This window comes from Coregonus clupeaformis, chromosome 16 (genome assembly GCF_020615455.1).
Source record: "Coregonus clupeaformis isolate EN_2021a chromosome 16, ASM2061545v1, whole genome shotgun sequence".
Taxonomy (NCBI): Eukaryota; Metazoa; Chordata; class Actinopteri; order Salmoniformes; family Salmonidae; genus Coregonus; species Coregonus clupeaformis.
The window spans coordinates 11,571,816-11,641,785 of NC_059207.1; the positions used below are offsets into that span (position 1 = coordinate 11,571,816).

At 43.6% G+C, this 69,970-nt stretch overlaps 5 protein-coding genes and 1 long non-coding RNA gene across 9 annotated transcripts; 4 read left to right on the forward strand and 2 right to left on the reverse strand.

Annotated features, from left to right (window-relative positions):
• Positions 1–15,499: 15,499 nt before the first annotated feature.
• wdr54 (WD repeat domain 54) lies at positions 15,500–20,408 on the reverse strand. Of its 2 annotated transcripts, none has more exons than XM_041900317.2 (10): positions 20,356–20,408; positions 19,189–19,484; positions 18,975–19,037; positions 18,615–18,681; positions 17,918–17,974; positions 17,575–17,702; positions 17,280–17,380; positions 16,955–17,117; positions 16,645–16,719; positions 15,500–16,552 (listed from the first exon to the last, which is right to left on the reverse strand). In XM_041900317.2, exons 2-10 carry the CDS (start codon positions 19,411–19,413, stop codon positions 16,421–16,423), a joined length of 1,011 nt encoding a protein of 336 aa, XP_041756251.1. In that variant the 5' UTR covers positions 19,414–19,484; positions 20,356–20,408; the 3' UTR covers positions 15,500–16,420. The 2 variants fall into 2 exon arrangements, with proteins under 2 accessions (XP_041756251.1, XP_041756252.1); XM_041900318.2 differs by lacking the exon at positions 20,356–20,408 and adding an exon at positions 20,231–20,329.
• A 51-nt stretch (positions 20,409–20,459) lies between these two features.
• Positions 20,460–23,123, forward strand: LOC121584435 (uncharacterized protein C2orf81 homolog). Its single transcript, XM_041900316.1, has 4 exons — positions 20,460–20,561; positions 21,025–21,294; positions 21,632–21,841; positions 22,131–23,123. Exons 2-4 carry the CDS (start codon positions 21,055–21,057, stop codon positions 22,941–22,943), a joined length of 1,263 nt encoding a protein of 420 aa, XP_041756250.1. The 5' UTR covers positions 20,460–20,561; positions 21,025–21,054; the 3' UTR covers positions 22,944–23,123.
• Positions 23,124–23,192: 69 nt separating this feature from the next.
• arsk (arylsulfatase family, member K) lies at positions 23,193–27,587 on the forward strand. Of its 3 annotated transcripts, none has more exons than XM_041900313.1 (8): positions 23,193–23,693; positions 23,993–24,122; positions 24,464–24,623; positions 24,911–25,220; positions 25,436–25,607; positions 26,160–26,384; positions 26,501–26,716; positions 27,011–27,587. In XM_041900313.1, exons 1-8 carry the CDS (start codon positions 23,568–23,570, stop codon positions 27,316–27,318), a joined length of 1,647 nt encoding a protein of 548 aa, XP_041756247.1. In that variant the 5' UTR covers positions 23,193–23,567; the 3' UTR covers positions 27,319–27,587. The 3 variants fall into 3 exon arrangements, with proteins under 3 accessions (XP_041756247.1, XP_041756249.1, XP_041756248.1); XM_041900315.1 differs by having other exon boundaries at positions 26,573–26,716; XM_041900314.2 differs by having other exon boundaries at positions 24,911–25,193.
• Positions 27,588–28,395: 808 nt separating this feature from the next.
• On the forward strand, positions 28,396–51,882 carry nol6 (nucleolar protein 6 (RNA-associated)). The gene is made up of 26 exons (XM_045225617.1): positions 28,396–28,527; positions 28,938–29,141; positions 29,367–29,483; positions 29,609–29,788; positions 29,886–30,054; positions 30,287–30,421; positions 30,659–30,822; positions 30,919–31,039; positions 31,220–31,278; positions 31,534–31,635; positions 31,727–31,842; positions 31,981–32,158; positions 32,417–32,539; positions 32,655–32,803; positions 33,118–33,193; positions 33,322–33,462; positions 33,653–33,770; positions 35,260–35,414; positions 35,606–35,769; positions 37,104–37,256; positions 44,651–44,748; positions 46,799–46,923; positions 50,562–50,651; positions 50,845–51,045; positions 51,298–51,399; positions 51,496–51,882. Exons 1-26 carry the CDS (start codon positions 28,504–28,506, stop codon positions 51,643–51,645), a joined length of 3,414 nt encoding a protein of 1,137 aa, XP_045081552.1. The 5' UTR covers positions 28,396–28,503; the 3' UTR covers positions 51,646–51,882.
• Positions 46,946–48,464, reverse strand: LOC121584439. The gene is made up of 3 exons (XR_006003714.1): positions 47,659–48,464; positions 47,380–47,463; positions 46,946–47,257 (listed from the first exon to the last, which is right to left on the reverse strand). It is a non-coding gene; the product is annotated as an uncharacterized LOC121584439 (long non-coding RNA).
• An 8,371-nt stretch (positions 51,883–60,253) lies between the features above and the next one.
• Positions 60,254–69,035, forward strand: LOC121584440 (aquaporin-3-like). Its single transcript, XM_041900320.1, has 7 exons — positions 60,254–60,522; positions 66,560–66,686; positions 66,883–67,020; positions 67,166–67,281; positions 67,375–67,592; positions 67,910–68,111; positions 68,703–69,035. The coding sequence occupies exons 1-7, from the start codon at positions 60,415–60,417 to the stop codon at positions 68,739–68,741; spliced, it is 948 nt and encodes a 315-aa protein (XP_041756254.1). The 5' UTR covers positions 60,254–60,414; the 3' UTR covers positions 68,742–69,035.
• The last annotated feature ends 935 nt before the right edge of the window (positions 69,036–69,970 follow it).

Here is a 69,970-nt window from a genome sequence, read left to right on the forward strand (position 1 = left end):
CAGTAGGTGGTGGACATGAAAACAGATGATTCTAGTTCTATTTAGAGGATGTTGATGGTCTGGATGTCTGGTTCCATAGAATGAGAGTTTACACTTGATTAGACCAACTAGTTAAATCTAATAAGTGGAACTGGCTGGGGGTACTTGAAGAGGTTTGGGAAACACTGTTTTAGATAATATTGTTTTTGTTTTTTGGGGGATCCCCATTAGCTTTTGCAGAGGTAGCAGCTACTCTTCCTGGGGTCCATATCACTATCTGGGACTTAAATATGAATCTTTGTGTTCTCTGATCGGTCTCCCTCTCCAAGCATCCACACCCTCTGCTGTTTCAGTTCAAAACATTTGAACTACAGTATAAATTATTCCTAATTCAACTTAACTATAGCTTAATAGAGGTCCTTGAAATCTTTTCTAAGCAGCAAAGTCTTGAGCTGTGTCTTAAAAGAGGACAGAGACAGCAACTCTAACAAAGTCTGGTAGTGTGTTCCACAGCCATGCACATGGATATTCAAAATGTAATGTACTGTGCAGAGCTGTGGTAACATTCCCTGGTAGATGGCATATGTACTTCTCCCTACTGGAAACCAGGGTTCAATCCCTATGTCCACCCTTTCCACTGTTTCTCCCACTTGCATCTCCCCCTCGGTTTCTGTACAGTCTAAAAATATATATTTTTGTATGTACTTACAGAGCTGATCTGGAGGCTTTGACCACTGGAAGGTCAAACAGATCCAGCTCATCTTCTGAAGTCAGCAACACAAAGACCAGAGCTGACCACTGTGCAGGTGAGAGTTCTCTAGTGAGGTTCCCTGAGCTCAGGTAGCTTTGGATCTCCTCCACTAGAGAATGGTCATTCAGCTCATTCAGACAGTGGAATAGATTGCTGCACCTCTCTGGAGAGGGATTCTCCCATAGCTTCTTCTTGATGAACTTGACTGTTTCCACAAGCAGTGAGCTGCTTCCTATCTGTGTCAGTAGGCCTCGTAAGTGAGTCTGATTGGACTCCAGTGAGAGGCCCAGAAGGAAGCGGAGGAACAGGTCCAGGTGTTCATTTTTACTCTGTAAGGCCTTATCCACTGCACTCTGGTAGACGCTTGAATGTTTGCCACTGAACCACCTCAGAAGCTTTCTGAAGGTTGATTGCGGTTCAGCCATAATATTCACATTGCTGTTGATGAATGTGGGAAATACATATAAAGCAGCCAGAAACTCCTGAATGCTCAGATGAACAAAGCAGTACACCTTCTCCTGGAACAGCCCATAGTCCTCTCTGAAGATCTGTGTGCACACCCCTGAGTACACTGATGCTTCTCTGACATCTATACCACAGTCTCTCAGATCTTCCTCATAAAATATCAGATTTCCATTCTCCAGCTGTTCAAAAGCCAGTTTTCCCAATGACGTGATGCTCTCTCTATTCCAGTGTGGATCAGTCTCAGCTTTCCCATCGTACTTCACATTCTTCTATTTGGCCTGAAATACCAGTGTCAGGTATGCTGATGTGGATGCGGTGGTGAAGTCAATCGCAGGACACAGAGGATAAGTCAAGACGACTTTACTGAACAACTCAATAATATACAAAAATAAACGGCCTCGAAACACTGGAGGCGAACAAAATACGCGGGGTGCGTAAAACCAACAATAGATGCCAAGGTTCTGAACCAGTACGCATACGACAAGCGGACAATAACACACAACATGCAAACATAACACAGGGGAACTTATAGGTGACATAATCAATACAGAATACGAAACAGGTGCAACAACTAGACATAACAAAACAACCATCGAAAACATCAAGCGGTAGTAGCTAGTACTCCGGGGACGACGAACGCCGAAGCCTGCCCGAGCAAGGAGGAGGAGCAGCCTCAGCGGCATCCGTGACAACCAGGAATTATGTATACATCTCAGTCAGACTCTTGGGCGTCTCTCCTCTGCTATCTGTATTCAACATGTGCTCAAGAACTGTAGCAGAGATCCAACAGAAGACTGGTATGTGGCACATGATGTAGAGGCTCCTTGATATACAGTACATTCGGAAAGTATTCAGACCCCTTCCCTTTTTCCACATTTTGTTACGTTACAGTCATAGTAAAATTGATTAATTTACATTTTTTCCTTATAATTCTACACACAATACCCCATAATGACAAAGCGAAAATAGGTTTTTAGAAATGTTTGCAAATGTATTAAAAATAAAAAACTGAAATACCTTATTGACATAAGTATTCAGACCCCTTGTATGAGACTTGAAATTGAGCTCAGGTGCATCCTGTTTCCATTGATCATCCTTGAGATGTTTCTACAACTTAGAGTCCACCTGTGTTTAATTAAATTAATTGGACATGATTTGGAAAGGAACACACCTGTCCATATAAGGTGCACAGTTGACAGTGCAGTGCATGTCAGAGCAAAAACCAAGCCATGAGGTTGAAGGAATTGTCCATAGAGCGCCGAGACAGGATTGTGTCGAGGAACAGATCTGAGGAAGGGTACCAAAAACTGTCTACAGCATTGAAGGTCCCCAAGAACACAGTGGCCTCCATCATTCTTAAATGGAAGAAGTTTGGAACCACCAAGACTCTTCCTAGAGCTGGCCACCCGGCCAAACTGAGCAATCGGGGAAGAAGGGCCATGGTCAGGGAGGTGACCAAGAACCTTGTTGGTCACTCTGACAGAGCTCCAGTTCCTCTGTGGAGATGGGAGAATCTTCCAGAAGGACAACCATCTCTGCAGCACTCCACCAATCAGGCCTTTATGGTAGAGTGGCCAGACGGAAGCCACTCCTCAGTAAAAGGCACATGACAGTCCGCTTGGAGTTTGCCAAAAGACACCTCTCAGACCATGAGAAACAAGATTCTCTGGGCCGATGAAACCAAGATTGAACTCTTTGGCCTGAATGCCAAGCGTCACGTCTGGAGGAAACCTGGCTCATCCCTACGGTCAAGCATGGTGGTGGCAGCATCATGCTGTGGGGATGTCTTTCAGCAGCAGGGACTGGGAGACTAGTCAGGATCGAGGGAAAGATGAACGGAGCAAAGTACAGCAAGATCCTTGATGAAAACCTACTCCAGAGTGCTCAGGACTTCAGACTGGGGCGAAGGTTCACCTTCTAACAGGACAACGACCCTAAGCACACAGCCAAGACAACGCAGGAGTGGCTTCGGGACAAGTCTCTGAATGTCCTTGAGTGGCCCAGCCAGAGCCCGAACTTGAACCCGATCGAACAATAGCTGTGCAGCAACGCTCTGGAGGGATTTGATTGGATGCTGCTGGTCGGGAGATTATCCAGAGGCGAGCAGGAGGAAGTAGGTAGCTTAGTGGTTAAGAGTGTTGTGCCAGTAACCGAAATGTCGCTGGTTCTAATCCCCGACCTGACTAGGTGAAAAATCTGTCGATGTGCCCTTGAGCAAGGCACTTAACCCTAATTGCGTCTGCTAAATGACTAAAATGTAAAATGTAAGCAGATTCCCCTTGATGAGGTTTGTCAGCAGCACGTCCACTGAGGTTGGCTCTGTGACATCATCCCAGCTCTTACATCTCTTGTAGTTTAGGGGTTGTTGCCACTTATCCAGGACAAGCAGAACTTTGTACTTGCTCTCATTGTAGTTTGAGTCTACTGAAATTTGTGAAAACATGGCAGAGAAATTCCCTATTTATTCCTTTAGTCTCTCTGATGCATCTAAGAAGAAGATCCACCAAACTGTGCTGTTCCTCCCTCACCACATTCAACTCCCTAAAAGGAAGAAGAAATATGAATTGTACAGCCTGATTGGCTTTTCCTTCAGCCCAGTCCAGAATGAACTTCCGCACAGAAACTGTTTTTCCAATGCCAGCGACGTCCTTTGTCAGCACAGTTCTGATAGCTTGGTCTTGTCCAGGTAATGGTTTAAAAATGTATTTCATGTTTGGTGTCTCTTGTGTTGTTGGTCTCCTGGATGCTGTCTCACCTCATGTTCATTATTGACCTCTCCACTTCCACCCTCTGTGATGTAGAACTCTGTGTACAGTCGTGGTCAAAAGTTTTGAGAATGACACAAGTATTGGTCTTCACAAAGTTCGCTGCTTCAGTGTTATGAGATATTTTTGTCAGATGTTACTATGGTATACTGAAGTATAATTACAAGCATTCCATAAGTGTCAAAGGCTTTTATTGACAATTACATTAAGTTTATGCAAAGAGTCAATATTTGCATTGTTGACCCTTCTTTTTCAAGACCTCTGTAATCCGCCCTGGCATGCTGTCAATTAACTTCTGGGCCACATCCTGAATGATGACAGCCCATTCTTGCATAATCAATGCTTGGAGTTTGTCAGAATTTGTGGGTTTTTGTTTGTCCACCCGCCTCTTGAGGATCGACCACGTTCTCAATGGGATTAAGATCTGGGGAGTTTCCTGGCCACAGACCCAAAATATCGATGTTTTGTTCCCCGAGCCACTAGTTATCACTTTTGCCTTATGGCAAGGTGCTCCATCATGCTGGAAAAGGCATTGGTCATCAGCAAACTGTTCTTGGATGGTTGGGAGAAGTTGCTCTCGGAGGATGTGTTGGTACAATTCTTTATTCATGGATGTGTTCTTAGGCAAAATTGTGAGTGAGTCCACTACCTTGGCTGAGAAGCAACCCCACACATGAATGGTCTCAGGATGCTTTACTGTTGGCATGACACAGGACTGATGGTAGCGCTCACCTTGTCTTCTCCGGACAAGGTGTTTTCCGGATGCCCCAAACAATCGGAAAGGGGATTCATCAGAGAAAATGACTTTACCCCAGTCCTCAGCAGTCCAATCCCTGTACCTTTTGCAGAATATCAGTCTGTCCCTGATGTTTTTCCAGGAGAGAAGTGGCTTCTTTGCTGCCCTTCTTGACACCAGGCCATCCTCCAAAAGTATTTGCCTCACTGTGCGTGCAGATGCACTCACAACTGCCTGCTGCCATTCCTGAGCAAGCTCTGCACTGGTGGTGCCCCGATCCCGCAGCTGAATCAACTTTAGGAGACGGTCCTGGTGCTTGCTGGACTTTCTTGGGCGCCCTGACGCCTTCTTCACAACAACTGAACCTCTCTTCTTGAAGTTCTTGATGATCCGATAAATGGTTGATTTAGGTGCAATCTTACTAGCAGCAATATCCTTGCCTGTGAAGCCCTTTTTGTGCAAAGTAATGATGACGGCATGTGTTTCCTTGCAGGTAACCATGGTTAACAGAGGAAGAACAATGATTTCAAGCACCACCCTCCTTTTAAAGCTTCCAGTCTGTTATTCTAACTCAATCAGCATGACAGAGTGATCTCCAGCCTTGTCCTCGTCAACACTCTCACCTGTGTTAACGAGAGAATCACTGACATGATGTCAGCTGGTCCTTTTGTGGCAGGGCTGAAATGCAGTGTACATTTTTTGGGGGGATTAAGTTAATTTTCATGGCAAAGAGGGACTTTGCAATTAATTGCAATTAATCTGATCACTCTTCATGACATTCTGGAGTATATGCAAATTGCCATCATCAAAACTGAGGCAGCCAATTGTTTTTTTTTATTTTATTTTTATTTTTATTTTTTTATATATATATATATATATATTTTTTTTCTTCTGGGGGGATGGATCAGCTTGATATTGCAGATAGATTGTATCTTCTATCAATGTAATTGTCTGCATCACTTCCAATCCCCCATGTTTTTTTTATTTTTTATATATATATATTCCCCTTTATTACTTTTCAACCCCACCATCCTTTCCCTACTTGGAGTAAATTAGTGAACAACAACGCCCAGGCCTCTACTTCCGGTCTATAATTACTATCTACACCTTATGGACAGAGTTAATTTTACAATAATTCTATATCCATATATATATATATATATATATATATATATATATATATTTATTTATTTTTTTGCTCCTGAACTTCTTCTACTCTCAACCTCTCCGATCATTTTCATGATGTCCATCCGGTTTGCTTCTAAATGCCATATCTTTCTAACTGTGCTCTTTCCCAAAAGCTCCCAACATACAACCTATATACTTATTATGGACACAGTATGCTTACATTATTAGCTATCTTTGTTATTATTTGTTGTTATTTGTTATTAGTCCCATCCTTCAACTCTATTCAATACCTCCCATCTATCTCTTAACACCATCCATATAGGATTTCTATTTGCCATATATATTTCAACCATACTGTGATGTTTTACAAAAGTTCTGAACCTTTCTATTCTCATTGCTTCTACAGATTGTGAATTAAAAATAAACATTTTTGCTAAAAGTATTATTATATTATTGATTGATTGACTATGACTTTTCAGATCACCCAGTAATGCTATCTGCAAGGTTAGTTCCAGGTAAATATTGCAATCCTTTAGCCATTCCTGGACCTGTGTCCAAAAACAAGCTACAAATGGACAGAACCAAAACAAATGATCTAATGATTCTATCTCTTCACAGCAAAATCTGCAGAGCTGTGAAGATTGTATCCCCCCATATAAATAACATTCTATTGGTAGCAAGAATTTTATATAATAATTTAAATTGAAAGATTCTAATTTTTGAATCCGGTGTCGTTTTGCGTGTCAGTTCATAAACACTATGCCATGGGATTGGTACGTCAAAGATCTCTTCCCAACTATTTTGCAATCTATATGGGACGGCTGTCAATCCTTTGGTCCTTAAGTGAAACTGATATACTTTTTTATTTATCACAGTTTTCCTTAACCAATTATGTTCTTTAATGCAAGGCCGACAGACAAGTTCCTTACTTTCTCCCCCTTCAACTTTCCTCTTCCACTTTTGCGGTAAGGCTGCAATTATTTGGTTGTAATTTTGGGTAGAGCAGACATTTCCATATGTTTTTGTTAGCTGCATGTGCGACATAACTCCACCAGTCCTACCGATGATATCATTTACGAAGATTATACCTTTTTTAAACATTCTGTCAAAAAATAAAGGTTTTTTGTCAATTAGTATATTTGAATTTAACCACAATATTTGTTGCATTATTTGTTCTGTCGTTTCTGGAGGATTAAATTGAAATTGCAACCAACTTTCTATGGCTTGTTTTAGAAATAGTGACATTTGGGAGATTATTTCCTTTTCAAATAACTGAAAGTGAGAGATTGTAATCTGAATAAAGGGAAAAAGGCCTTTCTTGAACAGTGGGTGAGACAATCTTACTAATTTGCTTGAGAACCAGTTCGGATTTAAGTATAACTTTTGGATGACTGAAGATTTTAGTGATAGGTCTAATGCTTTAATATTTAATAATTTCTGTCCTCCGAATTCATATTCATTATATAAATATGCTCTTTTAATTTTGTCTGGCTTGCCGTTCCAAATAAAATTGAATATTTTTTTTCATATATTTTAAAAAACTGTTTGCTAGGCGTAGGCAAGACCATAAGCAAATAGGTAAACTGGGATAATACTAAAGAGTTAATCAGGGTGATTTTTCCACAAATTGACAGGTATTTTCCTTTCCATGGTAGTAAGATCTTATCTATTTTTGCTAACTTTCTATTAAAATTTATTGAAGTGAGATCATTTATTTCCTTTGGGATATGTATTCGAGTATATCCACATCACCATCAGACCATTTTATTGGTAAACTACATGGTAATGTAAAAATTGTATTTTTAGTGATCCAATACGTAATATAGTACATTTGTCATAATTTGGTTTTAATCCAGAGAGGTTAGAAAATGTATCTAGATCCTCTATGAGGCTGTGGAGGGATTCTAGTTGTGGATCTAAAAGAAAACATGAATCATCTGCGTACAATGACACCTTTGTTTTTAAGCCCTGTATTTCTAATCCCCTGATATTATTATTGGATCTGATTTTAATAGCTAACATCTCGATGGCCACAATAAATAGATATGCCGATAGTGGACAACCTTGTTTCACTCCTCTTGATAGTTTAAAACTTTCTGAGAAATAGCCATTATTTACTATTTTACACCTAGGGTTACTATACATGATTTTGACCCATTTTATAAGAGATTCTCCAAAATTGAAATGCTCCAGGCATTTATATATAAATTCCAGTCGAACTTTATCAAATGCCTTTTTCGAAGTCTGCTATGAATAGCAGGCCTGGTTTCCCATATTTTCCATAGTGTTCTATTGTTTCCAATACTTGCCTTATATTATCTCCAATGTATCTTCCATGTAAAAAACCTGTCTGATTAGAATGAATAATATCCGACAATACCTTTTTAATTCTATGCGCTATACATTTTGCTAGGATTTTTGCATCACAACACTGAAGTGTAAGGGGCCTCCAATTTTGTAAATGGACTGGATCTTTATATTTTCCACTTGTATCCTGTTTCAGTAATAATGAGATCAGACCTTCTTCTTGAGTGTCAGATAATCTACCATTTACATAGGAGTGGTTAAAACATGCTAATAACGGTCCTCTTAGTATATCAAAAAAGGTTTGGTATACCTCGATTGGTATGCCATCCAACCCTGGAGTTTTCCCCGACTTAAAGTCTTTAATTGCATCCAGAAGTTCCTCCTCTGTAATTTCACCTTCACATGAGTCTTTCTGTGTGGCTGTTAATTTGACATTATCAATAGAAAAAAAATCTCTACAATTAGCTTCAGTTAGAGGAGATGGAGGCGACTGAAAAGAAAACATATGCTTAAAATACTTTGTTTCTTCCTTCAAAATATCATTAGGTGAATTATGGGTGACTCCGTCAATTGTAACTAGTTTCATTAAGTTATTTTTGGTAGCATTCCTATGTTGAAGATTAAAAAAAGAATTTTGTGCATTTTTCCCCATATTCCATCCAGTTTGCTTTATTTTTATAATATATTACACTTGATCTTTCTTGAATAAGTTTTTCCATTTCTTTTTGTTTTTCCTCTAATTTATTCTGAGCCTCTATGTTACAGTTTTTATTGCCATCTATCTGTTCTGTTAGACTTTCTATTTCCTTTCTTAGTATAAACTCTTTTGACCTAAATTGCTTTTGTTTTCGAGATGAGTACTTAATTGCATGGCCTCTAAAGGCACATTTAAAGGTGTCCCATACAATAAGGGGATTCGCTGTACCTATGTTGTTGGAAAAAGTAAGTTATAAATTCCTTTGTTCTAATTATAAATAAATTATCATCTAATAGGCTTTGATTAAATTTCCAATATCCTCGCCCACGTGGAAATTCAGTCAGAGTAATGTATATGCCTATTATATGATGGTCCGACCGCATTCTGTCCCCTATCAACACTTTTTTTTTACTTTTGGTGCCAACGAGAATGAGATAAGAAAGAAGTCAAGACGACTAGCTTGATTCAGTCTCCGCCATGTATATCTCACTAGATCAGCATATTTAAGCCTCCATATATCTACTAGTTCTAATGTATCCATGACATTCACAATTTCCCTTAAGAGCATGTGGGTGATTGTTTGTGGTGTGATTTCCTTTTCGGTCCATTGAGCTATTTAAAACAGTATTATAATCCCCCCACCATAATAATATTGTCTTGAGTTGCTTGCAGGCTTGATAATTTATTATATATATTGTCAAAGAATTGTGGATCATCATTATTTGGTCCGTAAAGGTTAATGAGCCATATCTGTTTATGGTCCAATACCATATTTAAAATAATCCATCTACCTTGCGTATCTATTTGGACAATTTGCACATTTGGATCGAAATTACTATTAATTAATATCATCACCCCTTTTGAATTTCTTTGCCCATGGGAGAAGTATATTTCCCCCATTCTTTTTTCCACGCTACTTCATCTCGAATTGTTGAATGAGTTTCCTGTATACAATAGATATTATATTCCTTCTCTTTGAGCCATGTAAATATTGTTCTTCTTTTGTTATTATCAGCTAAGCCATTACAATTATAACTGGCTATACTTATTTCACCATACACCATAATGAGATACAAGTTTCAAGTCTATTTATCATTATATATGTTTGTAAATTTATCAATAAAAAATAGCGTAATGATTGAGTGTCCATATAGCTGTACCGTGATATTTGCATTGCTACGGAGTAACCCTTCAATTGTTCTCCACTAATTCCCCCGCTAAAGCCCCTCCCCATCCCAAGTTGAGCCGTCATCCCAGTGATCAGCATCCCACCCACGTCCCTCCGTATCCCTAAGGCCCCGAGAGGCCAGGACCCATCCATCGATAACAGCACACAGTGCCACCCACAAAACAGAAGCAGGTTAACCGCCAAAAGCATTTCCAATGCTTTTACCTCTCTCTATATATATCTATATAACTATTATTATTATTTTTATTATGCATATCCTATTTTCCATCATTATCAATTAATATGCGTAATAATGTCGGCAGTTCACGCATAGGATTCTAACATATAACCAGGATTGCCATTGTATTACATTTAATTCATTGACAAGCAATTATTATCCTAGCAAATAATTCCCGCGGTCCATCCCATACCCCCCCAACATCCCCACCCCCCCCACAACAGATGCCAGAGGCAGCAGACTTTGTGAAAATTAGTATTTGTGTCATTCTCAAAACTTGTGACCATGACTGTAGATCTTATTGAAGAGTTTATGGCCCTGCTTCAAATACATGCTGAAACTTATTCTGGATAAGAGTTTGGGTTTGTACAACACAACCTCTTAATCTGAAAGCCCCTATGTAACATGGATAACAAATGGTTATCCAAATTGGTTGTGATTCAAATTAAAGAACTGTGCTTTCCATAAGATTTCCTGTCCAGAGGTGTTGTGGCATAGCCTGGAATTCCAACTGATAATCTCTCTGTTTCACTACTGTTTCACTTAACTGATTCAGTCTGGACCTGTCTTCATAGAAACTACAGTGGGGAAAAAAAGTATTTAGTCAGCCACCAATTGTGCAAGTTCCCCCACTTAAAAAGATGAGAGAGGCCTGTAACTTTCATCATAGGTACACGTCAACTATGACAGACAAATTGAGAAGAAAAAAATCCAGAAAATCACATTGTAGGATTTTTAATGAATTTATTTGCAAATGATGGTGGAAAATAAGTATTTGGTCACCTACAAACAAGCAAGATTTCTGGCTCTCACAAACCTGTAACTTCTTCTTTAAGAGGCTCCTCTGCCTCCACTCGTTACCTGTATTAATGGCACCTATTTGAACTTGTTATCGGTATAAAAGACACCTGTCCACAACCTCAAACAGTCACACTCCAAACTCCACTATGGCCAAGACCAAAGAGCTGTCAAATGACACCAGAAACAAAATTGTAGACCTGCACCAGGCTGGGAAGACTGAATCTGCAATAGGTAAGCAGCTTGGTTTGAAGAAATCAACTGTGGGAGCAATTATTAGGAAATGGAAGACATACAAGACCACTGATAATCTCCCTCGATCTGGGGCTCCACGCAAGATCTCACCCCGTGGGTCAAAATGATCACAAGAACGGTGAGCAAAAATCCCAGAACCACACGGGGGGACCTAGTGAATGATCTGCAGAGAGCTGGGACCAAAGTAACAAAGCCTACCATCAGTAACACACTACGCCGCCAGGGACTCAAATCCTGCAGTGCCAGACATGTCCCCCTGCTTAAGCCAGTACATGTCCAGGCCCGTCTGAAGTTTGCTAGAGTGCATTTGGATGATCCAGAAGAGGATTGGGAGAATGTCATATGGTCAGATGAAACCTAAATAGAACTTTTTGGTAAAAACTCAACTCGTCGTGTTTGGAGGACAAAGAATGCTGAGTTGCATCCAAATAACAACATACCTACTGTGAAGCATGGGGGTGGAAACATCATGCTTTGGGGCTGTTTTTCTGCAAAGGGACCAGGACGACTGATCCGTGTAAAGGAAAGAATGAATGGGGCCATGTATCGTGAGATTTTGAGTGAAAACCTCCTTCCATCAGCAAGGGCATTGAAGATGAAACGTGGCTGGGTCTTTCAGCATGACAATGATCCCAAACACACCGCCCGGGCAACGAAGGAGTGGCTTCGTAAGAAGCATTTCAAGGTCCTGGAGTGGCCTAGCCAGTCTCCAGATCTCAACCCCATAGAAAATCTTTGGAGGGGAGTTGAAAGTCTGTGTTGCCCAGCGACAGCCCCAAAACATCACTGCTCTAGAGATCTGCATGGAGGAATGGGCCAAAATACCAGCAACAGTGTGTGAAAACCTTGTGAAGACTTACAGAAAACGTTTGACCTGTGTCATTGCCAACAAAGGGTATATAACAAAGTATTGAGAAACTTTTGTTATTGACCAAATACTTATTTTCCACCATAATTTGCAAATAAATTCATAAAAAATCCTACAATGTGATTTTCTGGATTTGTTTTCCTAATTTTGTCTGTCATATTTTTAAGTGGGAGAACTTGCACAATTGGTGGCTGACTAAATACTTTTTTCCCCCACTGTATTTGTGACTGCGTCTGTAATGAGGGGTGTTATTCAAAACATATTTGCAGTGATTGGTTCACCATCAACCAGTTCACGTGCTAGTCGGAATGAGGAAACTAAAAAATGTCTGACTTGCTAACTGGTTGGAGTTATACACGTGCTGCGTTCAATTAGTTATAAAGTCAGACATTTCCAAGTTCCGACTAGCATGTGAACGCGGCATTTGGCCACGTGGGTATTCGGGCTAAGCCCGCCCATAGTTTCTGAGAAGACACTGATTGGACCCTCTTCTTCACAGACAGTCTATTGGATCAAGACTGACTAAATCAGTTAAACAGTTGAGGAACAGAGTGATTGTATTACTACAATTTGGATTGCTGTCGAGTTGCTGCAACACAATGTAAATGTGGTCTCTCTTAATTGTTTTGATTATGTGCTCTGCCTCACCCATGTCTGACTGCACTACTCTCCAAACAATACATGAAAACAATCTTCATTTAAAAAACACTGCCTTTTCTTAAGGATGCATATTTATCTAAAGCATTGCAATTATTCAACGTGTATTTGTGCCCGAGTTCTCTCTGTGTATGAAATGTTCTGCTACCTATTCACCATCTTCTGTAGAGTCTCCAGCAGGGAGTGTAGGGGCAATAACATGGTCTCTAGTCTCAGTGCTGTTGGACCGATGGACAGGAGGACCCTTCTGAGCTGGAACACAAGAAGGAGCTCTTTCCTCAACATCCTCTCCCAGGAGAAAGAGGAAAGGGAACACTAAGATCAGGATATTTCTACCATCATAAATTGAACTGTTTAAAGACTTCTCCAGTCACATTAAGTTGTCAAGATTTGACTAATTAACAATAAACAGAGGAATATATTTTTACGATCAACATTCTGGACACTTAAAATAGTAGATGCATGTGCCTCTTAAAACCAATTTCAAAATATATATAATATATATAAATATTATTTGATATCTGAACTAGAATGACCTATTTTGCACTCTTTCATTAACTTATGAGCTAGGTTGTTTTGGTCAATCTGCCGCAGGATCTTCAGTGTTGTCACGGTTTCGGCCGAGGCTGCTCCTCCTCCTGGTTCGGGCAGGCTTCGGCGTTCGCCGTCCCCGGAATACTAGCTGCCACCGTTGTATGTTTCGTGTGTTGATTGCTTTGGTCTGTCTGGTACACCTGTGTCTGTTTGTGTCCTAATTACGTGTCCTATAAGTTCCCTGTTTTGTGTTAGTTATATTGTGTGTTGTTGTCCGCGTGTCGTTTGAGCTGCGTGTTTTGCGCTCTACATGTTTTACGCATGTTGCGTACTGTTCTCGCCTCTGTATTTCGAGGTCGTGTAGTGATTATTGTTCACTTTACTATAGTAAAGTTTGTTGGACTAAACCTCTGTGTCCTGCGCCTGACTCCTCATCACATCCACATCGGTGCCAAACTGACAGAACAACACACCATCTATGGAGTCAGCAGGATCAGCGACGACAACCTGGTCGCTAGAAGAACGGCTCAGGCGCAGGACACAGAGGTTTAGTCCAACAAACTTTACTATAGTAAAGTGAACAATAATCACTACACGACCTCGAAATACAGAGGCGAGAACAGTACGCAACATGCGTAAAACAAAACATGTAGAGCGCAAAACACGCAGCTCAAACGACACGCGGACAACAACACACAATATAACTAACACAAAACAGGGAACTTATAGGACACGTAATTAGGACACAAACAGACACAGGTGTACCAGACAGACCAAAGCAATCAACACACGAAACATACAACGGTGGCAGCTAGTATTCCGGGGACGGCGAACGCCGAAGCCTGCCCGAACCAGGAGGAGGAGCAGCCTCGGCCGAAACCGTGACAAGTGTGACCTTCACAGCACCATCTTCCCTGTAGGTCTCCACTATCTGATCCACTTTGTCCTGTCTGTCAACATTCCCCAGCTGGCTCTTTGGGATAGGAGGGAAGCCATCCGGCAGCTTCAGGAACCACTTAAACTTCTTTAGAGGCTTTGAGTTCAGATGCTCCAGTGCATCTACAGATGAGGCCATCATTGACAACAGGGGTGCATTCATTAGTGTACACCGTAGCAAACAGTAGTACACAGAAAACGTTTTGCAATGGAAACGGATGTTTCTTGTTGGACAAGTTCAGGTCAGTCCACACACACACACAGCCATAGTTAGATCTCAGGTCCGATTGTATTCTGCTGCACCTGGAACACACTCTGCTACATTCCACTCATTACATGAACATCTCATGTATGAGGAAACAGAGCAGTTTTTTTATTCTACATTTCATGAAGTAGCCTAGTGTAGTGTGTTGTACCATAACTAAACATTTTATATCACTGTTACAACTTTACAATTTTGAGAGCTTGGCACTATAAGGTTCTATCTGCATTTTTGTCAAAATGTAGTTATAGATATAACCTTTTTCTGGGATTTTGATTGGATGTTACATTTCAAGAACCCTCCCCCACACATGCCCGTTGGTGCTACATGTTATGTTCATCACTGTTTTCAGACCGGGAATGACACATTTTCCAGAGAGTTGTTCCATATGCTAGTTTGCAACATGGAAGAAACCGTGGAGGATAAACTGAATTGTGTTTTGCCAGAAGTGTGCTCTATACACAACATCGACATACATAATATATTTTGATGGGGTTTTAAATCGACGATTTCCCAGCCATCTTCACGTACTGTTGCACCTACAACACTAACATAGTGGTTCCACCCAAGCAAGGCATTTGATTGGTTTGTCGTGTTCACTTGCCTGCTCCGCCTTTCGCTACACTGGTGTCAGAAGTGGGATGGCTGCCATCGGAATGCACGGCCGGAAGTGTGACGGGCAGCGTTAGATTGAAGCACGGGGACGTGCCTTGCAGTTCAGAGAGGGCAGTATAGCGATCCTCGCTATAGGAGCGACCCACGTTAGAATTCCCACCAAGTGGGTTAACCCTATTGGCGTGATGTGTAGAGTGTTTGCCATTGTGCCAGCGACCCAGGTTCTCTTCCCTGACCCGCCATTCGCTACTATTTGCTGCAAGATCAGTTTGCTGCAAGCATACTACAATTAAGAAACACAAAGCACAAACATATTAAAGAGAAAAGACAGTTATCTACAATAAACATTTATTTTGTAAAGTTGATTCATAGTTACAGTACATTTATACAGTGATGCTGTATAATAATATTTAAGACTAAGTCAAAGGAATGTTACATTTCCAAACTGAATGCTGAACGACCTACATTAACATACACATTGTAAATACTTGCAACAATGCTATACTGAGACACCAGAGTCATTGTGCTGCTTTCAACAACACTAAGTGTTTGCAGCATAGCCTACTCCCTTTAAAAAAAAATCTGTAAAACAGATTTATACACACTAATCTGTAGTTTCATGGTCCGTTACTGGTCCATTACACACTTGCTCGCATGCACACACCACACACACACACACACACACACACACACACACACACACACAGCACTACTCAACACCGAGGGAATGTGTCAGCATAAGCCAGCATGTGATCAGTCAAAATATACAAGGTCACATTGCACTACAAATCATCTTTCTCCTCATATATCGTAAGATGTCTCACTTTTTCTTTAGCGTGTCGTTGTCTACAAAGTGCAGATGTGATATGTAGGAAACTACTTGATTGAGACAATATTCTTCGATCTTACCTCTGGACCAAAGTTCATATCCATGTGAGAGATGCTCTGGACATACATACTGTATCATGTCCTCTAGTTAGGTCATAGTAGATGGAGATGGGTCATAGCCCTAGTTTGTTTCTGAGTTAACCTTCATAGGCTTTCCGTCTCTCTGTAGACCATTGATCTGGTGGAATTAGAGTCTGCATGGTCTATCAGGCAGACGTTTCCTGCTCTAGGCTTTCCTTTTGTCACACACTCACTGGCCCCACAGAGATACTGCTGAGCTGACACACTCCGTTCACATGTCAACCTCACACACACACACACACACACACACACACACACACATGCATATCTCCCATGGTGCGTGCTAGTGCTCTTAGGCCTGTGTGTAGCGGATGATCTCACTCAGGTCATAGCCCGTCACAGCGAAGGCGTAGCCGTCCCCATCGCAGAACTTAGCCCCGCAAATCTGGGTGTCTGTCACACACTCGTTATACATGTGCACGATCTGGAGGGAGAGAGAGGGAGGGAATCAATGTCTGTCCGTCTGTGTGTGCGTGGTGTAGTGGGGTCCCTCCCTGGTGTTGTTTGAGAGGTTACCTCCACACTGTTAGTCTCTGGGGTCATCGTCAGATGCCACACTCTCACCAGAGAGTCCTCAGCAGCAGACAGAAGCTTGGAGCACAAACACACACAGACAGAGAGACAGGGAAACAAATCCATTAGCATCAGAATTCACCCCCTTACATTAAGATGTTTCGCCTTTCTACATGGATCTCTAGTAGCTTGCTTTAAATCATCTTCAATACAACTGGTGATAAACACAGTGCTTTGTCTGGATAGATAGTCATATGGAAATTGCCAATCCCTCTCATTGCCCCATCCTGACTGCATCTGGTGTTGACCTCACCAGGCCAGAGAAGGGGGCGATGTCCAAGGAGTAGATCCAGCGTGCGTGGGCGTTGACCTCTGCGTGGACGATCCCCGTCACGGCCTCGTAGAGACGGATCTGCCCTGTGCCATAGCCTGCCACCACGGTGCCCTTCCACAGCTTCACTGAGGAGCAGCTCATACTGGGACAAGAAGAGGGCAGAGGCATTGAGGTCAGTGGTAGCATTTCCACACATATCAGCCCAATGGCAAGAGGAACCCATAACTACAAGGCCTCTACGGACCTATCTGAAGAAGGGAGTTCAACTGTGGTTAAAGGATCCTACAGTCAGTAACTCACTCACTCAAAACCAGGGATCTTGTTGAGCAGCTGGAAGTCCTCTCCTGACTTCCACACACAGAGGTTGCCAGAGTCGTCAGCACTCACCATGTCTGCTATGCACTCCTGGGGGAGGAAGAGCATCAACAACAGGGTCAATATCTAAAGCTGTGATCGATGCATATTGACAGACAACTACACATTCATCTGTCTGTCGGTTCTACATGGTTACGGATATTATCAAACATAACACTTGACCCCAAATGGATAATGCTTTTCCTAGATTAACAACAGACATAGTGTGTGTGCGTGCATAGTACCAGGCTTCCGGAGCATTCTGAGGCCATATCCGTGATGGACTCCTTGTGCTCCTCCAGCACCTCTGAGAGGGTGATGTTACTGCCTTTACTTGGGACGTCAAACACCAGCATAGAGCCAGACGAGATGCCTGCAGATAGAGAGATAGAGAGAGAGAGAGAGAGAGAGAGAGAGGGAGAGAGAGAGAGAGAGAGAGGAGAGACAGAGGAGAGAGAGAGAGGAGAGACAGAGTGAGAGAAAGATATGAAATTGGCTGGGGGGGTTTTCAACATCCTGTCAGGTGTGAAGTGATTGCAGGTTGTCCTGAGAGAGAGGCCTAGCTTGCCGTGCTCATTCTGTACTTACCCACACAGATGTATTTTTCCCGCACTGCTGCAATCCCTCGAGCAAACACTGCCTGAGCTGTGGGTAGAGATCAGGATATATCATCATCACAGTCCTCTGAGCTCACACACTCAACATACAGTATACCAACAAACTCCTCTCCATGGTAGACACCTCTCCATGGTAATGACACCTCTCCATGGTAAAGACACCTCTCCATGGTAAAGACACCTCTCCATGGTAAATACACCTTTCCATGGTAAAGACACCTCTCCCTGGTAAAGACACCTTTCCATGGTAAAGACACCTCTCCATGGTAAAGACACCTCTCCCTGGTAAAGACACCTTTCCATGGTAAAGACACCTCTCCATGGTAAAGACACCTCTCCATGGTAAATACACCTTTCCATGGTAAAGACACCTCTCCATGGTAAAGACACCTTTCCATGGTAAAGACACCTCTCCATGGTAAAGACACCTTTCCATGGTAAAGACACCTCTCCATGGTAAAGACACCTCTCCATGGTAAAGATGGCCACCAGACAATCAGACAGCAGAGACAGAGAAATAGGACTCTTGAAGCAGAGCTTCTGTAGCTGTTACTGGGTAGAGAGAAAGGGGCAACTCATTCATATCCAAAGGAAGAATCTCTCTTGGGTTTGTGTGCACTGGTAAGGGTTAGAGGAGACTGAGTATTTGTATATGGTGCAGAATTTACCTGTTGGGGTCTCAGGCGTTTCCAGTGCGTGCCAGTACACCATTATGGATCCATCCGACTCATACATCTGGAACACAGACACAGCTGTCAATACCTGAGCAACAGGCAGACACAGCGGACACCATTGTATAAGGCCACTGCCACACAAACGCCACAGGATGCTGCTGAGGGGAAGACAGCTCATAATAATGTCTGGAAAGGAGTGAATGGAATGGCATCAAACACACGGAAACCATGTCTTTGATGTATTTGATACCATTCCACCTATTCCACTCCAGCCATTACCACAAGCCTGTCCTCCCCAATTAAGGTGCCAACAACCTCCTGTGACACACGCACACACACACACAATCCACTCACCTGGATGCCTTTCTGAGAAGTGAGCACTAGGATGTCACGTGATGGGAGGACACACCAGGCTGCCTGAAAGGAGAGACAGCAAATTTCCCCTTCAACAAAAGATTACATACTGTACCAACTCATGTCTATCTAACATGGACATGAAAGAAGAAAGTAGACCCATATCATTCATGATCCACTGACACCCTCTTGGCCAGCACTAATAACACTCTACCTGCATGATGAGGGAGGAGCTGGTAGTGACGTTGGCCTCTTTGGACTGCAGCTGGCGATGGGAGTAGTTGAGTCCATCCCAAGAAGCACTGACCATGTTGACCATGTTGGCGTGTACCACTGTGAAATAGGTCAAGCTCCGTGGGGCTATGCGCAGCACACTCAGGTTGTTGTACAGCGCAGATGCACTGCTTTTGATCTGGATGCTCTTCTCTTTGTGGTACATCTTTCAATCTTATCAGTTGAATTGGGTAAATAGGGAGGGTGGTGCAAATAGTGTCCTTAATGATGACAATTCTGGGGAAACAATGAGAAATAAAGTTGGTTAATATTGCAGTTAGTTCGCAGTGTGTGCGTGTCGCTGTGTCTGTGAGTTGGGTGAGTGAATGAGATGTGGGAAAAGAGGTAGGGTAAAATATATTACATTTAGCAGACGCTCTTATCCAGAGCGACTTACAGGAGCAATTAGGGTTAAGTGCCTTGCTTAAGGGCACATCGACAGATTTTTCACCTAGTCGGCTCGGGGATTAGAACCAGCGACCTTTCTGTTACTGGCACAAAGCTCTTAACCACTAAGCTACCTGCCGCCCTATTGTCATTCACAAGAACACAATAGCAGCAACATAATGTTGCCCAACGTGAAGACTCTCATTCTCACTATGAACAAGTTCAGCGAACATGCTGACCTACTAGCCAGCTAACGTTAGTAATCCAAATGGGATTTTTGACCACTACCACACTGGGCACTTGAATCAAGCTAGCTGTATAGCTAATCAGTTCTACACTCATATGAATTTGGAAGACGTTAGAAGCTATCTAACTAACGGCCAGTCCATTGTCGGCTATGTTAACTAACAGATACGTTACATTAATGAGGAACTAGTTAGCTCAATGCAATTCAGCAAACATGCAAATAGTCAGCTAAAGTTGCCTTTAAGTCTATTCAGCTTTCTAACGCTAGCTAGCTACTGTAACGTTAGCTAGTTGCTGCTAGCAAGCCTAAGGTAAGTATTGTCGATCAGAATACCGTATTGTGAACTAACATTAGCTTCTATCGTAGATTATGCTATTCACTAGATAAATACGGTTAGCAGTATTCTTTGTTATGTTATTCATTCATCAACAAGTCCTAGCTAGATTGCATTTCATTTAGCAAGGTGGAGATTACCATTGCGCGTCCTTTGCAGCCATAGTGACAGCTCCACCTTTGCGTGAAACGTCATACGTTCTGTGTACACAAGAAAAGTAGTGGCGTTTTCAGTTGCTAAGCAATCCTGTCCTTTTGGGTGCAAAGAAAGTAGGGGAGCGACGTGTCTTCTTGTTTTTCTTCCATCACATTGAAGACAAAGATTTTCAGCCTGCTCTTTGTTTAAGGTACCTAAGTATTGTTATCTAGATTAGCAAGCAACCTTTTATGTTTGTTGATGCATTGCTTCACTTGGCTAGGTTGTTCAATCACTGCAGGCAGCTTCAAAGATGTTTCACTTCTTGTCCAATACAAGGTGTTGTGGCTGTGTTGTTGTTGCCCTCTGCAGACAGTCTGGTGTGTCTCAAGAAAGTGACAACTCTCCCCAAGTAAAAAACCCACCAAGAAGGCATATTGTAACTCCATCCATGAAACAGAAATTTACAAATTAATCTAGTACTTTTAGAGGGAGTGAGAGTTGAAAAGGACAAGATACTGAACCCGAACTATAACTAAAAGTGATGGCTAAACTGTCACTTGCTTTGAATGGCTGCAAAATCAATAATAGCCTATCTCTTTGTTCAGTTGCTGCACTCACGCAATTCTAATCTAGTACAGCCCTAATTCATATTTTTATCATTCTCTATTTAGCCTATGTGTTAACTCAGGCTCCCGACAAAGATGTCCCGCGCTGCATCAAAGTCCCGTGCTGAGAAGGGGCGCACCAACTCTGCCCCTGCACCCCCCCCTCCTCCTTCCCAGAGTCCAGATGTGGTGGACATTGTCCCGGGCCGCCTGACAGAGTCCAACTGGGTGTCCATGCTAGGGCAGGAGGAAGGAGAGGAGGTGGTGGTGGAGGTCCTGTATGAATTCATGAACCATGTCATGGAGAAGTGTTACACTGTGTACCTCCAGAGACAGGTGAGGCCTTACGTTCACAGGTGGAGACTACCTGTGTCAGACAGTAGTCTGATACAATCACTGTGCAGAGATGACATTCTAATTAGGTTTCAAACAAGTATTAATAAATGTACTGTAGCCAATTAAGAATCCTTCAGTTTATGTGCTTATCAGTCTAAGGTGGGTAGTATATATACTATTGATTTAATCAATTCACTTTACAATAAGTGCCTTCCTTTGCTCAGAGGATCAAATGCCCTGATTCAATCTGGCTGGCAACCAATTTCACTTTTCTATCCTCTCACCAATAATGCTGATAATTCTTTGCGGGACTGTCAATGAAATGTATTTTCTCTAGCCAGAGCCATTCACAGCGTCCTGGGCCCGAGATTCTTTGGTGCAGATTCTGGAGTGGCAGTTCCTGGTCCAGGATGAGGGGGAGGGACCAGACAGTGCCCCCTCCTGGGCAGAAGATTCAGAGCCCCTGCCGTCAACTACAGACTCCTGGGCACAAGGCTGTGTGCTTGTTCTGCAAGCCAAGCCAACAAAATACCCTTCTCCCCTACAGGTAGCTCTGAACAATACTCCATCAAGATGCATTGTGTTTCCGCTCTGACAATTCTACCTGGAAATAACCCAAAATGTCAAGGATATATCTAGCAGTAAATATGTAGTAGTAAAGGAAGTAGAAATAGTAAAATAAGAAAATTCCATGAAATATATTATTTGAAGCTAGTTGCTTGCTTACTGGTGAGTGGCTTGCTTACTGGTGAGTGGCCGGTGTAAAGCTAATACTGTAAAGCTAATAATTTGATCATAATAATGTAATCTAACACATCTCTGGTGTTTTCCTCCAGAGGTACACTCCAGTTGGTGAGGCGGCTGGACGGACAGGTCATAGGGCCAATCACAGGACTCACACAGTGAGCCAGCTTAGTTCCTCTCTCAAGCATTCCAGAGAAGACAGAAAAGCCAGAGAGCCACCAGGTTTTAGGGGTTTCAAACTATCCCCTGCCCCCCCACCCATAACTGAGGGAGGAACGAGGAGGCAGCATCACTCATCACCCACCACTCCTACAGAGGACTACCTGCAGTCTCCAAGTCATTCTCTGAACAGCTCAGTGACTGAGGAAGAAGAGTATGTAGAGACATTACCAAACAGCTCTGTCCAAAGTGCTAAGCTCCGTCCTCAGCTTGGAGGCTTCCCAGCTATCCCGAGACTGGATCTTGCCTCTCTTCCACGCCATTGTGTCTGGCCCCAATATGAGGTGCTGGATGCCAGTCCCTCAAAGCGCCATCCATGGAGAACCGGAGGTCCACTGGCAGCAGGGCAGAATCGTGAGAAACAACACACCACACAGACAAAGGCAATGAAACCCTTGACCAACTACAAAGGCCCATCCAGGGCCCAGAGGAGAAGTGCCCTGACTGGGACAGTCTGTCTGGCAATTAGAAGGAGTATTCCACATGGGGGCAACAGTGAGGGGATTGTACCCTTCTCTGGCACTCTGATGCTGGACAGCATGGAGCTGGCCTCAGGGGTCACTCTCAAAGGCCCCCAGGGGACCCGTTTCAGCCCCCTCAAAGGATGCCCAGCCCAGCCAGAGCACAGTGCAGAGCTGAAGCCCATACGGAACAATCTGCTTGTGCCACTGTTTCCCCTGGAGTAGCTGACGGCCGGACCAGACCCTCAGGTCAACCCACTGCTTTGAACCAACTGGGCCATAACTCAAGAACTTTGGGAAGGTCAATTACTGGAAGGTCAATTACTGAAGACAAAAGAATGGAAATTACTTTAAGAATGAAAGAAATATACAAATTGTTGAGATTAAATTACGTTTTAATTTTTCGATTTCTTTTAAAATGTGTCATTTCCCTGTGATTTCTACATACAATGAAAGTAGACATTTGTTATAAACTTGTATAAATTAACTATTTATTAGAGCTAACTTCACTTTTCCCAACTAATCAGATATTTGATGCTCCATGGTGGTGCAGTAGGCCCTATGTGGGCTTTCAGACTGAGGCAGAAAGGCCATTTTTTCAATGGTATGACTGAATGAAACCAGATGTCACCATCTGCTGCTAGAAACCTAGTACTGCAATGGAAACACCACGTGACTATTGCGGAACAATAACAAACGTGAAAATTGATTTGCTGCAGTTAAGAAGCCCTGGTCGAAATTATGGCTGATGAGTAGATGTCTTGTGACTGGACGACACAGTCACTTCCCTGAAGAAATGCCCCTCGTCAAGCAGCAGTTAAGGTCGTAATAATTATAATTTTTAAACTGATGTATGCGATGTATGGAACATGGTTAGTTCTCCTTATACTTTCCCAAACTCATGGACAATGTATGTGCCAAAATCGTAGCACAAACTTCAGACCCAACATTGTGATGGTGATGTCTGATGCATTTGTAAGTACTGCCACTTTTACATTTTGTAAACGTTTTTGATTCGTTTTACAGAACATTTTCATGACATTGTGTGGATTAGATTTAAATTAAACTTTGCTGATGAGTGATGATAAATTGTTGCCACCAGTGAGTTTGAATATACCTAGTTAACTTATCACTGCTCTGATAAGGTTGGAGGGTGGGATGTTTTCAGTTATCTATCTAATCAGTCATGGATCAGTGATTATTACTAGAGAGATAGTAGATGCTCTGTTACTACCTCAAGGAAGGGATAAAGGATTATTTCCCTTTTGCTGAAGGATGGGCGGCTGACCTTTGACCCTGGGAGTAGGGTGGTCCAGTTACCATACTTAAACTACCTCCGGGAGCTAGGCACTGTCTTCCTCAATGCCTACACCAATTCTCCAATCTGTTGTCCCTCAAGAGCAGGTAAGATGTTAGATTTTATGATTCTAACCATTCACAGTGTGCATTTGTATGGAAGACCTCAAGGTAACAGCAGATCATTGGTCAATAATGTGGGCCATGTTACGAACCATTGACAACATACATAACAAGAAGTTGAATTGCATAATGCTGGTGGATGACTCCGATTCCAATAGTTTGTAACAGACCTGTTCAGTACAAAGGAATGCAATTAATAGAATGTAGCCAGCTCAAATTGTATTCAAACTCAAACAATACTGCAACTGTATTTCAATCCAATGACCACCATAGGTCCATGGATTGAAACATTTCACAGTCTGTTGTATGTTGATTATTTTTCTCAGCTATGTGGAGTGGTCGCTTTGTCCATTTAACTGAGTCCTGGAATAATTATAAGTGCCTGGACCCCAATGCCACAACGTGGATGGACCTGCTCCAACAGAATGGCTATAACACATTGAGTGTTGGGAAGCTGGACTACACTTCAGGAAGTCACTCTGTCAGGTGGGTGGGCACTGCAGTGAGTCATGAATTTATAACAGAACTGACGGCACCATTTTACAGGGAACGGGGAGCTCACTTGTAGCCAGTCTTGTAATGCTAAGAGATGCAGAGACTTTACAGTAGATAGATAGGCTAGTGCATGGAAGTGTTCTATTCAGTCTCATTTTCCCCTAATGTGAACTGTCACTTGATTTCTGACTCATGTCTTTTATTTTGGCCTATGTTTTTTCCTCATGTGTCTCGTTTGGCGACGTCACGTTTCTATGATGTGTGTATTTCCACTCCAGTAATCGTGTGGAGGCATGGACGCGAGATGTGCCTTTCCTTCTGCGGCAAGAGGGCCGGCCAGTAACAGACCTGGTTGGGGATGCGTCCACAACGAGAGTCATGACCAAGGACTGGAGAACCACAGACATTGCCACCCAGTGGATCCGCCACAAAGCTGCGCCTCTCTCCCAGCCTTTCGCCCTCTACCTGGGCCTGAACCTGCCACACCCCTACGTCACAGACTCCTTGGGGCCCAACGCTGGGGGGTCCACCTTCCGCACCTCTCCTTACTGGCTCGAAAAGGCACGTTCTCTTCAGGCCATTCCAGAAGTATTACTGCTAGTTCCTATTTACAATTTTAAAGGAGTCTTGTGTCATGTTAGCAGTCTAGCTTTGTTTTAACTGTGCTAACCAAATTTCGATACATCTTCAGAAGCATTCAACTTTACTCTAGATTGTCAAACCCTGTTGATTGATTCCCATTTGCAGTGTGCGCTTGTGTTCCATTTCACAGCATGTGTAATAAGGAGCTGCTGTCCACACAGGTGATGCCTGAATTAATCTCTGTTCCAAAATGGCTGCCGTTGTCCGACATGCACCCTGTGGACTACTACTCCACCTTCACCAAGAACTGCAGTGGGAACTTCACAGAGCAGGAGGTCAGAAAGATACGGGCCTTCTACTATGCTATGTGTGCTGAAACAGATGCCATGCTGGGTTAGTGGTGACTTAATTGTTTGTGTGTCTGAAATTTCGTGGTTGGCCAAATGTGAACATCCTTACAATGTTTTACAGTGTTGCAGAATGTGGTGTTCAGCAATGGACAGTTTAGCAGCTACTGGTGTTATACTGGTTTATTGCAGATTTATTGCTGGTGGTAGTAAAACATCTAGCCACGTGCCAGCCAAGCAGCCACCAACCATAGGATGTTCTGCAACCTTGTGCAACTCAAATCAGTTTTCATACATTGATTAGGTCTACAACATTCTTGCAAAAAACCTTGTGTACAAATGTAGTTTGGAAGTTGAATAAGTAGTCTCTTACGTTACACACTTCTACTACCCCTTGAAAATAATCCCAACAGACACTCATTCTGTGGCGGTCCGTGCTATCTGGAATCCTTGGGATGTCCCTACTCCATTGAAGTTTAAATTTAAAATTGTTAAAGTTAAGTAAGGGTTATGGTTAGGGTTCAGGGTAGGGACGTCCCAAGGATCCCAGATAGCACTAACCATTCTGTGGCTGTGCTGCTCTCTGTGGTCCTTCTAGGCCAGGTGATCTCAGCTCTGCGGGACACAGGCTTGCTGGACACCACAGTGCTGCTCTTCACATCTGACCACGGTGACCTGGCCATGGAGCACCGACAGTTCTACAAGATGTCCATGTTTGAGGGCAGCTCCCATATCCCCCTGCTCACCATGGGGCCTGGGGTGAAGTCTGGCCTGCAGCTGAGTCAGCCAGTGTCTTTGGTGGACATCTATCCCACTGTGCTGGGTAAGTGCAGGAGTATCTCAGGGTCAGAAGCACGGGGCTGGATGATGGAGGGATTCAACGGGTTGTTACACGTCCTGGTCAGTAAACTGATTCCATTCCACATATATTTTTTGCAGAGATGGCAGGCTTAGCGGTGCCAGGTGGCACTAGTGGTCATTCTCTCCTGCCTTTGCTGTCCCAATCTGCAGCCCGGCCCGCCCGGACTCGCCCAGACTGGGTATTGAGTGAATACCACGGCTGCAATGCCAACGCCTCCACCTATATGTTGAGGGAGGGCCGGTGGAAGTACATTACCTATGCAGATGGTCTGAGTGTCCCCCCGCAGCTATTCGGTGAGTCCCTTCCACCCCCCACTGAAAGATTACTACTGGAGGAAAGAGGGTTTAGGGTTTGTTTTTTATCCCTCAACATCACAGTATGTAAATGACACACACGGTCCAATATCTAATCATTTTATTTAGTGGATAAAGATGATTTGGGACAGTACCACTACTGTGGGTACTTGGTAACCTTTGTCCAAATTTTCCCTCAGGTGCAGCCCTACCTCAGCTGCAGGGTCTATGTAGATCAAATCTCTGCAACCAGCCTTTCCTCTTTTAACACTTTTAATATCTCTCCCCTGACAGACCTAACAGTGGACAAAGAGGAGCTTCACAATGTGGCGTCCAAATTCCCTGATGTGTGTCGTCACCTGGACAAGCTGCTGCGCAGCACAGTAGACTACCCTCAAGTCTCTAAGGCAGTCCGTCTCTACAATAAGCAACAGTTTGCTGCATGGCGCAAGAGCCTTGGTGATAATTATACCCAAGTCATCGCAAACCTGCGGTGGCATCTGGACTGGCAAGAGGATGTGGACAACAATGAGAAAGCCATCGATGAGTGGCTCATGATATCTGGGTTCTCTTCTGAAAAGCTCAAATTATCAGTGTTTTAACTGGCCTGCTATACTAGAAAAGCACCTAAATAAAGATGTCATGCCAAACATGACTACCAGTAGCTGCACGATCCACAACAGTGCTGCAAACTGGACAGATAATTCTGGTCGAAATGTGAGAGAACGCACCCCATAGTCAATGCATAATTATAATTCACTTGTTTCTTTATTGTTTATTTACTCTGGTAAGATTGTGGGTGGCAGGTAGCCTAACGGTTAGAGTGTTGGGTTAGGAACCGAAAGGTCGCTGGTTTGAATACCCGAGGTGTCAAATCTGTCGATGTGCCCTTAAGCAAGACACTTAACCCTAATTTGCTCCAGTGGCGCTGTACTACTATGGATGTCCCTGTAAAACAACACATTTCACTTCACCTATCTGGTGTATGTAACAATAAAACACACAATAAGTAATAGATTGTATCTCTGGTAGAGTTTATTGTCCTGTATTATATACACTTCTGGTCCTGGAGAGTTGTTGGCTTTTGTTCCAGCCCAGCACTAAAGCTCCTGTAAATAGTAGTATCGACCAAAGATTATGGAAATACTGACAAGATACGTTTCTCTGCCCTAATAATAGCTCCCGCCTATCCTTTCTTTGGATTGGATAAATTTTATTATTGTAATCCCTTTTAGAATATTCGATGAGGGTTGTTGACGTCAACCGCCTGTGTTCAATGGAGAGAAATGCTATGTTACTAGCCTCATGACATGAATATACATCGCCATCTCGAGACAACTCTGATTATAGTGTTTTTTCTCAAAGTTGCAGGGATGTCAAGTGTCCTACTTATATCAGTACACTCATAACTTAAGCATTACGAAACTTCTATTCGATCAAATAAACCTCACGTAGCAAATAAACCATAAATTTTTTGTTGACCAAATTTGACCCTCATCGACCTCCATACTTGCTTGGCGAAAAAAGGCCACCTGCTGGAGGGAGATAGGTTTTCCGCTCAGTTGGGCCTCTCTCTGCATCAACCCGTATATGCTCATGCAACGCATCTTGAGTTAAATGGGCGGAGTTACACGGAAATTAGCCAATCATAAGACACTTTTGTGTGTCGTATGCGCTAGGGTTTAACTGATCCTGTCCCCACGTGAGAATTGTGCCGACAACTAGAAGTTGTCATATGCATGGCATTGAAACTATTGCTTATTGAACAACCAGTTAAGAAATAAAAGATGAAAGCAACAGCTGAGGAGCAGGTAACTTACAATATATAGTGATTACTTTTTATTTTTATCATGAGGCAATGACAGCTAGTACTAGTAACTAGCTGCCAGCTAACTAACGTTAGCATCGCATTACATGTGTACTGTAAACACTTAATGTGTGGCTAATGGTAACATTAGCTAGCTAGCGTAGGCTATTTGCTTAGTATTACATATAGTATTTAGCGAGCTATAGTATTTGAAAGGTTGTTTGAATTTGAGTTATGACGAGTATCTGTAGCTAGTCCAACTTATTTAGCTAACTATAACTAGCCCTTGCCTTTTATATCCACCATCTAGCTAATTTGATGCTAATCGCTAGTTACCTTGCTAGCTAGATCTCGCACCACAACATAATCAATCATATGTGTGTTAACGTTACACATGTTTCTCACGTTTCAAAGATAGAGCAATCAGAGTCTTTTCACGATGAGGAAGATGAGGGCCCGACCAGGGCCAAAAGGGGTAAGCCCGAGGTGGTCCAGGACGGGTTCCTCCGTCCGGTGAAGCTGTCGCGCGGTGAGCTCTACAAACCTCCCACCGCAGATGAACTGAACCAGCTCAAGGAGGCCGAGAGCCTGTTCCACTGCAGCCTGCTCAAGATGCAGGTGAGACGGGGGTTATGTATGGGTGGGGTTCGGTGGTTAATTCACAAATCAATGGCTTTCAAGAACATTGACATTGTGTGTGTGTGTACATACACGCCTACATTCCAGTATTTCTGATGAAGGGGGGACCACACGGTCACTTTGCAACATGACAGCTGTCTCAATGGACCTATGCATGCATATACATTTGTTAATCTCCCTCGGTCTCCTTGCCATTGCCAACAGATGGAGGAGCTGCTGAAGGAGGTTGCCTTGAGTGAGCACAGGAAGCAGCTGATTGACTCTTTCATCCAGAATGTCACTGAGCAGCTCCAGACTGTACCACAGACTCCTGAAGTGGAGGTATGTCAGTGATACTGTGGGTCCAGGGGATTAGAAATAATGTCAACTTGTTGTATTTGGTCTGGCCTCAATGATCTCCAAAATGTTTTTCAATGTTATTGATCTCTCTTTCGCCCTTTCCCCAGCTAAGTGACTTGTCATGGTTGTCAGGAGGCGTGAAGGTCCCCTTTGTCTTGGTGCCAAAGGCAGCCAAGGGCAAGTTTCACATGGCACCGCCCATATCTGTTACCATCATGGGCAGCTACCCACTGGGCACCTGCACCAAACCAGGCATCTCAGTTGATCTGGCAGTCGCTATTCCTGCTGTACGTAACGCCAAACTATTCACTCTGAACAATAAGAGTAATAATTTGGTCGTACAACAGTAATAACAACATGCGTCTATTCATGTTTTTTTTCCAGGATGTCCTGCACCCTAAAGATGCCCTAAACCAGAGGTACCCACGGAAGAGGGCGCTTTACCTGGCAGGACTGGCACAACATCTTGCCGCCTCTCCCGCCATCGGGGCCATGCGGTACTCATGTCTCCATGGCAACCGCCTCCGCCCCCTCCTGTTGCTCTCCCCTCCAGGTACCTAGCATCTGTTACAGAAGGTTGGGACAGCAACGGTTGGTTCATTCTAGGGCCAATTGTTGTAGGGCTTAAACCTTTCATTTCACAGTTTTCCTTAACTCAAAGCCTAGCATGGTTGGATTTAGCATGCAACCCATATGGTTGTCGGCAAGCACCTATCCAGCACCTATTCACAACATATTGTTTTGTGTGTGTCAATGATGATTCAATGAAATGGCCCCTTTTCCAGGCAAAGACTCCTCCAGCTTCACCTTGCGACTCCACGCCTGCCCTCCACCGGGTTTCTTCAAGCCCAGCCGCTTCCACCCCCAGAGGAACAACATCCGCACCGACTGGTACACTGGCCTGGGGAGCTCTCAGCCAGGTGAGGGCCTCAACTCCAAGCCAAGCAGCTTCGATATATTGTTTCCTAAAATACAGGTCCCTTCTGATTTTAGAATATTAATGAAAAACCGATTGTTAAAAGGGATGAAGGTTCCTTGTTGGGGGAGATAGTACACTAACCTGAATTACAGCTGTGCACTGGAGAGATACTTCACATTTAAATCAGACTGAAGTCTATGTTCTCATCCATTCCTTTTCTGTCTGTATGTTTGTGTAGAGACGAGTGAGCCGCCCACTCCCCACTACAACAGCTCTGTTCTTGGGGACATGCTCCCCAGGGCCCACCTGCAGTTCCTGACCGCTGTGAGCTCCCAGTGCACCGCCTTTGCAGAGGGAGTGGCCCTGCTCAAAGTGTGGCTCAGACAGAGGGAGCTGGACCAGGTATGGGCCCCTGTACCACCACCCGCTCCCTCTCTATCATGAGTTTTACCAGGCTGAATGAACCCAGTGCTTAAACTACTCTCTCTCCTCCCACAGGGCGCAGGGTGTTTCAGTGGTTTCCTGGGCTCCATGCTTCTGGCCTACCTCCTCTCCTCCCACAGAGTCAGCAACACCATGACAGCCTACCAGCTGCTCCGCAACAGCCTGCACTTCCTGGGTAAGACGCATGAGGTCTCATCTCCTACCTGTCTGTCTACTCCTACTGTTGGAGTAACATCGCATGTACCATAAATACCGTACCTGGTGTTATTGAAAAGTGTGAGGCATTATATAGGTAATGTCATCACTACTCTGTTTTGAGCCGGTCTCATTGTCATCCCTTTCTTCTCAAACTCAGCTTTAACCGACCTGACGGAGAATGGAATTACCCTAGCCAAAGGCCCAGATTCAACAGCGGTGAGGCAGGACTAGTCCAAATGACATCATATGATGCAAAATGCGTCATACCGGCTATATTTCTGTATTTTGCATTTTATATCTTAAACTCGATTGCTGACATGCAAAACATTTTGGGATTTTATCAACAATGGACTAATGCAACAAATACCAGAAGCTAGTTTTTGGGGGAATCTTTTAATGGGGAAAGAGTGCTTTTCTATTTTTCACGTGTTCTTCCTTCTCCCCCTTGTTTTCTTTCGTTCCCTCCCTCAGCCCTCTCTCGCCGAGTTCCACACTGCTTTCCAGGTTGTTTTTGTTGACCCCTCTGGACACCTCAACATGTGTGCTGACATGACAGCCTGCACCTACAAACAGGTGAGCGCCCTGTGCCAAGGTGGCTTGAGATTTGTCTGGATGGCAGTAACATGCCCTCTGATTGGTTGACTGTACCTTGTTTGGCTCTCAGGTGCAGCACGAGGCTTCTCTGTCGCTGCAGTTTTGGGACGACCCCACCGTGGATGGATTCCATGCCCTACTCATGACCCCCAAACCCATGATCAGGACCAGTGACCACGTCTTCCAGTAAGGCCTTGTTCGGACACGCACTCTAGCGCACACACATTTATTATCCTCTCCTCTTGTATTAACTTTGACCCCCCCCCATTATTTTTCCTCCCTCTTTCCTTCTCTCTCTTCTTCTGTGTGTCTGTCTGTCATCAGGCTGTGTGAGCTGGTGAAGCTGCAGTCCTGCTGTAAGAAGCTCAACCTCCTCAGTGAACTCATGGACCACAGTGGAAACTACGTCCTCACCGCGCTCCCGTTTATCCTCTCCCTCCTGCAACGAGGCCTGGGCCAAAGGGTCCGCCTCCTCACCCACTCACTGACCCCTGACCCTGAGGTGAGCATTTTCCTGCCTTCTTTGGTCTCCATATATTAAATAATACTGAATGGTTTGTGTTCCTTTGTTTAACTGTGTAAAATGTGTGTGTGTGTGGTTGAGACGGGTTGTGTGTGTGTGTGTGTGTGTGTGTGTGTAATGCAGGTCTATTGACTGGGACGGACTGATCCAGTACATTTAAAGAGAACTGTTTACTTTGTAAGATTCATAGTGGGTAGTCTGGTTGGTGTGTGTAACGGTGTATGTTTGCTATGGCAGTGGCCGGTGGAGAGTGAAGCTCCGAAGCACAAGGCCCAGCCACCCCTGTCCTTTGGCCTGCTGCTCAACCCAGAACAGGCGGCCTCTGTACTGGAGAGAGGACCCCCAGCCGATAGCCCCAAGGTCTGTGTGTCTGTCTCTTTCTCTCTCCCTCTCTGTGTTTGTGGTAACTCTCAATACCATGTTTTCAAATGTGTGTGTGTGTGTCATTCTCACTGCTGTGTGTGTGTTTGTGCAGGCTGAGGAGTTCAGGCAGCTGTGGGGGTCTCGCTCTGAGCTGCGTCGGTTCCAGGACGGGGCCATCACGGAGGCTGTGGTGTGGGAGGGAGAGACTACCTGTCAGAAGAGACTGGTCCCACGCCAGCTCATCACACACCTGCTGCAGCTGTACGTACCTCACCACTCCTAAGCACAGATTTAGGATCAGATCAGCCTACCTCCAATCTTAACCATAACCATTTGTGGGATGAAGAAAGATCTGACCCTGAATCAGTGGTTAGGGACCACTACCCTCTCCTACACTGGAGGGAAGGAGTAGGCTGTATGTTGTGGAAATACAATTGAGCTGTTCATCAAAATGCCTGCTTCCACACAAAGCCTCTGAGAACTTTCCACCATCTTTGCCTTGTATGATGTACTGTTAGTTGTATGGGAAGTTCTGTTAGAAGCAGGTCTGAGAGGCTCCTTTCTCTTCTCCTCAGTCATGCAGATATACCAGAATCCTGTGTGAGATACATTGGAGGGATGCTGGATGATGTCATCAAAGTGGGACGCGAGGTAGTTCTGAGATTTTTTTGTAGTAGTGCATTTTACCAGCAGAGTGCTGCTGTGTGGGTTGACGACACCCTCCATCCAAACTTTGACATCTGAAATCTGTTAAAACTCTGTGTGTGTGTGTTCCCCAGGTGTGCAGTACGGGTGAGGAGGAGAGTCTGAAGGTGGTTCAGTCATATGATGACCTAAGCAGGAAGCTGTGGAGGCTGAAGGGGCTGCCCCTATCCATCACCTCAGTGCAGGGTGCCCACCCAGCCCTGCGCTACACCCAGGTAACCCCCCTAGCTACTGGACCCTACCTAGACCCCCCCCCCCAAAAAAAACGTAGCAACATTCTTACCAATTGTTGTTTGTTTCAGGTAGGTCACTTCCTCCAGCTCCATGCATCAGACGTTAAGTAGCGAGTTGGAGATGGTCCATAATTTCAATGTTTGATTTGTGCTTTCTTCTTCCACCACACAGGTGTTCCCCCCAGTGCCCCTGAAGCTGGACTACTCGTTCTTTGACAGAGAGCAGTTGTCCCGGTCACTGGTGCCCCAGGAGGTCAAACCTTGCCCTGTGTACATCACCCCTGTCAAAGGTACCGCTCACCATTTCTTGTCTGCCCCACCAGTGGGAGTGCGTGCGTGCACCAGTGGGTGTGCACGCATCAGTGCCTTGCGTTCATGTGTTGCACTTACGATGCTACCTGCCTTATGTACGTGCCACAATGTGGCGAGATTGGCCTTTTCTAGGCCTAGTTGTTACTGAAATTAGGGTTCATACATTCTCGTCAACACAATGTGCCACAGTGAGGCGGCATTGTATTTGCGATATGGATAGAATATAAATGATTCCGTTATGGTTGACTTTCCCATCAACCACAACCATGCCTGTTGCTTGCAGCCTACCATTTAGGATTATAATCCAACTCAATATGCAGGTTAATGCTCAACATGCTTCAATGAACGCACACAGTAAGCAGGCAATAAAACAATCTCAACCTTCTTATAAAACGTTTATTTTGGAAGCACTAAAACTCTATGATGGCATGGGACTCAAGGCGTTAACTCCGCATGTCGACAAATGAACAAAGAGCATAGCATTGCATTTCTTTAAATACAAACAAATTACTTCCTGAGTGCAATAAGATGATAAATATTGAATAACAAAAACATTGAGAGAGAGAACCTTCAGGCCTTGTGGATTTACAGTACTTGCAGTTGCTGCATGCTATACCAAAATAGGACAGTTAAAAAGGGCAAAGAGTGTAGCCAATAACACACAAGCAAAAAATATAACTAAACAATTCAATACAGCAATAAGGAGGTGTGGTATATGGCCAATATCTTTGAAGGCCTTCTTTTCCACCGTGTGGAAGGAAACCATTTATTTCGCTATGTATTTGGTAAAAGCGTCTGTTCACTTCTTCCACCGGGTGCTGTGCTTTTTGTATTTAGCTAGTAAAAAAAAAAAAAAAAACCTATAATTGTCAGCTGTGATATAGATGGGGTTGGCCCCAGTGCTTTTGGCCTCGAGGCGTGCATAGTTCAGAGGCTGGTGTACCCTGAGGTAGGAGCGCAGATTTTATGTATTGCCGCCTTTTGCTGTTATTGCCTCCGGTCAAATCTAGCAAATTACCTCTGTTAAATCCTTGGGTTCCTTTTCTCGTTGGTTCTAAAGCTGAAATGTATCCAAAAAGGGACAGTGGCATTTTTTGTCTGACACCAGATCATCTGCCATTTTCACTCCTCTTCTTCTCCCTCTCTCTTATCTAACTAAAGGTAGAAGAGGTCACGTGACCCCAAAAGTTAGTATGCTGTATGACCCCTCCCACTCCATGTCAAGAGATGTGTAATTTGATCCCCTCACACATTGTTGTGATGTGATTTAGCAAACAGCGGCAATTCTTTTTTTTGAAAAACCAGACCAATGGTACCGTCAAATATCCCGGTATACTGCCCAAACCTAGTGGGTACCGTACAGACCTAATAGAAATGTTTTGTTGTGGATCCAGAGAAGGTATGCTATTTTTTGGTAGTGTGTGTTTTCTACTATGAGCCCTTCTCTCTTGCCTCCTCCTGTTGTAGTGATCTGCCACATGGAGGGCAGTGGGAAGTGGCCTCATGACAGAGTGGCCATCCGCCACATTAAAGCAGCCTTCCACATCAGCCTGGGAGAACTGTTAACCCAACACCACCGCTACCCATGCCAGCCCAGTCCCACACACCTGGACGTGTGGAAGGTAGAGGCCCTGCTCTCTCTGTGGGTGGGTGGGTGGGATGGTAGATTATGTTAATTCATGACACACACTTTGTGACTACTGCAGATGTCAAATGGGCTATATAAAATAGATTTACCGTAATTGAATTTGACTGGTATAGGGAAGCACTGTTATCAGACATCTTGACTAACAGTGTGTGTGTGTGTGTGCAGGATGGCTTGGCGTTTAGGATCCAGGTAGCGTACCACCGGGAGCCTCAGGTCCTGAGGGAGAGTGTTAGTCCAGAGGGGCTGCTCATCGTCAGGGACAACGAGGAGGCTCAGGCCCTGGAGATGGCCACCATGCATCGGCCCCTACTCACCAGCACCCTGCACGGGTCAGACACTAGCTTTACACTGGAGCTCTCCTTCTATCAGATAACATTACCTTTACACTGGAGCTCTCTCTCTTTCAGCTAACATTACCTTTACACTGGGGCTCTCCTATCAGATAACATGACCTTTACACTGAAGCGGAGCTCTCCTTCTATCAGATAACATGACCTTTACACTGGAGCGCTCTCTCTTTCAGCTAACATTACCTTTACACTGGAGCTCTCTCTCTTTCAGCTAACATTACCTTTACACTGGAGCTCTCTCTCTTTCAGCTAACATTACCTTTACACTGGAGCTCTCTCTTTCAGCTAACATTACCTTTACACTGGAGTCTCTCTCTTTCAGCTAACATGACCTTTACACTGGAGCTCTCTCTCTTTCAGCTAACATTACCTTTACACTGGAGCTCTCTCTCTTTCAGCTAACATTACCTTTACACTGGAGCTCTCTCTCTTTCAGCTAACATTACCTTTACACTGGAGCTCTCTCTCTTTCAGCTAACATTACCTTTACACTGGAGCTCTCTCTCTTTCAGCTAACATTACCTTTACACTGGAGCTCTCTCTCTTTCAGCTAACATTACCTTTACACTGGAGCTCTCTCTCTTTCAGCTAACATTAACTTTACACTGGAGCTCTCTCTTTCAGCTAACATGACCTTTTACACTGGAGCTCTCTCTCTTTCAGCTAACATGACCTTTTACACTGGAGCTCCCTCTCTTTCAGCTAACATGACCTTTTACACTGGAGCTCTCTCTCTTTCAGCTAACATGACCTTTTACACTGGAGCTCCCTCTCTTTCAGCTAACATGACCTTTACACTGGAGCTCTCTCTCTTTCAGCTAACATGACCTTTTACACTGGAGCTCCCTCTCTTTCAGCTAACATGACCTTTACACTGGAGCTCTCTCTCTTTCAGCTAACTACCTTTACACTGGAGCTCTCTCTCTTTCAGCTAACATTACCTTTACACTGGAGCTCTCTCTCTTTCAGCTAACATGACCTTTTACACTGGAGCTCCCTCTCTTTCAGCTAACATGACCTTTTACACTGGAGCTCCCTCTCTTTCAGCTAACATTACCTTTTACACTGGAGCTCTCTCTCTTTCAGCTAACACGACCTTTACACTGGAGCTCTCTCTCTTTCACCTAACATGAACTTTACACTGGAGCTCTCTCTCTTTCAGCTAACATGACCTTTACACTGGAGCTCTCTCTTTTTCAGCTAACATTACCTTTACACTGGAGCTCTCTCTCTTTCAGCTAACACTATAGCTTTACACATTCTCTCTCAAACAGACACACATATCCTAATGTCTCTGTGGTTGTGTGTTCTAGGCTCCAGCAGCTCCACCCATGTTTCGGGGCGGTGTGTCGCCTGGCCAAGCGCTGGCTGGGAGCGCAGCTCTTTAGCGATGACATCACAGAGGACACTGCTGACCTGCTGGTGGCGTCCCTCTTCCTGCAGCCGGCCCCCTTCACTCCTCCAGGGTAACTAGCTACCTACTGCTCATATCCCTCTCTCACTCATTCTATTCTCACCTTCCTGTACCACATGACTGACACAACCCCTCCCTCTCAAATTCTTTGTGGGTTTGTGTAATCTGAGGGAAATATGTGTCTCTAATATGCTCATACATTTGGAAGGAGGTTAGGAAGTGCAGCACAATTTTGTGGGCAGTGGGAACGTAGCCTGTCTTCTCTTGAGAGCCAGGTCTGTCTACGGCGGCCTCTCTCAATAGCAAGGCTATGCTCACTGAGTCTTTACCATAGCTTTCCTTAATTTTGGGTCAGTCACAGTGCTCAGGTATTCTGCCACAGTGTGCTCTCGGTTTAGGGCCAAATAGGTTAATTCTTTCCAATGTGTCAAGTAAATATCTTTTTGTTTTCTCATGATTTGGTTGGGTCTAATTGTGTTGCTGTTCTGTGGCTCTGTGGGGTCTGTTTGTGTTTGAACAGAGCCCCAGGACCAGCTTGCTTAGGGGACTCTTCTCCAGGTTAATCTCTCTGTAGGTGATGGCTTTGTGATGGAAGGTTTGAGAATCGCTTCCTTTTAGGTGGTTGTAGAATTGAACTGCTCTTTTCTGGATTTGGTTAATTAGCGTGTATCGGCCTAATTCTGCCCTGCATGCATTATTTGGTGTTCTTGTACACGGAGGACATTTTTGCAGAATTCTGCATGCAGATTCTCAATTTGGTGTTTGTCCTATTTTGTGAATTCTTGGTTGGTGAGCGGACCCCAGACCTCACAACCATAAAGGGCAATGGGTTTTATAACTGATTCAAGTATTTTTTGCCAGATCATACAGTGTTTTCCATTTGTGTTTTCCGGCCGTCGGCTAATCATCCGGATACAGACTCATTTTCAGCTACTTTTTCCACTTCATATTAACTAGGCTACTGTTCATTTAGAAGTTTCAATATAATAATAATAATAATAATAATAATAATAATATGCCATTTAGCAGACGCTTTTATCCAAAGCGACTTAGTCATGCGTGCATACATTTTTGTGTATGGGTGGTCCCGGGGATCGAACCCACTACCTTGGCGTTACAAGCGCCGTGCTCTACCAGTTGAGCTACATAGGACCACGATATGATATGCATCTTCTAGCGATCTATTGATAGGACAGGCGCCTGTCGGTCACAAAGCGAGCGATGACAGGGAAACGCAGGCGGTCTGTCCCGCCTCCTGGTACAATGTGTGCGCGCGCTGTGGTTGGTTGAAGTTTAATATCTTTACACGGAGGAGGGAGAGAGCATGATGCTTGTGAATTTGCACGTCCCATGTAATGTAAGTGGTAACATTGAGTTAGCCAAATTAATTGTTTTCTGGCACAGTCATTTATTTTCTTTCACATCTTTCCTATAGCCAGCCACGCTATTTACTGTGCTTTGATTGACAACTGAACAGCAAGTGTTGACTAGTTAATAAAAGGTGTGGAACTGACTGAATAAATTGGATCTCCTATATGCAAAGATCCTAGAATCTATAGTCAACAAACAGTTACAATCTTTTCTTTCTGTTAACAGTATTTTTAGCCCCAATCAATCTGGTTTTAGATCTAAACACAGTACCACATCGGCCACTATGCTTGTTGTAAATGATATTGCAAATGCCTTAGATGATAGAAAGCACTGTGCTGCGTTGTTTGTAGATTTGTCAAAAGCTTTTGACACTAGACCATGCTATCCTTTTGAGTAAGCTGTCATCTATAGGACTGGGCACTGATGCCTGTCGATGGTTTTATGACTTTTAAAGATAGAACTCAGGCCGTCATAGTCGACGGGGTCAAGTCTGACCCCTTACAGTTACTTAAAGGGGTCCCTCAGGGTTCAATAATTGGCCCACTATTGTTCTCACTTTATATAAACAACATTGGTGATGATGTCAGATATTGTAAATTCCATTTATATGCAGATGACACAGTGATGTACTCTATTGCTCCAACAGCGGACCAAGCTTTAATGCAGTTGGAGTCTGATTTTAGGATACTACAGGGGTCTCTTTTACAGCTTAAACTTGTTTTAAACGCTAAGAAAACAAATGTCATGTTTTTTTCTAGGTCTAAACTCTCAATTAGAAACACTTTTGTAATCACTAGCTTGGATGGTACTCAAATCAAACAGGTCTCTGTATATAAATACTTAGGGGTATGGTTAGATGATAGGCTTTCTTTTAAAAAACATGTTACTGAATTGGGAAAAAAGCTCAAATTCAAGATCGGGTTCCTTTACAGAAACAGGGCTTGTCTGTCCTCCGTAAATAGAAAACAAATTGTGCAGGCTACTTTTATGTACGTTTTAGATTATGGTGATATTATCTATATGCATGCATCGGCAAACACATTAAAACCACTAGATGCTATTTACCATTGTGCACTCAGGTTTATCACAGGTGATAGTTACAAAACTCATCACTGTATCCTATATCAACATGTGGGTTGGGCCTCTCTATCTGTGAGGCGAGAGCAACATGCTCTCTTGTTTATTTATAAAGCACTTATTTTAAAACTACCTCCATATATATCATCATTAATTTCCACTAGATATACTAATTTTAAAACCAGATCACAGATGTGGATTACATTAGAGACTTATGTGGTCTCCACAGAGTTGGGTAGGACTGCCTTCAGTTCCTTTGCACCTTATTTATGGAACAAACTGCAGATCCAACTTAAGTTAGACACTCTGGTGTCCCTTGCCCATTTTAAAAATGTTATGGAGGATCAATATGACGTTGTCTGTGATTGTTTCTGTTGAATTGCGTTTTTGTTTTGTATGTTTGAAATGTTCTTGTCTGTATGTCTAAAACTGTACATGTCAACATGTTTACACAGGGCACAGCCGTAAAAGAGATCCAGGTCTCTTTTACCCTGTTAAAATAAAGATTAAAAAAAAAATATATATATATATATCCCTTTACCATTAATAAATCATGCAGCGTGGTTATACTGTATGTCCATGGTATCGGGACACATTTCCAAGGTTTCCTATCCTAGGATGTCGGGGCTTGCCAGACAGTGACGCTAAAGTGAGTGACTCTGGTCTCGTCAGTCAGTGTAGCCTACCGAATCGCATCGGTGAGAGCGCTGTTAATTTGGCTACCTAATTTGCATAGGCTACTGGTAGGCCTAGGCTTTATCTGCAGATAAATTATATATTTTTTCAAATTAAGATGGTGGTCACTGCAGGAACAATAGGTAGTGGAGAGCCTCATTCTGGTCCAAATATGATGATTAGCGTCCTCACGGAATCCAGGTATTAAAATGGAATTCAACAATATATAAAAAAAATACCATAGTAGGGAATCGACTAAATGTATTGAAAATTCATTAATTTGCCCAAGTTTATCATAAGACATGAACAGAATGCATCAGTGATTTGTATTTCCTGCAACTTTCTGAAGAGGCAAGGAGAATGTGTGTGTGTGCAGTGCACTTGTCTAACACTTTGTGTAGCACTGTAGCCTTTGGCGATGATGCTAGTGAAAACGTCTTCTGGTATCTTTCCCAAAAACCTTCTCAATTAAATGTTAACTACAAAGTAGCATATGCTTACCTGGTAGAATAGCATGATTATTTTAATCAATCCAGTGGGTATTTGTTTAACAAACTCTACCATCACATGTGCCCTACAAAAACACAGCTAAACACCAGTTTCTTGCTTGGTGCGCACTTGAATTAAAGGGTAACTTCACCCAAAAATCTACATTTTTCATATTTTCCCAGACCTCAAAAATGTCCTGATGTGGTTTAAAAGATCAAATTTGGTTGTTTTTGCTATTATAAAAGTGTGATTTTTGAGAGCAAAAATACAGAGAACAATGAGCCAGATGTTTCACCGGATGTACAGTACCAGTCAAAAGTTTGGACACACCTACTCATTCAAGGGTTTTTCTTTATTTTTACTATTTTCTACATTGTAGAATAATAGTGAAGACATCAAAACTATTAAATAACACATATGGAATCATGTAGTAACCAAAAAAGTGTTAAACAAATCAAAATATATTTTAGATTCTTCAAAGTAGCCACCCTTTGCCTTGGTGACAGCTTTGCACACTATTGGCATTCTCTCAACCAGCTTCATGAGGAATGCTTTTCCAACAGTCTTGAAGGAGTTCCCACATATGCTGAGCACTTGTTGGCTGCTTTTCCTTCACTCTGCGGTCCAACTCATCCCAAACCATCTCAATTGGGTTGTGGTCGGGTGATTGTGGAGGCCAGGTCATGCAGCACTCCATCACTCTCCTTCTTGGTCAAATAGCCCTTACACAGCCTGGAGGTGTCCTGTTGACAAATGATAGTCCCACTGAGCCCAAACCAGATGGTATGGCGTATCGCTGCAGAATGCTGTGGTAGCCATGCTGATTAAGTGTGCCTTGAATTCTAAATAAATCACTGACAGTGTCACCAGCAAAGCACCATAACACCACCTCCTCCATGCTTCATAGTGGGAAAGACGCATGCGGAGATCATCTGTTCACCTACTCTGCTTCTCACAAAGACACGGCGATTGGAACCAAGAATCTTAAATTTGAGACCAAAGACCAAAGGACGGATTTCCACTGGTCTAATGTCAATTGCTCGTGTTTCTTGGCCCAAGCAAGTCTCTTTTTATTGGTGTCCTTTAGTAGTGGTTTCTTTGCAGCAATTCGACCATGAAGGCCTGATTCACACAGTCTCCTCTGAACAGTTGATGTTGAGATGTCTGTTACTTGAACTCTGTGAAGCATTTATTTGAGCTGCAATTTCTGAGGCTGGTAACTCTAATGAACTTATCCTCTGCAGCAGAGGTAACTCTGGGTCTTCCTTTTCTGTGGCGGTCCTCATGAGAGCCAGTTTCATCATAGCGTTTGATGGTTTTTGCGACTGCACTTGAAGAAACTTTCAAAGTTCTTGAAATGTTCCGTATTGACTGACCTTCATGGCTTAAAGTAATGATGGACTGTCATTACTCTTTGATGATTTGAACTGTTCTTGCCATAATGCGGAATAGTTTTTTTACCAAATAGGGCTATCTTCTGTATACCACCCCAACCTTGTCACAACACAACTGATTTGGCTCAAACGCATTAAGAAGGAAAGAAATTCCACAAATTAACTTTTAACAAGGCACACCTGTTAATTGAAATGCATTCCAGGTGACTACCTCATGAAGCTGGTTGAGAGAATGCCAAGAGTGTGCAAAGCTGTCATCAAGGCAAAGGGTGGATACTTTGAAGAATCTCAAATATAAAATATATTTGTTTAACACTTCTTTGGTTACTACATGATTCCATATGTGTTATTTCATAGTTTTGATGTCTAAACTATTATTCTACAATGTAGAAAATAGTCAAAATAAAAGAAAAACCCTGGAATTAGTAGGTGTCCAAACTTTTTACTGGAACTGTATAAATCGGAAATATCCAGTTGGCATTTCCACTCACCATCAAATACAGTGCATTCAGAATGTATTCAGACCCTTTGACGTTTTACAAATTTTTAATATGCCATTTAGCAGACGCTTTTATCCAAAGCGACTTAGTCATGCGTGCATACATTTTTACGTATGGGTGGTCCTGGGGATCGAACCCACTAACCTGGCGTTAAATCAAATCAAATCAAATCGGCGTTACAAGCGCCATGCTCTACCAGTTGAGCTACAGAGGACCACATTTTGTTACGTTATTCTAAAATGGATCAAATATTTTTTGCCCTCATCAATCTACACACACTATCCCATAATCACAAAGCGAAAACAGGTTTTTAGAAATGTTTGCAAATGTATTACAAATAGAAAACAGAAATACCTTATTTATATAAGTATTCAGACCCTTTGCTATGAGACTCAAAATTGAGCTCAGGTGCATCCTGTTTCCATTGATCATCCTTGATGTTTCTACAACTTGATTGGAGTCCACCTGTGGTAAATTCAATTGATTGGACATGATTTGGAAAGGCACACACCTGTCTATATAAGGTCCCTCAGTTGACTGTGCATGTCAGAGCAAAAACCAAGCAATGAGGTCGAAGGAATTGTCCGTAGAGTTCCGAGACAGGATTGTGTCGAGGCACAGATCTGGGGAAGGGTACCAAAACATTTCTGCAGCTTTGAGGTTCCCCAAGAACACAGTGGCCTCCATCATTCTTAAATGGAAGAAGTTTGGAACCACGAAGACTCTTCCTAGAGCTGGCCACCCGGCCAAACTGAGCAATCGGGGGAGAAGGGCCTTGGTCAGGGAGGTAACCAAGAACCCAATGGTCTCTCTGACAGAGCTCCAGAGTTCCTCTTTGGAGATGGGAGAACCTTCCAGAAGGACAACTATCTCTGCAGCACTCCACCAATCAGGCATTTATGGTAGTGTGGCCAGACGGAAGCCACTCCTCAGTAAAAGGCACATGACAGTCCGCTTGGAGTTTGCCAAAAGGCACCTAAAGGACTCTCAGACCATGAGAAACAAGATTCTCTGGGCCGATGAAACCAAGATTGAACTCTTTGGCCTGAATGCCAAACGTCACGTCTGGAGGAAACCTGGCACCATCCCTACGGTCAAGCATGGTGGTGGCAGCATCATGCTGTGGGCCAGTGACCCCTTGACTTTTTCCAAATGTTGTTACATTACAGCCTTATTCTAAAATTGATTAAATTGTTTATAATTGTTCTACACACAATACCCCATAATGACAAACGAAAAACAACTTTTTTTTAAATAAATATCACAAGCAGCATACAACTGAGCTGAATGTTTGGAAATGACAAGTTCACTTTCTCATTCATATCCTAAAAATGCATATCAGGTACAAGTGCGCTGTTTAGCTCCCATTTGAAGGCTGGGGGTCATTTAGGATGTCTTCTAATGCGGATCACTAAAATATCCTAATGATTATGATCACGCTTCCTCATTTCAAGTATTACATCGACACTATACCAAAGATGGTTTGGTATGGTTTAGAAACTTGGCAACCAAGCTCGATTTATCAGTGTAGCCTGTTGCCGCCTGGACTTATTGAAATATCTTCATGCCTAGAAAAAAAAACCTCCAGGTTTCCGTCAATTTATTGAAAAATAATAATAATTACAGGGGACTAATCTAATCCTGTCTGAATCGTCCTCTGGAATAGCGGACATTCTGGGGTAATAAATAAATAACCAACGTTCTCTAGTAATTCTATTCCCATGCGAATAGGGCTTTTAATAGCTTATTCTAAGATTTGTTATTGGTCATGTTTGTCCTTTGATAAAAAGATTGGAGAAGTGGTTTATCCATCTCTCTGTTTCTTGCACTCGCTCTCTCCTCTGTCTCTCTCTCTTCCTGTCTCTCCTCTCTCTTGCTCTCTCTCGCTCACTTTCTCTCCTCTCTCTTTTGCTCTCACTTTTTTCTCTCTCCTCTCTCAGGTCTCCTCAGGTAGGTTTCCTTCGCTTCCTCCACCTGCTCTCCTCCTTCGATTGGAGAAACAACCCCCTGGTGGTCAACCTCAACAGCCAGCTCACCGGTGAGCACACACACAATGTGGATGTACAGTTGAAGTAGGAGGTTTACATACACTTAGGTTGGAGTCATTAAAACTTGTTTTTCAACCACTCCACAAATTTCTTGTTAACAAACTAAAGTTTTGACATTACTCTGTGCATGACACAAGTAATTTTTCCAACAATGGTTTACAGACAGATTATTTCACTTATAATTCACTGTATCACAATTCCAGTGGGTCAGAAGTTTAAATACATTAAGTTGACTGTACTTTTTAAACAGCTTGGAAAATTCCAGAAAATGATGTCATGGCTTTAGAAACTTCTGATAGGCTAATTGACATCATTTGAGTCAATTGGAGGTGTACCTGTGGATGTATTTCAAGGCCTACTTTCAAACTCAGTGCCTCTTTGCTTGACATCATGGGAAAATCAAAAGAAATCAGCCAAGACCTCAGAAAACAATTGTTACAACCTCCACAAGTCTGTTTCATCCTTGGGAGCAATTTCCAATCACCTGAATGTACCACGTTCATCTGTACAAACAATAGTATGCAAGTATAAACACCATGGGACCACGTATCCGCCATACCGCTCAGGAAGGAGACCCATTCTGTCTCCTAGAGATGAACATACTTTGGTGCGAAAAGTGCAAATAAATCCCAGAACAACAGCAAGGGACCTTGTGAAGATGCTAGAGGAAACAGGTACAAAAGTATCTATATCCACAGTAAAACAAGTCCTATATCGACATAACCTGAACGGCCGCTCAGCAAGGAAGAAGCCACTGCTCCAAAACCGCCATAAAAAAGCCAGACTACGGTTTGCAACTGCACATGGGGACAAAGATCATACTTTTTGGAGAAATGTCCTCTGGTCTGATGAAACAAAAATAGAACTGTTTGGCCATAATGACCATCGTTATGTTTGGAGGAAAAAGGCGGTAGCTTGCAAGCCAAAGAACACCATCCCAACCGTGAAGGACAGGGGTGGCAGCATCATGCTGTGGGGGGTGCTTTTCTGCAGGAGGGACTGGTGCACTTCACAAAATAGATGGCATCATGAGGAAGGAAAATTATGTGGATATATTGAAGCAACATCTCAAGACATCAGTCAGGAAGTTAAAGCTTGGTCGCAAATGGGTCTTCCAAATGGACAATGACCCCAAGCATACTTCCAAAGTTGTGGCAAAATGGCTTAAGGACAACAAAGTCAAAGTATTGGAGTGCCATCACAAAGCCCTGACCTCAATCCTATAGAAGATTTGTGGGCAGAACTGAAGAAGCGTGTGCGAGCAAGGAGGCCTACAAACCTGACTCAGTTACACCAGCTCTGTCAGGAGGAATGGGCCAAAATTCACCCAACTTATTGTGGGAAGCTTGTGGAAGGCTACCCAAAACGTTTAACCCAAGTTAAACAATTTAAAGGCAATGCTACCAAATACTAATTGTGTATGTAAACTTCTGACCCACTGGGAATGTGATGAAAGAAATAAAAGCTGAAATAAATAATTCTCTGTACTATTATTCTGACTTTTCACATTAAAATAAAGTGGTGATCCTAACTGACATAAGACAGGGAATATTTACTAAGATTAAATGTCAGGAATTGTGAAAAACTGAGTTTAAATGTATTTGGTTAAGGTGTATATAATCTTCCGACTTCAACTGTATATTGTATCATACACAACTATGTTCATCTTATCATACTCATGCAGCAGTATATAAAGACCCCATAACGTCTCTCTCTCTCCTTCCCTCTGTCCTGTCTGCTCTCTTTCTCTCCCTCTCTCCTTCCCCTCCCGCTCTCCTTCCCTCTGTCCTGTCCACTCTCTCTCCTACCCCTCTCTCTCTCTCCCTCCCTCTGTGCTGTCCATTCTCCTTCCCTCTGTCCTGTCCACTCTCTCTCCTGCCCCCCTCTCTCTATCCCTCCCTCTGTGCTGTCCACTCTCTCTCCTACCCCTCTCTCTCTCTCTCTCCCTCCCTCTGTGCTGTCCTCTCTCCTTCCCTCTGTCCTGTCTAATCTCTCTCTTTCCCTCTCTCCTCCCGTCTGTCCTGTCATCATCTTCTGTAGCTGCTGACTACACTGAGATCAAGAATGACTTCATAGCCTCCAGAGAGTCTCTGCCTGTTATGTTCATGGCCACGCCCAACGACAAGAAACTGTCCATTTGGACCAAGCAGGCTCCCTCTGTGCAGGTCAGAACACACACACAGTACATTCACCAGTATGTCACATCCAATATCATTTTATTTGTGTAGCACATTGTACACAGCATAGGAACATAAGAGGCACAAACAGAAACAGAGTTTGAAAAAAAAAAAATGGTTAGAATTCAAACTTTTCAAATGACTCTCACACTGTCTAGGACAGGCCATGTTCTTGCCAGTATCTGTATATTAAACAGCATAGTGAATATAATAGCAGAGGTGCCATCATAAACAGCGGAGCAGAAATGAATTGCACGTTCTTGGTATTCGGCAGTCACACAGTTTCCGATCCTTGGACCCTTCCTCAAAGCACACAGCTCTCCTGCATCACATTGTTGAAAGATCCACTCATACCGTTATCAATATTACTGCTTAGTAAAATGTTTTTTTAAATGGTAAAAGTCTAAATGCCTGTAGAAATGACTGGTGTCGTATTGCACTCACCATAGGCAGCTGACTGTGTTTATTTCCTTGATACGGACCGCTGTTGCTTTTTAACCTTTCAAGCACCTCTTGTAAATCACTCATCTGTAATGCCATACACATTCAGTTTGTCATGTTATGACAACAATACAATAATTATATTACATTAATTCAAAATGGCCATAAGAACATTTTGCCTGACTGCTTTCTTTTTCATTTATGGTGTTATAGACAAATACAATGGATATGGCTTAAATATTATCAGGAATAATATGATCAAAAAGTGAATGTAACGCTCACCAGTTTTTTTTAATTTTTTATCCCTGTCCACTTCTGGAAGGAAATCAGTTGAAGATCTTGTTTTCATGTCCGCTGTTTGACAGAGTGTGTTGAGAAATACGGCAGCACACAGTAAAATGGGGAGGAGGTAGAGCCGGCAGATTTGCAATCTTCTCATGTCGCTTCCCCTTCCACTTAAACCACTGGATTACAGCTCCAACTAGCTGCTCTCTAGACCTGACAGGTTTTTGTGTCTCTCAAAGAACTTTGAATTCATTAGGCCTAATGCGTGACGTGCAGAATAACTAAAATGTCATGTGACTGAGAAAATCGTGTGCGTTTGCGGCATCTGTCACGTCACTTTCACATTGTTGGCAAAGGTGCAGTTCATTTTGAATCACTGCAGTGTTCCAGCTGTGAATGGGACCAAAACAAAGATTTGAAGCACGAAGGCTGCGGGGTAGCTGGTAGAATGATTCTATGTCCAAGGACACTGCACTTTTCACTTGCCAATCAAATTATTAATCAAGAGGCTGAGCTGAGCACATTTTGATAGAACAGCTTATAATTGTGCTCAGCGCACATGTTTTTACAGCCCAATGTTCTCCCCAAGATTCCCGTCCTTGAAAATGTACCAGATCTTTCTGATGAAGTCTGGTGTTAAGCCAACAGAGAGAGTAGACATAGCGATTCAATAGAACTCAGAAACTGTCCTTAGTTGACTCATTCACAATATTGCCGCTATTGCGGCTGTTAAACGACAGGTGAGGATAGTTCCGAATGAGGAGGTAAAAAATATACACTGCTCAAAAAAATAAAGGGAACACTTAAACAACACAAAATGTAACTCCAAGTCAATCACACTTCTGTGAAATCAAACTGTCCACTTAGGAAGCAACACTGATTGACAATAAATGTCACATTCTGTTGTGCAAATGGAATAGACAACAGGTGGAAATTATAGGCAATTAGCAAGACACCCCCAATAAAGAAGTGGTTCTGTAGGTGGTGACCACAGACCACTTCTCAGTTCCTATGCTTCCTGGCTGATGTTTTGGTCACTTTTGAATGCTGGCGGTGCTTTCACTCGTGGTAGCATGAGACGGAGTCTACAACCCACACAAGTGGCTCAGGTAGTGCAGCTCATCCAGGATGGCACATCAATGCGAGCTGTGGCAAGAAGGTTTGCTGTGTCTGTCAGCGTAGTGTCCAGAGCATGGAGGCGCTACCAGGAGACAGGCCAGTACATCAGGAGACGTGGAGGAGGCCGTAGGAGGGCAACAACCCAGCAGCAGGACCGCTACCTCCACCTTTGTGCATGGAGGAGCAGGAGGAGCACTGCCAGAGCCCTGCAAAATGACCTCCAGCAGGCCACAAATGTGCATGTGTCTGCTCAAACAGACTCCATGAGGGTGGTATGAGGGCCTGACGTACACAGGTGGGGGTTGTGCTTACAGCCCCCACCTTTGGCATTTGCCAGAGAACACCAAGATTGGCAAATTCGCCACTGGCGCCCTGTGCTCTTCACAGATGAAAGCAGGTTCACACTGGGCACATGTGACAGAGTCTGGAGACGCCGTGGAGAATGTTCTGCTGCCTGCAACATCCTCCAGCATGACCGGTTTGGCGGTGGGTCAGTCATGGTGTGGGGTGGCATTTCTTTGGGGGGCCGCACAGCCCTCCATGTGCTCGCCAGAGGTAGCCTGACTGCCATTAGGTACCGAGATGAGATCCTCAGACCCCTTGTGAGACCATATGCTTCCTCCTAATGCAAGACAATGCTAGACCTCATGTGGCTGGAGTGTGTCAGCAGTTCCTGCAAGAGGAAGGCATTGATGCTATGGACCGCCCGTTCCCCAGACCTGAATCCAATTGAGCACATCTGGGACATCATGTCTCGCTCCATCCACCAACGCCACGTTGCACCACAGACTGTCCAGGAGTTGGTGGATGCTTTAGTCCAGGTCTGGGAGGAGATCCCTCAGGAGACCATCCGCCACCTCATCAGGAGCATGCCCAGGTGTTGTAGGTCATACATGCACGTGGAGGCCACACACACTACTGAGCCTCATTTTGACTTGTTTTAAGGACATTACATCAAAGTTGGATCAGCCTGTAGTGTGGTTTTCCACTTTAATTTTGAGGGTGACTCCAAATCCAGACCTCCATGGGTTGATAAATTTGATTTCCATTGATAATTTTTGTGTGATTTTGTTCTAAGCACATTCAACTATGTAAATAAAAAAGTATTTAATAAGATTATTTCATTCATTCAGATCTAGGATGTGTTGTTTAAGTGTTCCCTTTATTTTTTTGAGCAGCGTATTTCCTTCTATTTATTAATGTTTGTAATGTATTTGTTGTTGTATTTTACCCCCTTTTTCTCCCCAATTGCGATCTTGTCTCAGCGCTGCAACTCCCCAATGGGCTCGGGAGAGGCAAAGTTTGAGTCATGCGTCCTCCGAAACATGACCCGCCTAACCGTGCTTCTTAACACCCGCCCGCTTAACCCGGAAGCCAGCCGCACCAACGTGTCGGAGGAAACACTATTCAACTGACGACCGAAGTCAGCCTGCAGGCGCCCGGCCCGCCACATGGAGTCGCTAGAGCGCAATGAGCCAAGTAAAGCCCCGACGGCCAAACCCTCCCCTAACCCGGACGCTGAGCCAATTGTGCGCCGCCCTATGTGACTCCTGGTCACGACCGGTTATGACACAGCCTGGGATCGAACCCGGGTCTGTAGTGACGCCTCAAGCACTGCGATGCAGTGCCTTGCGCCACTCGTGAGGCCCTAAACATATATGTCTTTACGGACACAACAAACAAGGGTTTGGTAGGTTCACGCTCACTATGCTGGGCCGTATGTAGGTGTGGGGTATAAATGTGTGTTATTGAGGGGGGTGTGCGTCTCCCTGTGTGCTCAGATGCTGCAGCGTGTGGTGATGGTGGCTGCAGAGAGCATGAAGATCCTGGAACCTCAGCTGATGGACACCAGCCAGATACAGGACGTCAGGGTCAGTCACTCTCTCTCACTCACACACACACACACACACACTTAAAACTACTACATGCATAATTGTATGTTTTTCTTAATTTCCCCAAAATTATTGCATTGTCAAACCTACTTTTTTTGTAATACACCATTCCATCATTATCACTCCTTCTCCTCATTTTCCTCTGTTCTCTCCTTTGTGTACACACACACAGGTGGCCATGCGGCCTCCATTGGATGCCTATGATGTCCTGATCCACCTAAGCCCCAAGCAGGTCCCCTTACTGGGCCAGGCAGTGGACCCGCCTCATGCTACCTTCAGCAGGGGCATCCTGGCTGGCAGCGTAGCCAACACTGGAGGGGCGCTACCCGTCATCGACTTCAACCCCGTCACCCACTACCTGGCAGAGATCAGAGTAAGTACTTGTGTGGTGCTCAGGTGCTCAATGGACTCTGGCTTGCTGCTTTTCTATAGAAGCAAAAATACAATGTCTGTGGGTTTTTTTTTTGACGTGCAGTTTGCCATTTATTTCTAGTGGCCTCGTGCAGCCAGGTCTATTGCCTTGTGTATGTAGGTTTCAGACCATGTAGTTCTTGTCATTTTGGTACTTGACTCAAGTGGGTAAATGGCTTTCTGTTTTAAACCTGTGTCTGCCCATATTTCACAGGATGCATTTAGAGACCTGGCTCTGTTCTTCTATGACCCCTACGGCGGCACTGTGATCGCGGTGCTATGGAAACCCAAAGCCTTCAGCCCACTGCCGTTCAAGGTAAAGATCGGAAATCACAGAACACGTCTTTCTTTCCCTCTATTTGCTTATTCATTTATTTTCCCCCCTGGTCATGTGTGTGTCCCTCTGGAACAGACCTCCCAGATGGTGGCTCGTCGTGTGGAGGTGAATGGGGAGGAGGTTCACACTGTCCCCAACGTGGAGGCCATCCTGGAGGACTTCAGGGTCATGGGCCAGGGCCTGGTGAAGTCGGTGGAGCCAAGGACGGAGAGATGGGTGGTGTAGTGTAGACTGAGGTCACACACCCCCACACACACGTACCATGATCATATTCTAACTACACAATCACGTTCGATTTTAAATGGATTCCCCATAGCCAGCAACCTTTTGTAGTGCGAAGGTTGCATGTTCAAATCTCATTACGGACAACTTTAACATTTTAGCTAACTAGCAACTTTGCAACTACTTACTACTTTTTTAGCTACTTTGCAACTAAACTCAGCAAAAAAGAAACGTCCTCTCACTGTCAACTGCGTTTATTTTCAGCAAACTTAACGTGTAAATATTTGTATGAACATAAGATTCAACAACTGAGACATAAACTGAACAAGTTCCACAGACATGTGACTAACAGAAATTGAATAATGTGTCTGAACAAAGGGGGGAGGTCAAAAGTAACAGTATCTGGTGTGGCCACCAGCTGCATTAAGTACTGCAGTGCATCTCCTCCTCATGGACTGCACCAGATTTGCCAGTCCTTGCTGTGAAATGTTACCCCACTCTTCCACCAAGGCACCTGCAAGTTCCCGGACATTTCTGGGGGAAATGGCCCTAGCCCTCACCCTCCGATCCAACTGGTCCCAGACGTGCTCAATGGGATTGAGATCCGGGCTCTTCGCTGGCCATGGCAGAACACTGACATTCCTGTCTTGCAGGAAATCACGCACAGAACGAGCAGTATGGCTGGTGGCATTGTCATGCTGGAGGGTCATGTCAGGATGAGCCTGCAGGAAGGGTACCACATGATGTCTTCCCTGTAACGCACAGCGTTGAGATTGCCTGCAATGACAACAAGCTCAGTCCGATGATGCTGTGACACACCGCCCCAGACCATGACGGACCCTCCACCTCCAAATCGATCCCGCTCCAGAGTACAGGCCACGTTGTAACGCTCATTCCTTCGACGATAAACGCGAATCCGACCATCACCCCTGGTGAGACAAAACCGCGACTCGTCAGTGAAGAGCACTTTTTGCCAGTCCTGTCTAGTCCAGCGACGGTGGGTTTGTGCCCATAGGCGACGTTGTTGCCGGTGATGTCTGGTGAGGACCTGCCTTACAACAGGCCTACAAGCCCTCAGTCCAGCCTCTCTCAGCCTATTGCGGACAGTCTGAGCACTGATGGAGGGATTGTGCGTTCCTGGTGTAACTTGGGCAGTTGATGTTGCCATCTTGTACCTGTCCCGCAGGTGTGATGTTTGGATGTACCGATCCTGTGCAGGTGTTGTTACACGTGGTCTGCCACTGCGAGGACGATCAGCTCTCCGTCCTGTCTCCCTGTAGCGCTGTCTTAGGCATCTCACAGTACGGACATTGCAATTTATTGCCCTGGCCACATCTGCAGTCCTCATGCCTCCTTGCAGCATGCCTAAGGCATGTTCACGCAGATGAGCAGGGAGCCTGGCAATCTTTCTTTTGGTGTTTTCCAGAGTCAGTAGGAATGCCTCTTTAGTGTCCTAAGTTTTCATAACTGTGACCTTAATTGCCTACCGTCTGTAAGCTGTTAGTGTCTTAACGACCGTTCCACAGGTTCATTAATTAATTAATTGTTTATGGTTCATTGAACAAGCATGGGAAACGGTGTTTAAACCCTTTACAATGAAGATCGGTGAAGTTATTTGGATTTTTACGAATTATCTTTGAAAGACAGGGTCCTGAAAAAGGGACGTTTCTTTTTTTGCTGAGATTACTTAGCATGTTAGCTAACCTTAACCCTTTAACCTAACTCCTAACATTAGCAACCTAGCTAACGTTAGCCACAACAATTTGGAAATTGTAACATATATGTATTGCAAATTTGTAACATATTGTACAAATTGCAATTCATAACATATCATACGAAATGGATGATGGACATCAACAAATAAATGCATACCATACGAAATGTAACATCATACTAAATGGCGGGAGTCAATTTACTTTTACTATGTTATGTTTACCCCTGAGTCCAGCTTGAACACTTATATTCATTGTATATCTAATTATGTGATAAACACAAGTCATGGAGATTTACTGGGTAGGAGAAATGTTGTAAGAAACTAAACCCATGTCTTTGTTTTTGCTGGTCCTTTACCCTGTCTCATAAACTATTATTCTCAACCGCGTAGGTGTCTGTGTTACTGTTTTCATCTGGGAGGGTAAATACAGACATTGTGATGCGGTAGCAGTGAACTGTTTCTACAGTATTCCCCTTGGTGTAAAAGCAGTCTAGTTGAGATGATGTATCCTGACCAACAGGGGGCGGTTCACCCTGTCCATGAAAGCATGCCATAAACTTAAAGGTGCTGCATGGGCAATCTGCGTCTGCATTGGCCGTGCAGCATTTACGGTGATAAGGCCTCTGCAGAAGTCAGGGCATTCATACGTATTGTGCTTCGCAGAGCTGTTGTGAAGGAAGTGAGTTTGTGTTTATACAGGACCTCCTGCCCTCATCTTCCGTCAACTAATCATGTCTATATGGAGGCCTCCGCATTGTTACAAACATTTGAGAGGCATGCCTGAGCATGACAGACTAGGCTACATCCTCGCCTGCTTCTGGGAAGAAACCTGGGGACACATGAGTAACATGAAGTGTCATTACTCTGGCTGTTTGGGTGTAACGATAACCATCCAAATCCTGTAAAAGCAGGTTCTCACTGGTTTCGTAATCACAGAGCTGACAAGTATCGCCTCTGCGGTACATTTTTGAGAACTTGAAATGGGTAAGAAAAAATAAAATACAATTGCAAAACAAAAGAAAAAGCTAACACTTTGCATAACTTAGTTACACATAATAATAATATGCCATTTAGCAGACGCTTTTATCCAAAGCGACTTACAGTCATGCGTGCATACATTTTTTTGTTTTGTTTTTTGTGTATGGGTGGTCCCGGGGATCGAACCCACTACCTTGGCGTTACAAGCGCCGTGCTCTACCAGCTGAGCTACAGAGGACCATCATAGTGAATGGAAATAAAGGATAAATAACACAAGTGTTTGCCTTTTTTTTATGAACCTCTTACCTATTTTCAATATGCACAATCTCAAACACTTACAGCATACAGAGAGGGAAAAAGTATTTGATCCCCTGCTGATTTTGTACGTTTGCCCACTGACAAAGAAATGATCCGTCTATAATTTTAATGGTAGGTTTATTTGAACAGTGAGAGACAGAATAACAACAAAAAAATCCAGCAAAACGCACGTCAAAAATGTTATAAATTGATTTGAATTTTAATGAGGGAAATAACTATTTAACCCCCTCTCAATCAGAACGATTTCTGGCTCCCAGGTGTCTTTTATACAGGTAACGAGCTGAGATTAGGAGCACACTCTTAAAGGGAGTGCTCCTAATCTCACTTTGTTACCTGTATAAAAGACACGTGTCCACAGAAGCAATCAATCAATCAATCAGATTCCAAACTCTCCACCATGGTCAAGACCAAAGAGCTCTCCAAGGATGTCAGGGAAAAGATTGTAGACCTACACAAGGCTGGAATGGGCTACAAGACCATCACCAAGCAGCTTGGTGAGAAGGTGACAACAGTTGGTGCGATTATTCGCAAATGGAAGAAACACAAAATAACTGTCAATCTCCCTCGGCCTGGGCCTCCATGCAAGATCTCACCTCGTGGAGTTGCAATGATCATGAGAATGGTGAGGAATCAGCCCAGACCTACATGGGAGGATATTGTCAATGGTCTCAAGGCAGCTGGGACCATAGTCACTAAGAAAACAATTGGTAACACACTACGCCGTGAAGGACTGAAATCCTGCAGCGCCCGCAAGGTCCCCCTGCTCAAGAAAGCACATATACAGGGCCGTCTGTTGTTTGCCAATGAACATCTGAATGATTCAGAGGAGAACTGGGTGAAAGTGTTGTGGTCTGATGAGACCAAAATCGAGCTCTTTGGCATCAACTCGCCGTGTTTGGAGGAGGAATGCTGCCTATGACCCCAAGAACACCATCCCCACCGTCAAACATGGAGGTGGAAACATTATGCTTTGGGGGTGTTTTTCTGCTAAGGGCACAGGACAACTTCACCGCATCAAAGGGACGATGGACGGGGCCATGTACCGTCAAATCTTGGGTGAGAACCTCCTTCCCTCAGCCAGGGCATTGAAAATGGGTCGTGGATGGGTATTCCAGCATGACAATGACCCAAAACACACGGCCATGGCAACAATGGAGTGGCTCAAGAAGAAGCACATTAAGGTCCTGGAGTGGCCTAGCCAGTCTCCAGACCTTAATCCCATAGAAAATCTGTGGAGGGAGCTGAAGGTTCGAGTTGCCAAACGTCAGCCTCGAAACCTTAATGACTTGGAGAAGATCTGCAAAAAGGAGTGGAACAAAATCCCTCCTGAGATGTTTGAAAACCTGGTGGCCAACTACAAGAAACGTCTGACCTCTGTGATTGCCAACAAGGGTTTTGCCAGTCATGTTTTGCAGAGGGGTCAAATACTTATTTCCCTCATTAAAATGCAAATCAATTTATAACATTTTTGACATGCGTTTTTCTGATTTTTTGTTGTTGTTATTCTGTCTCTCACTGTTCAAATAAACCTACCATTAAAATTATAGACTGATCATGTCTTTGTCAGTGGCAAACGTACAAAATCAGCAGGGGATCAAATACTTTTTTCCCTCACTGTACGTCACGCATAGATTCACAGACTAGTGGCAAATGAACTTGAACAAAGCAGAATCAGGAAATGAATGCCCACTCTCCATTGCTATTCAATGAAGATACCACCACCATTCTGCGTTGATCAACCTTTTTTCCCTCTGGGCCAGTCATAGGCTACTTTGTTTTATAGGGGAGCTGGTAGCAATTCACTCCAGAGAGCTCTGGCCCAAGTCAAGCACTGATGGTAATAGAGTACCACAGTATGAGTCAGAATACCCATAAAACCTAGCTGTCAAACTGGGAAATGGTTCCAATCATTTTTCTACCATTCATTTTTCACATAGGGGATTTTAGAAACACTTAAAATTAGGGCTGTGTTTCGTGTAGGATTACCCTGGCATGGCGTTTTGATAAGTATGTAAATCTCTCTAGGACAAGGTGACATTTATCAATATATTTGCCTGTATTTACCCCCCAAAAAATGAAACGCTAATTAGCTGCTCATGTGGCTACCATAAAGAACTACAAATGCCATGATGATCTGGACGAGACTGCCGAATCAAGGCAAAGGTAAAAATCTCTGGATTAACTATCTGTTAGCTAAATGTAGTAGTGAATAAATTGGCTACATTGCTTTAAATTGGCAATTTTGTGAACTGTCTTGTGCAAGTTTTAAATTGACACAGTAAAAGTTAGCAAAGGTGTCAGCTAGACATGACGTGCAGGAGCTTGCAGAGATTTGTAGTTTTGCATGATGTCTACTTTGATGCTAATTAGCATGTTCGAATCTGAGTAAATAGAGCCGAATATATATTTATAAAAGTTACCTTGTCCGAGAGAGATTTACATGGTTATCCAAACATCACGCCAGGGTAAGCCTACACGAGCATGTGCTGACCAACTGGCAAGTGTCTTCACTGACATTTTCAACATGTCCCTGACTGAGTCTGTAATACGAACATGTTTCAAGCAGACCACCATAGTCCCCGTGCCCAAGGACACTAAGATAACCTGCCTAAATGACTACCGACCCGTAGCACTGACGTCTGTAGCCATGAAGTGCTTTGAAAGGCTGGTCATGGCTCACATCAACACCACTATTCCAGAAACCCTAGACCCACTCCAATTTGCACACCGCCCCAACAGATTCACAGATGATGCAATCTCTATTGCACTCCACACTGCCCTTTCTCACCTGGACAAGAGGAACACCTACGTGAGAATGCTATTCATTGACTACAGCTCAGCGTTCAACACCATAGTGCCCTCTAAGCTCATCACTAATCTAAGGATCCTGGGACAAAACACCTCCCTCTGCAACTGGATCCTGGACGTCCTGACGGGCCGCCTCCAGGTGGTAAGGGTAGGTAACAACACATCTGCCACGCTGATCCTCAACACGGGGGCCCCTCAGGGGTGCGTGCTCAGTCCCCTCCTGTACTCCCTGTTCACCCATGACTGCATGGCCAGGCACGACTCCAACACCATCATTAAGTTTGCAGACAACACAACAGTGGTAGGCCTGATCACCGACAACGATGAGACAGCCTATAGGTAGGAGGTCAGAGACCTGGCCGTGTGGTGCCAGGATAACAACCTCTCCCTCAACGTGATCAAGACAAAGGAGATGATTGTGGACTACAGGAAAAAAAAGATTACTGAGCACGCCCCCATTCTCATCGACGGGGCTGTAGTGGAACAGGTTGAGAGCTTCAAGTTCCTTGGTGTCCACATCACCAATGAATTATCATGGTCCAAACACACCAAGACAGTCGTGAAGCCTATTCCCCCTCAGGAGACTGAAAAGATTTGGCATGGGTCCTCAGATCCTCAAAAAGTTATACAGCTGCACCATCGAGAGCATCCTGACTGGTTGCATCATTGCCTGGTATGGCAACTGCTCGGCCTCCGACTGCAAGGCACTACAGAGGGTAGTGCGTACGGCCCAGTACATCACTGGGGCCAAGCTTCCTGCCATCCAGGACCTCTATACCAGGCGGTGTCAGAGGAAGGCCCTCAAAACTATCAAAGACTCCAGCCACCCTAGTCATAGACTGTTCTCTCTGCTACCGCACGGCAAGCGGTACCGGAGCGCCAAGTCTAGGTCCAAAAGGCTTCTCAACATCTTCTACCCCCAAGCCATAAGACTCCTGAACAGCTAATCATGGCTACCCGGACTATTTGCACTGCCCCCCCACCCCCACCCCATCTTTTTACGCTGCTGCTACTCTGCTAATTACTTATGCATAGTTACTTTAACTCTACCACATGTACATATTACCTCAACTAGCCGGTGCCCCCGCACATTGACTCAGCACCGGTACCCCCCCCTGTATATAGCAACCCTACTGTTATTTTATTTTACTTCTGCTCTTTTTTTCTCAACACTTTTTTGTTGTTGTTGTTTTATTTTACTTTTTTATAAAAAAATTAATGCATTGTTGGTTAAGGGCTGTAAGTAAGCATTTGACGGTAATGTCTACACCTGTTGTATTCGTCGCATATGGCAAATAACATTTGATTTGCTTTGATTTGAAACACAGCCCTTTAAGTGTTTCTGCAATCCCCTACGGGAAAAATGAATGGTGGAAAAACGATTGAAAAAAGACAATCTCATCTCAGCCTCATTGCAAAATGTGTAGAATAGCATAAAATTAGCTATTAAACTGCACAATTTTCTTTCTGCCCCATGGCAATATGTTTAGAATTGCTGGAAATTAGCTTAAAAAATGCAACATTCTCTCAGCCTCTTTGCAAAATGTGTAGAATAGCATGAGATGAGTTATAAAAGTGCAGATGTTCCTCTGCCCAATGGCAATATAGAATAATAAGAAGTTAACTCTTCCTCTTCTGAAGTTAGCTCTTCCTCTTCTGAAGTTAGCTCTTCCTCTTCTGAAGTTAACTCTTCCTCTTCTGAAGTTAGCTCTTCCTCTTCTGAAGTTAACTCTTCCTCTTCTGAAGTTAACTCTTCCTCTTCTGAAGTTAACTCTTCTGATTCTCACACTCTCTCTTGTCCTTTCGTCCGTCCTGGTTCTTTGTTCTCTACCTGAAACTTTATCACAATGTACTGTTCCTGCTTTGTCTTGTCTGAATAGAGGTGCCTGTCATTATATCTCTATAACTGCTCAAAATTTATGCTTCTTACACCAAGATTACACAGTACATTGTGAAGTAGGAAAGCACAAATTACAGAGTACAAGTAGTCTACTTCACTTCAAAACATATCTCACACTAGCATGAGTAGAGATACTCAGGCTAACACTCACATACAGTAAACTATGGCAGACCCTTTCTTCCCACAAAGAACTAACATACTTTAAACATTTTCAGTATAGTGGATTTCACGTTGTGTCAGGTAGATCTGAGTGAAGTCAGTCCAAAAATTGGTTCAACAAACTGCCAGCTTCATTACAGACACCATGCAGGGACCTGAGGCAGGCTGTCTCATGTCAAGCAAAGGGCTGTCAGACAGTTCTGAGATCTGTTGATGTATTACCAGATGACAGTATGGTAAGCTCATAAAGCATGTGTAAGGTCTATCCCTATAACTGCTTTTGAGTGGCTCACACCTCTATTCAGACCAGACAAAGCAGGAATAACACAACAGAGAAACCAGACAGACAAAAAGGAAAAGAGAGAGAGATTCAGAAGAGGGAGAGAGAGAGAGAGAGAGAGAGAGAGAGAGAGAGAGAGAGAGAGAGAGAGAGAGAGAGAGAGAGAGAGAGAGAGAGAGAGAGAGAGAGAGAGAGAGAGAGAGAGAGAGAGAGAGAGAGAGAGAGAGAGAGAGAGAGAGAGAGAGAGAGAGAGAGAGAGACTGAGGGAGGGAGAAGGAAGGGAGGGAGAAGGAAGGGAGGGAGGGAGGGAGGGAGGGAGAAGGGAGGGAGAGAGAAGGGAGGGAGAGAGAAGGGAGGGAGGAAGAAGGGAGGGAGAAGGAAGGGAGGGAGAAGGGAGAAGGGAGGGAGAGAGAAGGGAGGGAGAGAGAAACTGAGTCAGGGAGAGAGAAGGGAGTGTTCGAGGAGGCAGATTTTGGCAGGGGCCACAGGAAGTCCAGGTCCTATAAGAGAAGGAGGCCAGGGCATCAGCCATTAACACACTCAGGAGGACCTACCTACCTACCTACCTACTGCCACCAGTCACAGTTCAGGAGGCTAGCCGAGCAGCACTGAACCATGGGAAAACAGAAGACATGGTTGAAAAAGCTGGCACAGAACTTCCAGATCCGTAACCTGCTGCTGCGCCAGGCTCTGGCAGAGTGTCTGGGTACCCTCATCCTGGTGGTAAGAGACCCCTCTATCCGTCACCTCCTTACTCACATTCTCATCCATCATATGTATGGTCAGGTTATCCTCACTCATTTTCCACATCTATGGTCAGGTTATCCTCACTCATTTTCCACATCTATGGTCAGGTTATCCTCACTAATTTTCCACATCTATGGTCAGGTTAACCTCACTCATTTTCCACATCTATGGTCAGGTTATCCTCAATCAAGCTTTCCTTCGAAGAGTAGACTGCATGTTTTACTATCATGAATCTTTGCCACAATAAACATTAGTTTGAGCGTATTCATACCTGTATATCTCCTTGAAATACGACATTGCAGGTTACATTATTCCTGTCCTTCATCTATTCATATTCTTGGCTGTATTAATTCTGAATTAACAATAACTTGAGTATGGACCATTGTTGTAATGCCAAGATGTGAGAGCGATGGATAATGGTGGAAAAGTTCAGCATGTGTTTACAGGTTGTGCTAGCCTTGACTTCAGAGTTATAGGGGTCGGGAATGTGAGACTCATATAGGCAGCTGTACATTACAGTCTTTGAGTCTGTACTAAAATATGCTTGCTCTTGTTGGCAAGAACATGGACACATGATACTTACCCAGCATAACGATCCAGGATCCCAGGCTCACCCTACAACTTCATGCCCTTCTGCTGTGTTTGTGTGTGTGTGTGTGTGTGTGTGTGTTTGTGTGCACTTGCATGTTTGTATATATGTGTTTTTGAATCATATCCATAAACACACATTCACACACACGTGTGTTTGTAAATCTCTGTGTACTTGACACATATTGTGTCTGTCATATTTGATCCTTATTCTTCATCTTGGTGACATGCCACAAGCCTTGTTGATATTGAACACAGAGATAATGGTAGTCTAGAATTCAACACACTGTACGTTGTGTGTAAAATGTATGTCCCCTGATGAGATTAAGCAGTGCTTGACTTGGACTGAAATATGTGCCGGTACTGTTTATATTCAGATGTAGGAACTCCACAATACTTTGGAGCTAATATTCTATAGGAGGTGCAGAACCTCAAGCAGTAGAACATTTGAGAGCTTCACTTTAGCACAAACTATAATATTGTAAGAATTTGTTTTTAAAAATAATATTAGGGATGGTTGCTTCTTGCTTGCACTTTTGACCGCTGTTGATTGTTGCCCTCTTAGAGTGGCCTTTTTCTAGAAGGACACATCCAGCTTTAATGAAACTGACAGATTAAATCTTCCTTGACATAAATTAATCCAGACCCTTGGCCATTGGCCATGTTAAATAAATAAACTAAACATCCCCTGCTATTTGTATTGTTATCTGGCTCTAGCAGTCAATGGCCACTAAGCACCTACCGGACAGTCTAGCCGGTATACAACCTAAAGGTTTCTAGGCAGTTAACTTTCGCTGTTTGGCTCAGAGAGTTGTTGGAGGGATGATTCATTCTTACCTTTTTAACTAAATGTATTTTAGTGTTTACCATCATTTGTAACTTGAGTCTGATAATTATCTGTACAAAACAGTTAATCTGATAATACTAGTGGAATATAAAAATACTTGCTTGATATATGTTTTCCAGTTTCTTGAAATACTTTGCAAATGCAACTTATTTCTATGTGAAAACTGAAATGGTCTATTCATTCCTGTTCCATTTTAGCAGACACTCTTATCCAGATTAACTTACAGTAGTGAGTATATACATTTTCGTCACAGGCTCTTTCACACCCGTTTTAAACAAAGTTTCTTAATGTATGTTATGGGTGGCAGTATTGGGAGTGACAGCAACAACACAATGGGTGAAATGTGAACACGCCAAGTGTTCTCCAGGACATAGGTAGATGTCATCTGTCTTCAAGTTGTGCTAATGACTAAGTAATGTGATGTCTGAGTGAACACGTAGGCGCTCTGATGATACTCAGGTAGGGAGGTGGAGGAAGGAAGGGCAGGGTTTGTTTATGTGTGTGTGTGTGTATGTGTGTTTTTCAGTGTGTGTGTGTGCATTAGATTTGGCATGCGCACAGCTCATGCCAAATATGGAGAACAGATCTCTGCATTCTTTACAATGGTATACCTGACTCCAGTTTACACTGAAGGAATAGGAAAGATCGAAACTAAACTAAAGTCGTCAATTAGACCACTGAATGATTGTGGTGTCTCTGGAGTGAAGGGGACCACTTCCATTTCCTGGCGGTCAGTGAGGAGCCAACAGGCACTCTTTGTCTCTGAAGGTCAGCGGGTGACAGTGACTCTATCAGCAGACAGGTCTTTCCTGAGCTCTTACAGGGCCACCTGTGTGTGACAGGTGGTTGGACATACAGAACATGTCCTTCAGGCCCCAGAGGTGGTGTGCATGTGCACCACCCAGGAAACAATGCAGTCCTTACATAAACCCAGGAGTTAGGGGGAAAAACAGCAATAAGCGTTCTCCTTATATTTTCAGCTCCATCTGTGAAACAGTCTTTGTGTGCTCTGCTTTGCTTAAATCCAAGGGGCGGGAGACCACATACTGCCACACAGAACCACGGCTGACCACCCCCAAATCACTATCTTCAAACAATGTTCATAGGAGTGCATCGCCGCGGGAAGTAGTTTGGGGGTGGGGGTGCAGTGTTTTAAGACGTCTGTATCAGTCCGCTAATACAGGACTAGTAAAGGCCCAGTGCACTACTTTGGTGAAAAAATAAATAAATGACTAAATGTATTTGAGTGTTTACCAAACATTTATAATTTGAGTCTGATAATTATCTGTACAAAACAGTTAATCTGATAATACTTGTGGAATATAGAAATACTTGCTTGATATACAGTATCAGTCAAAAGTTTGGACACACCTACTCATTCAAGGGTTTTTCTTTATTTTTTAAAAACTATTTTCTACGTTGTAGAATAATAGTGAAGACATCAAAACTATGAAATAACACATATGGAATCAAATAGATCCAACTATTATTGGATCACTTTTTTGGTTTCTACATGATTCCATGTGTTATTTCATAGTTTTGATGTCTTCACTATTATTATACAATGTAGAAAATAGTAAAAATAAAGAAACTCTGGAATGAGTAGGTGTGTCCAAACTTTTGACTGGTACTGTATGTTTTCCAGTTTCTTGAAATACGTTGCAAATGCAACTTTCTATGTGAAAACTTAAATGGTCTATTCATTCCTTTTTAGCAGACGTTCTTATCCAGAGCAACTTACAGCAGTGAGTCCATACATTTTCGTACTGGTCCCCCCGTGGGAATCAAACCCACAACTCTAGCATTGCAAGCACCATGCTCTACCAACTGAGCCACATCATCACATACCACTTGATGTCTCAATGTACTCAATTAATGTATTGTGTTTTTCTTCATGGTGATGGAAAGTCTACAGGTACAAACCTAGATGACCAGCCAATGTACAATACCTTAAGGTACATTTACATTAAGTGGTTTGTAAGGATGGTAGATTAATACTGCACAAAAAGTGGTTGTTTTCCATGTTATTTGATCAAGAAAAATATTAAATTTGATGTGGATGTTTTGCGTCTTTACCCATAACTTTGCACCTTTTGATGTAAATGTTTGAGGACAGGGTTTTGTTCTTTCTTGATTCAATTAGAATGACAATCGCACAGAAAGGGACAGGGCAACAACTCTTACAATTCCAATTATTGAATCCTGCAAGATACTGTTCTTAATTATACAACTACTTTTTTGTCAAAGCAGAGATGCTGATAATATTTTTTGCTACAGAGGTCTATTTTGATCCGCTAATACCAGTAAAGGCCCAGTGCACTACTTTTGTGAGAAAAAAAAAACACACAAAAAATTAAAATATAAAAAACAAAATCATATATATTTTTATTTTTCAGTGCGTGCTGCAGCACCCTTAGCACCCCTGCTTCCTGCAGCTATGTAGGAGTGGCTCTGTGATGGAAAGAGTATGGTGACTTCTTCACACTCCACCTGTCCTTTTGTCCAATAAACAGTTTTCATGTATGGGGATGTTGGAAAAGACTAGCTATCTGAGGTTTTCTGTCTTTGACTCTACCTCCCTACCTACCTCCTTCCATTACTGCTGGGTGACCAGGTCTATCTCTAAACATAATGTTGCTGTGCACTTAGAATGAGGACACAGCATAAACTGTCTGACAGTCTGGTGAGTGATTGCGTAATGTAGTAATGTTATGTAGTCATGTAATGTCATGTGGTCATGTAATGTCATGTGGTCATGTAATGTCATGTAGTCATGTAATGTCATGTGGTCATGTAATGTCATGTGGTCATGTAATATCATGTGGTCATGTCATGTAATGTCATGTAATGTCATGTGGTCATGTAATGTCATGTAATGTCATCTGGTCATGTAATGTCATGTAGTCATGTAATGTCATGTAGTCATGTAATGTCATGTGGTCATGTAATATCATGTGGTCATGTCATGTAATGTCATGTAATGTCATCTGGTCATGTAATGTCATGTAGTCATGTAATGTCATGTGGTCATGTAATGTCATGTAGTCATGTAATGTCATGTAATGTCATGTGGTCATGTAATGTCATGTAATATCATGTAGTCATGTAATGTCATGTAGTCATGTAATGTCATGTAATGTCATGTGGTCATGTAGTCATGTAATATCATGTAGTCATGTAATGTCATGTGGTCATGTAATGTCATCTGGTCATGTAATGTCATGTAGTCATGTAATGTCATGTGGTCATGTAATGTCATGTGGTCATGTAATGTCATGTAATGTCATGTAATGTCATGTAATGTCATGTAATGTCATCTGGTCATGTAATGTCATGTAGTCATGTAATGTCATGTGGTCATGTAATGTCATGTAGTCATGTAATGTCATGTAATGTCATGTAATGTCATGTAATGTCATGTAATGTCATCTGGTCATGTAATGTCATGTAGTCATGTAATGTCATGTGGTCATGTAATGTCATGTAGTCATGTAATGTCATGTAATGTCATGTGGTCATGTAATGTCATGTAATATCATGTAGTCATGTAATGTCATGTGGTCATGTAATGTCATCTGGTCATGTAATGTCATGTAGTCATGTAATGTCATGTGGTCATGTAATGTCATGTGGTCATGTAATGTCATGTAATGTCATGTGGTCATGTAATGTCATGTAGTCATGTAATGTCATGTGGTCATGTAATGTCATGTAATATCATGTAGTCATGTAATGTCATGTGGTAATGTCATGTAGTCATGTAATTTTTTACATTTTAGTCATTTAGCAGACGCTCTTATCCAGAGCGACTTACAGTTAGTGAGTGCATTCATTTTTCATGTAATGTCATGTAATGTCATGGCATAATGCTGTCATGACATGCTGTCGCTATCACCACCAGGCCATTTAGAGAACTGTGATATAGGTCATTATTCTGTTAGATGCTGTCTTTTAAGTCATCGCTCACTGCGTCATGAAACTTAAATGATTCTGAGAGTAACCTTTCGGTGTAATTTGATCTGGCTAATTGTCTGCTTTTTGGCGCCATACTGACATGTTATCAGATGCCTCTAACATTTGACTACATGTCTAAAGATGGTACCTCTGAAGTATTTTTCCACAGAGTCGGAAGAGAGTGAGGCCCTCTGGTCTCGTCAGGAGTTTAGACTGGGCTCAGTGATGTTGAACCCCCGCTAGATGCCAAGACCTTTGTCGAGAGGTGTGGTTCCTCGACATATGTGCCCTATGGTCTGAGTGGAATGCATCCACTCCAGGGGGCCTTGCGACTGGAGCCCATTTCAATCTTTAAGGCGTTCAGTTTCACTTACAGTGATTGCACACCCCTTCTGACCTGTACTGATCTTCAGGGTGTATACTTACAAAGCCTTTTGTTACACAAAGCTTGAGTGACTCAATTTGTAGTGTGTTAACATTGCAAGGTGTATGTTTGACTGTGCTCTGGCATTACACACCTAGTGCTCCTCATATGCACTCATTAAAATCCTCTTTTTGCAGACGATGTTGTCTCTCAATGTTGGTACTCATGTTATACTTTTCGTCTCTCCCCTCTCTTGACAGATGTTTGGTTGTGGTGCGGTGGCTCAGCTGGTGCTTAGTGGAGGATCTCATGGAATGTTCCTCACCGTCAACTTTGCTTTTGGCTTCGCTGCCACCCTAGGGATCCTGGTCTGTGGCCAGGTATCAGGTACGCACATCATATGATAATGCGTAGAGGTTCTTGAGCAGATTTGTTCCAATGAGTTGTTCTAAGGCTGAACCTATAATAGTCATGTATTCCTCTGCCTGATAAATGTGTTGCAGTGTTGGAAAGGTATGTATGTCCCTTTGGCGAGAAAGCATCCTGCTTTAATGTTAATAATCTGTCAACGTGTGTTTCCCAGGAGGCCATCTCAACCCGGCAGTGACCTACGCCCTCTGCCTGCTTGGGAGAGAACGCTGGAGAAAGTTCCCAGTGTACTTTGCCTTCCAGACACTGGGCGCTTTCCTGGGCTCCGGGGTCATCTTTGGTCTGTACTATGGTGAGTCCTCGGATAGAATTGAAGCATCCATTGGAGACAACTCTTCATTAGGCCTTATTAAGTTAGCCATATCAGTGTATAGTGTAACACCTTGTTATAGTTGATGTTATCTCATGATGTTTGTCTGTGTGTAATCTCCTCTCAGATGCTCTGTGGGGCTTTGCTGGAAAGCTCATTGTTACTGGGCCCAACGGCACCGCTGGCATCTTCGCCACCTACCCTGGCGATCATCTCACCCTAATCAACGGCTTCTTCGACCAGGTAAGCATCTTCCTTCTGCATACAACCCCCAAACTGGTTAGATCAGGAAATAGAACTAGTATATTGGGAATTCTCCATGTGTCTCTATCTCAGATGATTGGCACGGCAGCGTTGGTCGTGTGTGTCCTGGCCATTGTGGACCCCTACAACAACCCCATCCCCCAGGGCCTGGAGGCCTTCACAGTGGGCTTCGTGGTGCTGGTCATTGGCCTGTCCATGGGCTTCAACTCCGGCTACGCCGTCAACCCTGCCAGGGACCTGGGGCCCCGTCTCTTCACTTCCCTGGCAGGCTGGGGCTCCGAGGTCTTCACGTGAGTCCTCCCCCAATCCTCTACACCTCTCTGCATTATTCTAGTTCCCTCCTCATCTCTCTGCTTGTCTTCACACCTCTTCACATGTATCCTAGCACTATACGTGTACCCCTCTTTATCCATGTCCTGGTTAGAGCTTTGTATGTTACTGATATGCAGATGAGACAAAATGGGAGATGTTAATGATGGATCAAACAGATAAAAGCAGAGGAGGCAAAGATTAAGAATATATCTTTCTCTTGTGCACTCCATGTCTTTGCCCCTCTATCTCTCACTCATTCTCTCTCTCTCTCTCTCTCTCTCTCTGGTCCTCACAGTGCCGGTCAGTGCTGGTTCCTGGTGCCCATCTTTGCCCCGTTTCTAGGTGCCACCTTCGGGACGATAGTCTACCAGCTGATGGTGGGCTTCCATCAAGAGGGAGAGGCTTACGACAGGAAGAAGAGGGAGCAGGAGGAGAAAGAGGAGGACAGAGTCAGACTCACTAATGTCACCACAAAGGACGCCCTAAAGGATGAGATGGTATGAATCTCATAACCTACCACTCTCCAGCAGCCTTCACTCCCCATCACCACCACCACAACCATCACTACTACTACCATCACTACTACCACCACCACCACCACCATCACTACTACCACCCCCACCACCACCATCACTACTACCACCACCACCACCACCATCACTACTACCACCACCACCATCACCACCCCCACCACCACCACCCTAACCACCACTACTACCAACCCCACCCCTACAAGCATCCTGTACCCCTAAAGCCAGCCCCAGTGGGCGGTACGGTCTCCTGGAGGGCCGATGGGTCCCTCGTCATACTTGACTCTGACAGCTGTGTGTCTGTAATACAGCACACACACACATGCACAATGGACCGCAGTCTTTTCCATAGCATTAGCATCATTACACTATATCTATCGCTAGGCTTTCTTTGTCTTACATTACAGCTTAATAGTGTCCTTAAGTAAAAGGGGTGAATGTCATGACTCAAACTTAGAATTATATTAATTCAAAACGTTTGGAAGCAGTGGAAGTTTATATCCTAATATCTTTAGGGCTACTGTTTGAAATCTAATCTATGTTTTATACTCCCACCAGCCTCCTCTGATGTGCCCTGACCAGAGGAAATATGTTTAGTGTGTACTGGAATTTCTAAAATGTCAATGTCAACATTCCTCACACAAGAAAATGCCTGCTTTTTCTTGTTACGGAAATTGAACGAATACCTTCAAACAGTGAACGTAGGTTGAATTTAACCAGATGTTATCCTGGTCAGACGGAAGAGAACACCTCTCTATAAGTAGTTTGATTAATGCTTGTTATATCATTGTGCCTGCCTTACGTGCAATACAGGCTGCATCATTTACATTTACGTCATTTAGCAGACGCTCTTATCCAAAGCGACTTACAGTTAGTGCATACATTATTCTTTTTTTAGTTTTTTTTAGTGTTTTTTTTCATACTGGCCCCCCGTGGGAATCGAACCCACAACCCTGGCGTTGCAAACGCCATGCTCTACCAACTGAGCTACCTCCCTGCCGGCCATTCCCTCCCCTATCCTGGACGACGCTGGGCCAATTGTGTGCCGCCCCATTGTCTCCCGGTTGCGGCCAGCTACAGCAGAGCCTGGATTCGAACCAGGATCTCAAAATCCCAACCAGAAAACAATCCGATCTGTATATCTTATTGTTCAGAGAGTTAACAACTAGCTGGCTGTGAAGTGTTCAAGCAGCATCATTTGATTGTTTCATGGCAACACAGCTCTCTGACCTCTCATTGGAGTGATGACAACTACTGCGTTCCTTTCCTTCATCTGCTAAACCTCTTGGGTTTCTCACCATATGAAAAAAATGAAGATTAATTGATTTGATTAATTTAGTTCATTGGGTTTGATTGCCAACACTTCTTGCTTGTAAATATTTGCAGTATTTAAACCTGTCAATAAAACCACTGCCATCTGTGTCTTGTGTAAGTAACACTTTGCTAGGGTTCTGATGCCTGCACCCTAAGGCCTTTGGTATTTTTTTACTGTCATTATAATAAAGTTATTTTATGGTTGTGTAAATATGGTTCATGATATGAGGTTTCTTGTCTTGTCCTGTTCTCTTCTCCTTCTACACACACACACACACACACACACACACACACACACACACACACACACACACACACACACACACACACACACACACACACACACACACACACACACACACACACACACACACACACACACACACACACACACACACATGCACCCCCCACCCTTGTACTGTAAAAAAGATGGGCACACCCTCATTGAATTAACTCAACAAAAAAATGTACAATCACAAATAACTATAACTGTAGCGCTCCTGTGTTTATAA

What these genes read in the sequence shown, in the direction of transcription:
- arsk (XM_041900313.1), top strand. Translation starts at nt 23,568, where the DNA reads ATGTATGCGATGTATGGAACATGGTTAGTTCTCCTTATACTTTCCCAA. An exon ending in TGAAACAGATGCCATGCTGG is followed by an intron (nt 25,608 to 26,159) that starts GTTAGTGGTGAC and finishes TGGTCCTTCTAG; the next exon opens with GCCAGGTGATCTCAGCTCTG. An exon ending in CATCTATCCCACTGTGCTGG is followed by an intron (nt 26,385 to 26,500) that starts GTAAGTGCAGGA and finishes TATTTTTTGCAG; the next exon opens with AGATGGCAGGCTTAGCGGTG.
- LOC121584440 (XM_041900320.1), top strand. Translation starts at nt 60,415, where the DNA reads ATGGGAAAACAGAAGACATGGTTGAAAAAGCTGGCACAGAACTTCCAG. An exon ending in TGGGTACCCTCATCCTGGTG is followed by an intron (nt 60,523 to 66,559) that starts GTAAGAGACCCC and finishes CTCTCTTGACAG; the next exon opens with ATGTTTGGTTGTGGTGCGGT. An exon ending in TGGGGCTCCGAGGTCTTCAC is followed by an intron (nt 67,593 to 67,909) that starts GTGAGTCCTCCC and finishes TGGTCCTCACAG; the next exon opens with TGCCGGTCAGTGCTGGTTCC.
- LOC121584435 (XM_041900316.1), top strand. Translation starts at nt 21,055, where the DNA reads ATGTCCCGCGCTGCATCAAAGTCCCGTGCTGAGAAGGGGCGCACCAAC. An exon ending in CTGTGTACCTCCAGAGACAG is followed by an intron (nt 21,295 to 21,631) that starts GTGAGGCCTTAC and finishes TATTTTCTCTAG; the next exon opens with CCAGAGCCATTCACAGCGTC. An exon ending in AATACCCTTCTCCCCTACAG is followed by an intron (nt 21,842 to 22,130) that starts GTAGCTCTGAAC and finishes GTTTTCCTCCAG; the next exon opens with AGGTACACTCCAGTTGGTGA.
- wdr54 (XM_041900317.2), bottom strand. Translation starts at nt 19,413, where the DNA reads ATGTACCACAAAGAGAAGAGCATCCAGATCAAAAGCAGTGCATCTGCG. An exon ending in CTTCTCAGAAAGGCATCCAG is followed by an intron (nt 18,682 to 18,974) that starts GTGAGTGGATTG and finishes TCTGTGTTCCAG; the next exon opens with ATGTATGAGTCGGATGGATC. An exon ending in CAGAGACTAACAGTGTGGAG is followed by an intron (nt 16,553 to 16,644) that starts GTAACCTCTCAA and finishes CTCTCCCTCCAG; the next exon opens with ATCGTGCACATGTATAACGA.
- nol6 (XM_045225617.1), top strand. Translation starts at nt 28,504, where the DNA reads ATGAAAGCAACAGCTGAGGAGCAG. An exon ending in TGGCAGTCGCTATTCCTGCT is followed by an intron (nt 29,789 to 29,885) that starts GTACGTAACGCC and finishes TTTTTTTTCCAG; the next exon opens with GATGTCCTGCACCCTAAAGA. An exon ending in GCCAGATACAGGACGTCAGG is followed by an intron (nt 50,652 to 50,844) that starts GTCAGTCACTCT and finishes ACACACACACAG; the next exon opens with GTGGCCATGCGGCCTCCATT.